The sequence below is a fragment of the Marmota flaviventris genome, chromosome 2, assembly GCF_047511675.1.
Source record: "Marmota flaviventris isolate mMarFla1 chromosome 2, mMarFla1.hap1, whole genome shotgun sequence".
Classification (NCBI taxonomy): Eukaryota; Metazoa; Chordata; class Mammalia; order Rodentia; family Sciuridae; genus Marmota; species Marmota flaviventris.
In genome coordinates this window covers 72,342,223-72,414,311 of record NC_092499.1, presented here as the reverse complement: position 1 = coordinate 72,414,311, position 72,089 = coordinate 72,342,223, and the positions used below count along the sequence as shown (strand labels likewise).

The window sequence follows — 72,089 nt, the reverse complement described above, 5'->3', positions numbered from 1 at the left end:
CCAAAGTCTGGATTACTTCATTCCTATGATGGGTGTGTACTTAAGGACAGATAAATCTGCCTAGGATGGGGGGAAAAGTAATCCTATTTCCCCTGAGATTGGGGGTGGGGTGGGGAGGAGATTAGGGAGGAGCAGGGAGAAAGGAAGAGAAAGAAACATGTCCATTTTAAAAATAAGTTGCAGTGGCAGAGCAGCAAGGGCTACATTCAAAGCATAAAGTGGACCACTGTTACACCCACACTCAAAACATTTTACAATAACTGCTGTAAACTCTCCACTTTAAAAGGAAATAACAAGAGGCACAAAGTAATATAAAAAATATAAAATGTAAAAAAAGCAATATAAAAAATAGCAATTCTGAAATCCAACTGAGCACATTGCTAATTATTGGATTATAGCTTAGAACATTTATCTAGGAATGATTTTTCCATAGCTCTTACTCTATCCCCTAAACTCTTGGCTCCCCATTCTGAATTATTCTTCCTTTTTCAACATTGTTTTATGTTTGTAGATTAACAGTTTCTTCAGAATGCTTCCTGGTCATAGAAATTTAGGAATACAGAGGCCCCTTTTCATTTGTTACTGTCTCTGTCCTTTTTAATACAAGCTGATGAAATTCCAGTGAAACTGTGCATCTCTATACCACTCTATTCCATTGAGATACTTCCCTACCTTCCCTACCTTGGGGTTCCTGTCAGGCTGCTATGAGAAACTCCTCTAAGATTCTCAGAAACTCTGTTCTTGAATAGAGAGGGTCTGTGAGCCTTTGGAGGGGCTTTTGATTATTTGAAAGGGTCTATGAGTCTTTGCCTCAAATATTTCTGAAGACTTAAACAAAAGGTTCAAGTCACACCTTTTATGGGAAAAGAGAAAGTTCTGATTTTAAACCCATCAAGTCTTGGATCTTTTCTATTTGATGGGTCTTTAGTTTATCTCCTTATACATTTAACTAAAGAAGGTAGAAGAAGCCCTGGGACTTATTTAACAGGCTCCCTGGAAGTTTTCTAAGCTAGGTCTGAGAAACTGATGTGACTCCATTTTTGAAAATAAATAAATAATAGCAGCTTCTACCTCAATGCCTGTCCTGAGGAAGGGGGTGTGACCCTTGTCCTTAGAAAAACCCACAGAGCACTCCTAAACACATACCCATCCTGCTGAGTTGTTTGTTTACAAATAACAGGAGAGATCTGCAGAGCCAGGTGTCCCTGATTCAGTTAGGCTAGGTGAGGACCCATAGCAACTCCCTACCAACCACCAATCAGCATGAGACAGGGAAAATACCTGGGATACCAAATGACCCCCCAGTATTTTATGGTAGTTGGGAAACCATGTAGTTCAGCATGTACACCCCTAGAGGCTTAAACCAATCAGTTCAAAGGAATCCTCCTCTTGTACTAGCCAATCACCCCTACCCAACTTGTTCCTGTCAGTGAATGTGCTAATCAATGTTAAGAATTGTTGTTTGACTTTCCCGCGGTATGGAATGATTTGCTGTGTGATGTTGTGACACATAGAGTATCCCCCCCAAACCTATAAAATCTCACTGAACAAAGGACCAAGACTCACTCCCTGAGACCACTGTGACAGGAATGGTTGTGAGCCCAGGCTCCAGCTTGCAATAAAGACTCTTGTGTGATTGCATCAGATTTGGCTCCTGGAGGTCTATTGGGGTCCCACGAATCTGGCATTACAGGTCACCCAGGTCTTTAAGCACGTTTCCTTTCTTCTACTTTGTTGCAGGCAACTTATTTGTAAATTTTTCGCCACTATGTGAAAATGATCTATTTTCCTCCAGCTTATAACATATCCCCCCTCTCCAGCTCTGGGCGTTGAACTCACATCACAGTCTTGCATTTGCTCAGCAAATACTCTAACACTGAGCTACATCCCCAGGCCTCCTTGCTTTCTTTTAAGCCCTTACCAATAGGTCTCTTGAGGACCAAAAGACTTCCATTGAAAGTCTCTTCCAGCCTCTTTTGACTTTCACTAACTCTCTTAGAGGTCTGTTTTCCTTCTGCATGCCCCTGGTCTCAAAGCCACTGCCTCATGTTTAAGGTTTTGTTGCAATCATTCCCCACTCACAGGTACAAAAATATGTTCCAATTATCTTTTGCTCTGTAACAACTTTCCTTAAAATATAATGGCAAAAAAACACAATTATTTATTATGTTAATGATTTTATGAGTCAAGAATTTGGCCAAGACACATTGGGATGATTTGTCTCTGTCCCATGTTGCCTAGGACATCAGCTGGAAGACTTACTTGTTAAAGATAACTTGATGGCAAGATGCTGGAATCAACTGAAGGCTTATTCGCCTACAGGTATGATGGTTGATGCTTGTCAGCTTGGACCTTACCTGGGGCTATACGACGACTTTAAAAAAAAATTTTATTATTTTAGTTATACATAACAGTAGAATGTGTTTTGACATACATACATGGCATCTAACTTCCCATTTTTATGGTTGTACACGATATGGAGTTACACTGGTAGGATGACTTCTGACACTCACTACTCAGAGCAGGGCCAAACTTCACAGGTTAGTCTTCCACTAGAATGTCCTCTCTTTGGATACGAGTTGCAAATTTGGGAATCCCCAGGCTATCCTCAATTCTTACCAGCTCATTATAAACTCAGGAATTCTCACTCAAGTTGGAAAATTCACCAGTATGGTTCTCAGAATTCAGGAAAGTATTATCCTTAAGATTACAGTTAAAGAATATAAATCAGAACCAGTTTATAAAGAATATAAATCATTTATAAAGAAAATAAATTGGAACCAGTCAAAAGGAAAGAAACCTGGGTAAGTTATGAGAGTGATCCAAATGTGAGGTTTTTAGTGTTTTCCTTCTGTGGAATTAGTATATGTCACCCTCCCAGCACAGTGATGCATGACAACATGCAGAATATTGCTAACAAGGAAGCTCACTTGAGCTCAGCATCCAGTTTTTATTAAGGTTTCATTATATAGACATGATTAATTGAATCATTAGCCATGTGACCCAATCTCCATTTTCTTCCCCTCCCCAGATGTTGGGTTAATATCACCCAATAAAAAACATCAATTCATTGATCATATGTTTGGTCTTTCTAGCATGGTCAGCCTCCATCTTTAATCATCTCACTTGTTTAAACTATCTAGGGGCCCACCATTAGTCACTCCATTAGCATAAACTACCAGAGTCTATATGAATAAGAAAGATACCCTGATCATATTACCGGTGACCACGAGTTCTGTTTCCACAGATGTGATGAACAGATGTGATTGAACACCCGAGCAATGCCAAGGCAAATATAGAAAGCAAGTTTTATTTAAAGGATAGAAACAGACTTCTTGGGGGCTGGGGTTGTGGCTCAGTGGTAGAACACTTGCCTAGCATGTGTGAGGCACTGGATTCCATCCTTAGCACCACATAAAAATAAATAAAATAAATGTCCATTGACAACTAAAAAATATTTTTTAAAAAGAAAAAGAAAAAAGAAACACACTTCTCCATAGAGAAGGGGTCAAGAGCTGGTATCTAAAGAAGTGGGAGTGTCCTGCGCCTTTCATACATTTTAGATTTTCTTTGTTATCCTGCCCTCTTCTCCCTTTATCTCACCCAATCCAGTGTATCTGACCCGTAGCCGAGGGATGCGCCAAAAGGTGAGAAGCAAACAGGCAGAGGAAGGGCTGCCCAGGAGGTGCTTCATTAACAACTCCTACAAATCCCTACAGGAGAACAATCCCTGAGGCAGGTTACCTTAGCAACAAGTTGAAGGAGCAGGAGAGGGAAGGGCACATGGAAGGAGGAGGGGGCTTTGGAGATGTCAGCATTTGATTTCTTTTCCTTTCCAACCAGCCCCCATCTTTCCAATCAGACTCAATTATTTATTATCTATATTGACTGCCTTTTTGTCCCTTAGCTTCAATCACTCAAAAAAAAATTGCAACATTTTAGAGACTCCCTCTCAAGAACTGGGAGCAAAAGTCAGCCAAGCTCTTTATTACACAGGCTGTCAACTGGAACCCTTATCCTCTCCATGTTACCTGGGTTTCCTCACAATATGGTAGTGTAGTTCCCAGAGCCACTGTTTCAAAAGAGTGAAAACATATTATGTTGCCTTTTATTATCTAGCCTTGGAAATAAGGTATTGTCATTTCAATCACTGTATTTGTTAAATAAGCTCCAAAGTCTTATCAAAGGTTAGATAAAGATTTAATTTCTAGATAGGAAAATGACAAGGTTTGGAAGAGAAGTAGAACCAAAAACAGGAGGGTTGTTTTCAAAAAATAAAATCTGACATACCCATCAAGTGTGAAGTCCTGGGGGCTTTCAAAATCATTCCCATCCCAAGGATTCTGAGGCTAGCCTTCCCTGCATGTAAAGTCCCTTCCTAATGCAAAACCACTCTGTCCTTCAAGGATTAGTGATGTTTATGAACTAGTAGACAGAAATCTCAATATGAATAGACCTAATAAAAGAGAGAATTTGTTGCTTTAAGTAACTGAACATTCCATAGCTTTGGGCATAAAGACAGATGCTCCAAACTCTCATCTTTCTCATTGCTAGCAGTGCCAGGGAAGCAAGGTGTCTTATCTCTGTGACTTTAAACAATTCTTGGAATTTACTCTAACTGTCCAGCACCCGATTCTGGATTCAAAGGAAGGAATTACACTGAGTAAAGAAAGGGTGATTCTCCCTAAAACAATATAGATTATTGTTACCAGCATATAGGGAAATAGGTATGCTAATGAGAGAGTTGGATTTTTTTTTTCCTTGTTAGAGTGGAATGTTGAAGCTGGAAGGAACCATAAAGATGAATCAATATAAAACCTTTATTTCACATATGTGGAAACTTGAAGTTCAAATCAATGAAATGAAGGACTGAGATGGTAGCTTAGTAGTAGTGTGTTTTCCTGGCATATGTGAGGTCCTTGTTTTAATCCCAGTACTGGAAAAGAAAGAAAGAGGGAGAGAGAAAGAAATTTTCTAAGTCATGTGCAATGACCTATCATCTAAAATTATAGCCAAAAAAAAAAAAAAAAAAAAAACCAAAATAAAATAAAATTATAGCCAAAAGTAAAACCCTGTTTTTTTAACTACCCTACCCAGGCCAGAGAATCTTTATGGACTGATGTCATTTAAAAAAAAAAAAAAAGCGCCAAATATATATATTTGTTTTGTTTTGTTTGGTTTGTTTTTTGGTACTGGGGATTGAACTCAGGGGCACCAACCACTGAGCCACCTCCCCAGCCCAATTTTGTATTTTATTTAGAGTCAGGGTCTCACTGAGTTGCTCAGCACCTTGTTTTTAAGGCTGGCTTTGAACTCACTACCTCCTGCCTCAGCCTCCCAAGCCACTCCAATTACAGGCATGTGTTGGGAAAAGTATAAACGGCAGCCATACCCCAGAGAAAAAACCCCAACATGGTGCCTAAGCACCTCTTCTTCCTACCTTCTTCTTTTCTGCAGTGGCGCGAAAAGTTCCCGCCTGTGTGAACTCTCCCGCCGGCGCCAATTTCAAATCTCGCTGGCGGGGAACCTTAGCCCCAATGAGAACTAATTTCTGGGCTCCGGAGCTGATATCTGAAAGAACTTGCCAATAAACGGGTTGCCTGCCATTTATCTAAACCCTACCATCTCCCCCTTAGTTCTATATAAGCACACTGCTTTTTGCAATAAAATTGGAATTCTCCCGGCGAAGTGTCTTTGCGTGGGGAATTCTTTCAGCATGCACCACAGTGCTCGGCTCCAGGACTATATTTTAAACCTTAGTTTTCTATCATTAAAAAAATAATAAAATAAAACAACAAATATTGGAGTCAAAAGAGCTCGAATTCTATCCTCTCACTTGCTCTACAAAGTTGGCCAAGTTGGCTTAAACTTTCTGAGCCTCCATTTCTCATCTGTAAACTATAGGCAATAACAAATACCTTGAAGGGATACCTTGAAACATTAAATAAGATATTGAAGAAATACAGGCCACAGGAAGTGGTCAATAAATAGTAGTTATTATTTACATCTCTTGCCATGGTTAATAGAGTTTGATATAGACTGTATTCTTGTGGCATATATGCTGTTTGACTAACCTAATTCTTTTCAGAGGTGAAGGATTATGATTTGTATCATCTAGAACATTTATTAATAAGAAGTTACTGAAAGTTTTTCCTTTACAGGCTTTAAATTCATATTAAATAGCCAATGAAGATCTGTCCAAATTAGATAAAATTGCAAGGAGCATTACGTGGGCTTTTAAACACACTTTGTACCATTGTCTTTGGCAAATTTAGTATAGGACAGCAGAAATTCTATGTTGTCAATTCTATGTGTTACTACATTTCATTTTTTGCTTTGAATTCAGGCTGACCTGACATGTGATGATGATTTTAGTGATGACAGTCTAAATAGTCTGACTGCCCTCTAGCCAATGTTTATGGGTACATAACCCAGATATGATACACATGACTCACCAGGCCATATAAATCACTGGTATTTTATATCAAGCCAAGATTTTTCTTTTGGCATCGCATGTTTCAAGTACTCACATTGTTCCCTTTAACCTTTCCATGATTTTGTTGTGATTGACAACACAAAAGAGTTCTGTGTGTCTTGCCTACTTGGACAAAGGTCAGGACTTTTGCTGTCCCCCCCAAGAAAGATGTACATATGGTTCTTTTAAAGTTCTAATTCATGTTTTTATTAAATATGTTTTTGAAGAACTTGGAATTATTATAAAATATAATTTGAACAATAAATTATTTCTTTTTTTTAATTATTATTTTTTTTAAGAGAGAGAGAATTTTTTAATATTTATTTTTTAGTTATTGGTGGACACAACATCTTTGTTTGTATGTGGTGCTGAGGATCGAACCCGGGCCGCACGCATGCCAGGCGAGCGCGCTACCGCTTGAGCCACATCCCCAGCCCAATAAATTATTTCTTTTTAAGAATTTATTTATTTACTTTTAATGGTGCTGAGGATCAAACCCAGGGCCTTGCACATGCTAGGCAAGCACTCTACTGCTAAGACACAAGCCCAGCCCCAACAACAAATTATTTTTAACAGATATTTGTAATAGCATTGACATACATCTAAAAGGCTGATAAGGGCCTGGGGATATACCTCAGTTGGTAGAGTGCTTGCCTTGCATGCACAAGGCCCTGGGTTCAATCTCTAGCACCAAACACAGCCCCCCCCCCCAAAAAAAAAAAAAAAAAAGCCTGATAAATTAGAAGTTTGCAATACATCCCCTTTTATGTTTAATGATGTTTGACCTGGTAGATTCTTACTCAATACTTGTTTTGTTTTTTTTTTTTTAATATTTTTAGTTGTAGATGAACATGATACTTTTATTTCATTTTTCACGTGGTGCTGAGAATTAAACCCAGTGCCTCACACATGCTAGGCAAGTGCTCTACCACTGAGCCACAACCCAAGCCCCAATACTTGGTTTAAAACAATGAATTATTCTTTTCAGTGGTGAATGCTTATGATTTACACCATCTAATGAATAGGCTGAATTTGACACTGAGGGTGAAAATTGTTGTTTTGACTCATCAGTGTAGAATCTACAGATTTTACAGTTGTATTATAATAGCCACAATAATTTTTATTGTGAAATATTTCTCAAGTGACTGAAATGTACTAATTATAAGATTAAGCATAAAATTAGTCATACTCCTTTTCCAAAGGCCTAAACGAGGTTTACTTTGAAGACTTGATATACAGACCATTAAATTAAATGAAGAAAACCCAATAGCAGTAAGAAAACAGAACATGTAAAGTGTATGTATTTCTTTTACAGGTTCATGAATAAGAGCAACTCTAAACACAATTATGAAAAAAGTAAAGTTCATCTTTGGTGTTATCAAGGTCTTTACTACATCACTTCTAAGTTTCTTTCACTACATATCACTAATACACATCAAGGCAACTTGCTTCCCTGGTATTAAAACTTGTCTTGCAAAGAATCTCACAACTTTCATATCCAGGGTAAATTTCGTAACTATATTTCACCCCTACTGGATAGCACAAGATGTACATTTTTTTTAAAATTTTTTTTTATTGTTGGTTGTTCAAAACATTACATAGTTCTTGATATATCATCTTTCACACTTTGCTTCAAGTGGGTTATGAACTCCCATTTTTAGCCCATATACAGATTGCAGAATCACATCAATTACACATCCATTGATTTACATATTGCCATACTAGTGACTGTCGTGTTCTGCTACCTTTCCTATCCTCTACTATCCCCCCTCCCCTCCCCTCCCCTCCCCTCTTCTCTCTCTACCCCCTCTACTGACCTTCATTTCTCCCCCTTATATTATTTTTCCCTTTCCCCTCATTTCCTCTTGTATGTTCTTTTGTATAACCCTGAGGGTCTCCTTCCATTTCCATGCAATTTCCCTTTTCTCTCCCTTTCCCTCCCACCTCTCATCTCTGTTTAATGTTAATCTTCTTCTCATGCTCTTCGTCCCTACTCTGTTCTTAGTTACTCTCCTTATATCAAAGAAGACATTTGGCATTTGTTTTTTAGGGATTGGCTAGCTTCACTTAGCATAATCTGCACTAGTGCCATCCATTTCCCTGCAAATTCTATGATTTTGTCATTTTTTAATGCAGAGTAATACTCCATTGTGTATAAATGCCACATTTTTTTAATCCATTCGTCTATTGAAGGGCATCTGGGTTGGTTCCACAGTCTTGCTATTGTGAATTGAGCTGCTATGAACATCGATGTAGCAGTGTCCCTGGAGCATGCTCTTTTTATGTCTTTAGGGAATAGACCAAGAAGGGGAATAGCTGGGTCAAATGGTGGCTCCATTCCCAGCTTTCCAAGAAATCTCCATACTGCTTTCCAAATTGGCTGCACCAATTTGCAGTCCCACCAGCAATGAACAAGTGTACCCTTTTCCCCACATCCTCGCCAGCACTTGTTGTTGTTTGACTTCATAATGGCTGCCAATCTTACTGGAGTGAGATGGTATCTTAGGGTGGTTTTGATTTGCATTTCTCTGACTGCTAGAGATGGTGAGCATTTTTTCATGTACTTGTTGATTGATTGTATGTCCTCCTCTGAGAAGTGTCTGTTCAGGTCCTTGGCCCATTTGTTGATTGGGTTGTTTGTTCTCTTATTGTCTAATTTTTGGAGTTCTTTGTATACTCTGGATATTAGGGCTCTATCTGAAGTGTGAGGAGTAAAGATTTGTTCCCAGGATGTAGGCTCTCTATTTACCTCTCTTATTATTTCTTTAGCTGAGAAAAAACTTTTTAGTTTGAGTAAGTCCCATTTGTTGATTCTAGTTATTAACTTTTGTGCTATGGGTGTTCTATTGAGGAATTTGGAGCCCGACCCCACAGTATGTAGATCGTAGCCAACTTTTTCTTCTATCAGACGGCGTATCTCTGATTTGATATCAAGCTCCTTGATCCATTTTGAATTAACTTTTGTACATGGCGAGAGAAAGGGATTCAGTTTCATTTTGTTGCATATGGATTTCCAGTTTTCCCAGCACCATTTGTTGAAGATGCTATCCTTCCTCCATTGCATGCTTTTAGCCCCTTTATCAAATATAAGATAGTTGTAGTTTTGTGGATTGGTTTCTGTGTCCTCTATTCTGTACCATTGGTCCACCCGCCTGTTTTGGTACCAGTACCATGCTGTTTTTGTTACTATTGCTCTGTAGTATAGTTTGAAGTCTGGTATCGCTATACCGCCTGATTCACACTTCCTGCTTAGCATTGTTTTTGCTATTCTGGGTCTTTTATTTTTCCATATGAATTTCATGATTGCTTTCTCTATTTCTACAAGAAATGCCGTTGGGATTTTGATTGGCATTGCATTAAACCTATAGAGAACTTTTGGTAATATCGCCATTTTGATGATGTTAGTTCTGCCTATCCATGAACAGGGTATATTTTTCCATCTTCTAAGGTCTTCTTCTATTTCTCTCTTTAGGGTTCTGTAGTTTTCATTGTATAAGTCTTTCACCTCTTTTGTTAGGTTGATTCCCAAGTATTTTATTTTTTTTGAAGATATTGTGAATGGAGTGGTTGTCCTCATTTCCATTTCAGAGGATTTGTCCCTGATATACAGGAATGCCTTTGATTTATGCGTGTTGATTTTATATCCTGCCACTTTGCTGAATTCATTTATTAGCTCTAATAGTTTCTTTGTAGAGCCTTTGGGTCTGCTAGGTATAGAATCATATCATCTGCAAATAGTGATAATTTAAGTTCTTCTTTTCCTATTTTTATGCCTTTAATTTCTTTCGTCTGTCTAATTGCTCTGGCCAGCGTTTCGAGAACTATGTTGAACAGAAGTGGTGAAAGAGGGCATCTCTGTCTTGTTCCAGATTTTAGAGGGAATGCCTTCAATTTTTCTCCATTCAGAATGATGCTAGCCTGAGGCTTAGCATAGATTGCTTTTACAATATTGAGGTATGTTCCTGTTATCCCTAGTTTTTCTAGAGTTTTGAACATAAAGGGATGCTGTACTTTGTCGAATGCTTTTTCCGCATCTATCGAGATGATCATATGGTTCTTATTTTTAAGTCTATTGATGTGGTGAATAACATTTATTGATTTCCGTATATTGAACCAGCCTTGCATCCCAGGGATGAATCCTACTTGATCATGGTGCACAATTTTTTTGATATGTTTTTGTATCCGATTCGCCAGAATTTTATTGAGGATTTTTGCATCTAGGTTCATTAGAGATATTGGTCTGAAGTTTTCTTTCTTTGAAGTGTCTTTGTCTGGTTTAGGTATCAGGGTGATGTTGGCCTCGTAGAATGAATTTGGAAGTTCTCCCTCTTTTTCTATTTCCTGAAGTAGCTTGAAAAGTATTGGTATTAGTTCCTCTTTAAAGGTTTTGTAAAATTCTGCTGTATACCCATCCGGTCCTGGGCTTTTCTTAGTTGGTAGTCTTTTGATGGTTTCTTCTATTTCCTCGATTGATATTGGTCTGTTTAGGTTGTCTATATCCTCCTGACTCAATCTGGGCAGATCAAATGACTTAAGAAATTTATCTATGCCTTCACTATCTTCTAATTTATTGGAGTATAAGGATTCAAAATAATTTTTGATTATCTTCTGTATTTCTGAAGTGTCTGTTGTGATATTGTCTTTTTCATCCCGTATGCTAGTAATTTGAGTTCTCTCTCTTCTTCTCTTCGCTAGCATGGCTAAGGGTCTGTCGATTTTGTTTATTTTTTCAAAGAACCAACTTTTAGTTTTGTCAATTTTTTCAATTGTTTCTTTTGTTTCGATTTCATTAATTTCAGCTCTGATTTTAATTATTTCTTGCCTTCTACTTCTTTTGCTGTTGTTTTGCTCTTCTTTTTCTAGGATTTTGAGATGAAGTATGAGATCATTTATTTGTTGGTTTTTTCTTTTTTTAAGGAATGAACTCCAAGCAATGAATTTTCCTCTTAGAACTGCTTTCAATGTGTCCCATAGATTCCGATATGTTGTGTCTGTGTTTTCATTAATCTCTAAGAATTTTTTAATTTCCTCCTTGATGTCTTCTATAACCCATTGATCATTCAGTAACCTATTGTTCATTCTCCAAGTGATGTATGCTTTTTCCTTCCTTCTTTTATCGTTGATTTTCAGTTTCATTCCATTATGATCAGAAAGGATGCATGATATTATCTCTACTCCTTTATATTGTCTAAGAGTTGCCCTGTGACATAATATAGGATCTATTTTTGAGAAGGATCCATGTGCTGCTGAGAAAAAAGTGTAACTGCTTGATGTTGGGTGGTATATTCTATATATGTCAATTAAGTCTAGGTTATTAATTGTGTTATTGTTATCTATAGTTTCCTTATTCAACTTTTTTTTGGAAGATCTGTCCAGTGGCGAGAGAGGTGTGTTGAAGTCTCCCATGATTATTGTATGATGGTCTATTAGACTCTTGAACTTGAGAAGAGTTTGTTTGATGAACATAGCTGCACCATTGTTTGGGGCATATATATTTATGATTGTTATGTCTTGTTGGTGTATGGTTCCCTTAAGCAGTATGTAGTGTCCCTCTTTATCCCTTTTGATTAACTTTGGCTTGAAATCTATTTTATTTGATATGAGTATGGACACTCCTGCTTGTTTCCGAAATCCATATGAGTGATATGATTTTTCCCAACCTTTCACCTTCAGCCTATGTATGTGTTTTCCTATCAAATGCGTCTCCTGTAGGCAGCATATTGTTGGGTCTTGTTTTGTGATCCATTCTACTAGCCTGTGTCTCTTAATTGGTGAGTTTAAGCCATTAACATTTAGGGTTATTATTGAGATATGGGTTGTTGTTCCAGCCATATTTGTTTATTTCTGTTACTAAACATGGTTTGTTTTCCTCTTTGATTATTCCCCCCTCCTTTACTGTCCTACCTCCCACTGTTGGTTTTCATTGTTATTTTCCATTTCCTCTTCCTGTAGTGTTTTGCCGAGGATGTTTTGAAGAGATGGTTTTCTAGCTGCATATTCTTTTAACTTTTGTTTGTCGTGGAAGGTTTTAATTTCATCTTCCATCCTGAAGCTTAATTTTGCTGGATACACAATTCTTGGTTGGAACCCATTTTCTTTCAGTGTTTGAAATATGTTATTCCAGGATCTTCTAGCTTTCAGAGTCTGTGTTGAAAGATCAGCTGTTATCCTGATTGGCTTACCCCTAAATGTAATCTGCTTCCTTTCTCTTGTAGCTTTTAAAATTCTCTCCTTATTCTGTATGTTGGGCATCTTCATTATAATGTGTCTAGGTGTGGATCTCTTATAATTTTGCACATTTGGCATCCTGTAGGCTTCTAGAATTTGGGATTCTGTCTCATTCTTCAAGTCTGGGAAGTTTTCTCGTATTATTTCATTGAATAAATTGCTCATTCCTTTGGTATGGAGTTCTATACCTTCCTGTATCCCAATGACTCTTAAGTTTGGTCTCTTAATGTTATCCCATATTTCTTGGATGTTCTGCTCATGGTTTCTTAACAGTCTTGCTGAGCTGTCTATGTTCTTTTCAAGTTGAAATACTTTGTCTTCATTGTCTGATGTTCTATCTTCTAAGTGTTCTACTCTGCTGGTAGTATTCTCAATTGAGTTTTTAAGTTGGTTTATTGCTTCCTGCATTTCTAGGATTTCTGTTTGTTTGTTTTTTATAACCTCTATCTCCCTGTATAGTTGATCCTTTGCTTCCTGGATTTGTTTGTGTAATTCCTTGTCGAAGTGATCTTTCATTGTCTGATTTTGCTGTCTAATGTCTTCCTTGATACTCCAGATCATCTGAAGCATATATATCCTGAATTCTTTATCTGTCATTCCATCTGTTGCAGCTGTTACCTCTTCTAAAGTTGAGTTGACCTGCATTGCTTGTAGTCCTTTCTTTCCTTGTCTTTTCATACTGCTTGCGTTTCTTTCTTCTTGGTGAAACTGTTGTGTTTTTGAAATTTCCCCCCCCCCCTTATATATTTATATTGCTCTTGTATAGTTGAAAAGTCTCCCTTGCAGGTGCGGGCAGGGGCTCTGCTCTTCCCCTCCTCCAATTGGTGTGAGGTGTCTACCACGCCCGCGGACCCCTGGGCCTGATCCGCCGTTTTGTCGCAGGTCTGCCTACCTTGCAGGTGGGGGCGAAGGCTCTGCCCTGCCCCTCCTACCACGCCCGGGGACCGCTAGGCCTGATCTGCATGTTGGTCGCTGGTCTGCCCACCTTGCGGGCATGGGTGGCAGTTCCGCTCCGCCCCCACTCCAATTGGGGTCACTTGACCACCACACAGGCGGGCTGCTGGGCCTGATCTGGGCGCGGGCGAAGGCTCTGCTCTGTCCCTACTCCAGTTGGGGTGAAGTGTGTACCACGCTGGCAGGCCGCTGGGCCTGATCCGCCGGTCTGTCGCAGGTCTGCTTACCTTGCTGCGTGGGCAGCAGCTCTGCCCTGCCCCTCCTACCACGCCCACAGACCGCTGGGCCTGATCTGCAGGTTGGTCGCAGGTCTGCCTACCTTGCGGGCGCGGGCGGCGGCCCCGTTCCTCCCCTCTGGCTCGACGACAAAGCGAGAGAGACTCGGGTATCTGTGACTCACCCTCCCTACCAGGAGACCAACTGTTTCCGTCGCCGCTGGCACCGATGAAGTTCTCTCCTCGGCCGCTCTCCGATGACATCAGATCTCTGCCATGCTGGCATCCCCTGTTCTATGGCTGAATCCCATTTTCTTCTCTTCCAATAGGCGGAGCTGTGCCCTCTGAGCCGAGCTTCTGCCCTCTATGTGCTGACAGAAATCCCTGTAAGGTGGCTCCTGGGAGTCTCTCAATCCTGTCCAGAGCCTTTTCACTTATCCGGCCCCTCCCCCTGTTCCTCCTCCCAGCCAGCCAGCCAGGTCCTGTTCACCGGAGGCGGTTCCCCAAGGATCTGCTTACACTTGCAGCCCCACCGCGTGTCCTATATCCCGAACAATGAACACCCTCTCTGTCATTCATCTAAGCCCCAGTGCTGTGGTGGGGTGATCTGGGAACCAACAGTTTAATTTTTCCGGACCCCTTTGGTGGGCACGCCCTCAGAAACTGGCGGCTAAGATCTTGGGTGTCGCCGCTGGTGTTAAGGGGAGGTGGGGATCTGGAATCCCCTCTGCTTCCCTACAGACACGCCCCCAGAGAGATTCCCGAGGTTTCCTGGCTGCTTGTATCTGGGGGGGGTGGGAGTCACACACCTGCTAACGTGGATTCCGCTGGGAAGGAATTCTGTCAGCGGAACTCTGGTGATGTCACCTCTCTGCTATAGCGGGCCCCAGGGTCCTTGCCGGAGTGTCCGAAGGGAGGGGTGGGACTGGTCTGTCTCTGGTTGGTTTCAGCTCCCGGTTCGCTATTTCATGAAGGCTTGGCGAGAGACCTCTTCCTAGAGTCACTGCACCGCTCCTGCTGTGCTGCGCCTCGGAGGCTATCCGCCTGACGCGGGGGCTGCCTGCAGGCGGCCGACAGTTGCCGAGTCGCGCGGGCAGAGGCTGGCGGGTCTGGACCTCTGCGCTGCGTGGCGGAGATTCACTCGTCTAGCGCAAACTGTCACCTCCAAAATCCTACCAATTCCCAGCCGGTCTCTCTTTAGTGGAATTTTGCTAGGAGTTTCTCAGCAGGTCGATTCTAAGCGTATCCATGCGTCTCTCTGACCCTGTTGTTGCGGAGGTACTGAAAGCGCTGCCTCCCCACTCGCCGCCATGTTGGATCCCCACAAGATGTACATTAACTGCAGAACATTACTCTTCGGTTTTCAAACATGTTTGGAGAGTACTGAGGAGAAAAAGAAGGTAATGAAGCCGAATGTGGTGTCGCATGTCTGTAATCCCAGTGGCTCAGGAGGCTGAGACAGGAGGATTGCAAGTTCAGAGCTAGCCTCAGCAATAGGGAGGTACTAAGTAACTCAGTGAGACCCTGTCTCTAAATGAAATACAAAATAGGGTTGGGGATGGCTCAGTGGTCAAGTGCCCCCAAGTTCACTCTGGTACCAAAAAGAAGGTAATGAAATTCTTTTTTTTTTTTTAAGAGAGAAGGAGAGAGAGAGAGAGTTTTTTTTTAATATTTATTGTTTAGTTTTCGGCGGACACAACATCTTTGTTTGTATGTGGTGCTGAGAATCGAACCTGGGCCGCACGCATACCAGGCGAGTGCACTACCACTTGAGCCACAACCCCAGCCCGGTAATGAAATTCTTAGAGAATATTTTTTTAGGACAATAAGCAATTACCTGAAATTGAACCACTTAAGTGGGGTTGTGTCTTACCTACACCTAACCAGGTGTTTTCTTTTTTTTTTTATGATTTATTTTTTTTCCCCTTCATTCCCTTTTGTCTAATCCAATAAACTTCTACTCACCCCCCCCCCCCCCTTATTGTGTGTTAGCATCTGCATATCAGAAAGAACATTTGGCCTTTTAGGGATTGACTTATTTCATTTAGCATAACTATTTCCAGTTCCATCTATTTACTGGCAAATACCATAATTTTATTCTTCTTTATGGCTGAGTAATATTCCATTATGTATAGATACCACATTTTCTTTATCCATTCATCTGTTGAAGGGCACCTAGGTTGGTTCTATAGCTTAGCTATTGTTAATTGAGCTGCTATCAACATTGATGTGGTTGTGTCACTGTAGTATGCTGATTTTAAGTCCTTTGGGATAACTTAAACCGGGCCTTTTCCATGAGGTATTTATTCCTCACTAAATTTACCAAGAAATGTTACTTGATGAGTCATGGGCCAAAGTATTCAAATATAGTTCCTGGAAAACATAAGCCCCAGTAAAAAGAGATTTCAGAAGGCTATATTCTTACCACCAAAATGTAATCACTTCAAGCTGGAAGCTAATTTCACTTTCTCTTTAATAATGCATGAAACTGACATGAAAGGATTTTTCTACTTCTACTTTTGTTTTCCTAAAAACAAATCTCTTCTCTATACTGTAACAAGAGCAAAACACAAATCAGATCATGTTATCCTCTGCAAAAACAAAACAAAAACAAAAACAAACCTCTAGTGGTTTTCCATCACACTTAGGATTTAAAAAAAAAAAAAAAGTCCCTCCTGAGGCCTGTCTACACCATATCCCCAGCTCTTGCAGCATTTTCCAGACATCCCAGAGTTTCATCTGTTCTTAAGCACTTCTATCTCAGGGCCTTTGCACTGACCTGGGACACTCCCCCAGAACTTCACTTGATGACTCCTTTCTGTCATTCATTCAGGCCTGCCCCACTGCCACCTCTTTTAACAGAATTACTCTGATCAAGACCTGTTAAGTAATGTGTCCTTCTCTCCCTCTCTCACCTTGCCTGTCCATGCCTACTTTACTGTTCTTCCTTTACAGTACTTACCCTTCTCTGCAATGAAGTTATTTGCTTTCTGTTGACCCCCCCAAATTGAAAACCACCCCCTCTTCACCACAATATCCCCAGCATCTACAGCTGTGTTCTGGAATATTCCAGAGGCTCACCATCTATTGAATGAGTAAAAGGCATGGTGACTCAAGTTCTCTGATATAGGATTATAAATGCTATGCCATTTAAACTTAGAAATGAGACTTGAGGTCCTTCTTTTGAAAAAGTATAAGAAGAACAATCTAGAGTTTAGAGTCAAAACTAAATCGTTACATTTCATGCAGATGGCATGCCGAAGAAAACACATGTAAAGGGATCAGCAGGGATGGGAAATGCAGAAATCTCCAGCCAAGGATACTTTTCTTTCCTGTACACATAATAGGCCATATAGACCATCCCACAGGCAGGGATTTAGGAATCAGATGGTCCCATTTGCAAAGAACTCTTCTCATCTCCCCTTTAGTCTCTCCATTCACAAAATAGGGGGGGAAATAGTATCTTCTTGACAAAGTTATTTTAAGAATTAAATAAGGCAACACCCATTAGCACAGTCTAGGCTAAATTCTTTTCCCTTTCTTTATATTTAACTAAAATTCTTTTCTCTATAATTCCCATCAAGTGATTCTAGATTTATTCTGAAGAACATTAAGCAATTCTGTGACCATTTTCACTGAGTGATACGGTTGTCTACATTTTTCAAGAAAAAGTACACATTAATATCACTGTATCTAATAGCTCTCAATGACTTTGTCTTTTAATTATTGCTTTTGCCATTCAATGAAAACCACTTTTAGGAGAGAATCAAGATAAAGATTAAAGGTAGACCAGGGATGGTGGCACACACCTGTAATCCAGTGGCTTGGGAGGCTGAGACTGGAGGATCCTGAGTTCAAAGCCAGCCTCAGCAATAGTGAGATGCTAAGCAACTCAGTGAGTCCCTGTCTCTAAATAAAATACAAAATAGGACTGGGGATATGGCTCAGTGGTCCAGTGCCCCTGAGTTTAATCCCCGGTACCAAAAAAAAAAAAAAAGAATAAAGGTAGGCTAGGTCTGTAGCTTAGTGGCAGAGTGCCTGCCTTGCATGTGTGAGGCACTGAGTTCAATCCTCAGCACCACATAAATATAAACAAATATCTATCTACCTACAACTACAAAAGTTAAAAAAAAAGAAGAAGAAAGGTGAAGATAATTACTGAATAAATTCCTCAAATATTTAAGGAATAAGATGGGTACACATCAGACTATGGCAGCTTTTCCAAAAGCAAAGAACCTAATTACTGAGCATTCACTAGGTGTCAAAAATGTGCCATCTCTTCTATTGGACTTGCGTGCAGGGGCAAATGACCAAATAAAAATAAAAATGGTTTTATCGATAAGAAACATTTAACAATCCCTTGTAAATACGAGTTCTCAAGGTAGGCAATTACAGAGATGGCTCAATGGCTCAACAGTGTAAAAGTTGCAGTCTATTGCTATTGTTCCTCTTCTTCACATTACCTTGTTTTTTTTTTTACAAGATGGTCTGAAAATTCCAGTTTCACATATAGACACAAACTGAAGAAAGCATTTTTTCCCCTCATATGGCTCTTTTTATTAGGAAGAAAAATCTTTTCCAGATCTAACCCCTCAAGACTTCTCCTCAGACCCCCACTGAGCAGAATTGGGCCACATATCCATGCCTTTCAGTCATTATTTCCTGATACAAATAGAAAAAATCTGTTTTTATGACATAGATACTTAGATGAGGTTGCTTATAGTTCAATGGGACCATCCCAGGACTTGAGCAGCTCGGTCTCATTCTAATGTTCCAAGGCCTTAAGGATTAATAGCTTGTCATATCTATGACCCATTTGAGATATGTCAGTTTATGCCGGCCATAGATTGGCATACAGTCAGGTACCACATCATGATGATTCAATCGGAGACAACCACATTTCTGATGGGTAGGCCACAAAATTATAATGGAGCTAGAAAACCTCATCATCTAACGATGGCATAGCTGTGATAGCATCCTAGGGCCATGTACCACTCCTGTTTGTGGTGAGGCTAGCATATACAAACCTACTGCACAGCCAGTTATCTAAAGTATAGCCCATACAATTAGGAACAGTACATAATACTTGTTAATAAACAACTATGTTACTGGTTTACATGCTTTTTATCATTATTTTAAAGTGTATTCCTACTTAAAAATAAAGAGTTAACAACTGGACACATTGGCACATGCCTGTCATCCCAGCTACTCATAAGGCTCAGGCAGGAGGATCACAAGGAGGCCGGCCTTGGTAACTTAGCAAGATCTTATCTCAAAAAATAAAATAAAATAAAAAGGGCTGGAGATGTAGTTTAGTAGTAGAGTGCCACTGGGTTAAACCTCCAGTACCATGAAAAAAATAAGCCTATTATAAAACAGTGTGCAGTGTTACTCTGGCAATGGTCTCACTTGTGTTTGCTACTTCTCTGAATTACAGAGATCAAGAAATCAAAACACTACAATGAGTGATTGACCTACACCATCCAGGTTTATATAAGTTCACTCTATGATGTTCACACAATGATAACACAGTTCTCAGAACATTTCCCACCCTTAATCAATGCATGACAGTACTTTGATCTAAGCTATAATGGAGAGTTCTAGAGAGCATGTATCCATATACAAACTCAGGTGAAAAACCTGCCAATGAAGAGGAAGAAATAAGTAGTGGTAGGACAACCACCACTGTTAGTCATATTTTCCAGGGCACCTGATCTATTCTAATTTTCACAATACATCTGGGAGGAAGCATTTTGTGGAAGATGAAGCCAAGGCTATAATAACTTAAGTGACTTGCTTAAGGTTGGCAAACCAGTAAGGGGCGTATACAGACCCAGTTGTACGCTGGAAAACATTTAACCAGTATAGTTCTAACATGCTCATTGGTTAACATTTTCATTGAAAACTAAAGTAAAATAACAAAGATATATGTCAGAATTTGTCAATAATGTGTGTTACTTTGTTGCTGTATTGTTTTTATGCTGTTCACCATTTAACAGTTATAGACACAACAGGCTCTTTAATTTTAATCTGCATAAAACATTTTCTCTGTCACTTTCTTAAATCTAACCCTGATCTGTGGTTTTTGCTAATTTCCAAAGTATAAATACTTCCTCCATGGTCAATTTCAACCTATCAAAGTGAAACTGCTGAAGGCAACACTGGGAAGAGATGTACAGTAGCACATTACATATAATTTCTACCATGCAGACACAATATGTATAATGGATAACAGTAAAATGTATTAAAATAATTTGAAAGTGATAAGTGATGACTTTTTATCATACAGTACCATTATTTAAGTTTTACTTAATTAGAAGTTTATATAATTTTAAATAATGGCTGTATTTAACAAACAGCTGGCAATATTCCTGAAACTTTAACAATCTTTTCTCATGAACCAGTACAAACTGTCTGTCCACATCTTTTCCTTGCACTAAATCTAGTGCTCTCCCCCACTATTCCCTCTCCCTGTTGCCTTCATTACTAGCATGTAAAAGCTAGTGATGATTAGTGAGTGCCCAGGAAAAACCTAGGGTACCAGTCATTACTTTCTGTGACCCTAGATAGTAACAACGTCTCTTTTTTTTCTTTTTCTTTTCTTTTTTTTTTTTTTAGTTACGACCTCTCTTGACACTGTTTTCTCCTCTGTAAAGAATCAGAATAACAGTTCTTGGCCTGCCTACCCACAGGGGTTGTTGAGAGGATTAAAGTGGTTGGTCTATCTGGTAGTTGCTTAGAAACTGTAGAGCCAGGTACTGATAAAAGGCTCTATTATGATGGCCATTTCATCACTGGTTTTGAACCAGGCCACCATTGTTAAGGATGTAAAACATGTTACCACCTTCAAAGGTATGGTTTAGTTTAGCGCAATACAAAAGTTGAGTTGCTTAGCACCTCGCTTTTGCTGAGGCTGGCTTTGAACTTTTGATCCTCCTGTCTCAGCCTCTGGTGCCACGGGGATTACAGGCATGCATCACCGTGCCTGGCCAAGAATTCTTCTTAAAGAGTCTACCCAATTTTTTTTTTTCAGTTGTAGATGAATACAATGTTATTTAACAAAGTTACCTATGTTAGGAGCAATATTATGTTTTCAAAGCTTATTGGTTACTATTTTCTAACTGCTGTTGGATAATCTGATGGGACAGCTCCCTGGGGCTGGAATGCTTCTCAATTTCAATAGTTGAATGAAGATCCTGTTTTATTAATTTATTTTCCAAAGCCATTGTGCTTTTTGGGATCTACTCACCAAATTATTATGTGTGTGTTTCCTGTCCCTGCCCCCATGGTTTCTTAATTGTTAGAGTAAAATCCTAAAGATCTAAGTTGAAACATTATTAAATTTGAATGACAATGAAATATTTACCTTGAGTTTGCTGAAGTTCTCTTTGGGCTGTATACCAGTTTTTCCTGACAAGCTCTTCTCCACAACAGGCTGTTTGACCCTGCTGATCCCTCTACTTGGAAAGATTCTTTTTTTTTTCATGTGGTGCTGGGGATTGAACCCAGGGTCTTGTGCATGCAAGGGAGGCTCTCTACCAACCGAGCTATATCCCAGCCCCCAAACCCCATGATTCTTTTATTATTCTTATTTTTTTTTAGTTGTAAATGGACATAATACATTTTATTTATTTTTATATGGTGCTGAGGATCAAACCCAGGGTCTTGCATGTGCTAGGTGAGCATTCTACCACTGAGCCATGACCCCAGCCTTCTTTAAAAAAAATTTTTTTTAAATTGTAAATGGACACAATACCATTATTTTATTTATTTATTTTATGTGGTACTGAGGATTGAACACAGTACTTCACATGTGCTAGTCCAGCACTCTACAACTGAGCTACAGTGCAAGCCCATCTCCCCAAGGTTTTTTTTTTTCTTTTTCTTTTTGGTACCAGAAATTGAACCCAGGGACACTTAACCACTGAGCCACATCACTAGTCCTATTTTGCATTTTATCTAAAGACAAGGTCTTAGTGCCTCACTTTTGCTGAAGCTGGCTTTGAACTCAGGATCCTCTTGCCTCAGCCTCCCAAACTGCTGGGATTACAGGCATGAGCCACTGAACTCCCATGATTCTTTACAAAACAACTCCTTTTCATCTTTCAGCTCAAATGCTACTTTCTTAGAGAGGTCTGCCCCAAAACACCTGTTTCATCTCCCTTGTCTATTTCCCTGCTTGTTGCCTCATAGCACTGTTCACAAGCTGTGGTGTCCTTTTTCTTTACTTCTTTATTATGACCCTCATTGTAAGGTCAGTTCCTCGGGGGCAGGAGATCTTGTTCATTGATGTTATTCTCTACCCTCAGTATCCAACATATGCCTGGCACACAGTAACTATCTGTTGAACAGATAAACTTATCTGACAAGATTCAGTATTGTAGGGCTGTGGCTATAGACACTTAACTTGAGGTGAAAACCTATCCCAAAGATTACCCAGGACTTGCCCTGTGACATTCACAGTTGCCCATATTTCTCTCAGAGGTCAGGAGAAGACATAGAGGCAACACTAGACTGCTGACTCCCTTCTGCCCCACCCTAGCAGAGCTGCCCCTGTGATGTCACACATGACAGGATTCTCTAATCCTTTTCATTCTGTAACAGTCTTGTAAACAGCTAAGTTTTTCATAACATGATATATTAAGGGGGGAGGGAGAGAGGAGAATGGGATGGAGGATATACCTACCCTGAACAAAATTAGTTTAGGAAGAGTATATGCTCATAAATTCATCTTCAGGAGAAAATGGGTAGCAGAAGTTCATTTGGGACTAAACTAACAAAAACAGGGATGAAAAAAATAAGAAAAAGAAAGGCAAAGGAGATAAAAAGAAGAAAGAAGAAAGGGGGAAAAGATAAAAGAAGCAAAAAAAAGAGAAGACAAAGACACATGAAGTGGCTATGGGAGAAGAAAAAACCTACATCAGGTAGTGAAGGAGGAGGTGGAAGGAAGAGTTGGACCAACTCTTACTTGGCTTTATAACTTTTGCATAGTGACTGGCTGCTGGGTGGAAGGATGGATGGCTCAGGGCAGGGGATTCTCAGGTTTCCCCTAGGGAAGTCACTTAAATTCCTGAGATGTATTTTGAGAGGTCCAAACAAGGCCAGGCCAAGGGTAAGTCTCCTGGATGAATTCATAATGGTAATCAGGCAACAAGAAATGTAAGCCTTTTCTTTAAATCAGGATTGTAGAGGAAAGGGAAAGTACTATGAAGCAGACTAAGCTTTAGATTCCTCTTTGTAGTCTCTGTCCTCACCTCAAGTCTCTCAATTACTAGGCTATTAATATACAGTAAATTCAGGACTTTTTAAAAAATATTTTTTTTAGCTGTAGATGGACACAATACCTTTATTTTATTTTATTTTTATGTGGTTGCAGGGGATTGAACCCAGTGCCTCACACATGCTAGGCAAGCTCTCTACCACTGAGCCACAACCCTGTCCCAAATTCAGGACTTTAAAGCTAATCTTTCACATAACCTCCTTCCTCTTAGCTAAACTGAAATATACAAACAGATTTTCAAAGCAGAATAGGATAATTTTATAGGATACCTATATAAATCACTAAAATATAGTCAATGCCAAAATAGTCCCAACAGATTTTTCACAAAAACTTACTATGAACATTTGTTGGAGGCTTTAACAAAGTCTTATAGTTGAAAGAAGAAGAAAGAAGAAGGAGAAGGAGAAGGAGGAGGAGGAGGAGGAGGAGGAGGAGGAGGAGGAGGAGGAGGAGGAGAAGGAGAAGGAGAAGGAGAAGGAGAAGGAGAAGAAGAAGAAGAAGAAGAAGAAGAAGAAGAAGAAGAAGAATTATTTTAACCTTCATTTTTTTTTCAATGCTCTTTTTTGCTTCTTCTACATATTTTGTCCTTTTCCATTTAGCTTAGGATTTAATAATATTAAAGGGAATATCATAATATCAAGCATACTTAATCAGATAATATTTTTGTTCCAGATTTTAAAATGTTAATCTTATATCCACGAGTTTCCTAATATTGCAAAACTATATCCACAAGTAAGATATATCCACAAGGAAGGTACAGCTTGATTGTGCTACACAGTACAGTCTCTTTAAAAATCTCTTCATGTTTTTTTTTTTTTTTTTCTATTTTTTAAAATCTCTTCTGCTACAATTGACCCATTCTCCTACAAGTGTAGAAAAGAGAAATGAAGGGTATGAAAGCCTAAAGGAAGAAAGCTGAAAGACAGGCAAGAACTTCAGGTTCTCTAAAGTCTACTACTGCCATTGGTGAGCCAGATTCAGTCTTCTAAATAAGAAAATTTGATTTGAAGAACTCTCCAAGTGGTGGTTGCCACATGGGCTTTTCTATTTCAGAATGTTAATGAGTCCACTAGCATGCTAATCATGCTATTACTTGTCTGAAGTATTAAGGATTTCAATAAGGCAGAGTTTCAAAGATCTTTGATCTAATTTCTTTTCATTTTTGGCAGGTGTATAGAGAATTAAGAAATGTGTCCTCAAATGATACTGGGACCAAATGCATACTGAATTTTATTTTTCCTTAGTATACCTGGAAAAGATCCATCTTCATCTTCCTTTAAGAAATTCTAATCCCCATCACACACCAGTGGCTGATGATGATATTTGATTCTGGTTTAGGTCTCTTGTCTAAAAGTGAAGGGAACAGAACTTTTTCCAAAAAATCATGTTGGAAAAATTAGAAGAGTCTTCTACAACTTTAAATGCAGCTAAATAATGTCTGCAGAATGAGAGAAAAAATCGGGTAGTTTTAGATCTAAGAATTAGGGTAACTGATTTTAACAGATACACAAAGTAACAGGGTGCAAATTGCTATAGTAAGCTCCTCACCCTTTTACTGGCCAGAATTCAATTTGGCTAATGTTCTTGTATGTTCTTTTTAAAGTTGCCTCCTACAATTAATATTTAGGTTTTCTTTGTAAGTGCCAGAAAATCTTTTAAAAGTACGGAGTTTTCTTTTAAACTTCTGTTCCTGCAAATGTGGTGTAAGGGTTAAGCCTCTGACGAGAGAAAGAAAGGCACCCGAGCCAATAAGAACCTGTGCTGGTGATGTACTGCTTTCTAGTTCTGATTCATTGGCTGCCCAGGGTTTGTCATTCTATCCCCGGCGTCAGCAAGCAGCGTGGGTCGGGTTTTCTGTGGTCTAGCTAGCTAAACTGGATTTTGGTTGCCTGCACGTGCAGTTTCAATTAACTGTAGCTCATTTCTAGCTCTTCACAGAAGCAGCTGTAACTATTCTGATTATCCTCCAGCTTTTGAAAAACCCTTGGTTTCTTTAACCTTACTGGAGGTCGTTGGAGGTTCTCAGTGACAGAATCACGTGACTAACATGTGCAAATATACAATGTGGAATCCCAGCAACTACAGAGGGAAAACCTGCCAGAAATTCAGCATGTGCCCCTTGCGAGAATCAGTTGCACTCGCATGTGAGTGGATGATAGGGCACGTGTATTTTTGTTCTTCGGGACTCAAGGTGTGTGTCGTGGCACCTGCATGAGCCTCCTAGGTTCACTGGGGAAGGATGGCACCGGAGTTATGGGGCCTTGAGGGCTGGGAGCTGGCTGCTACCTGGACCGATTTCGCTTTCGAAGGGACCGCGACTGCTCCCGAGCGAAAACAGAAAGCTCCGGACTGGTCCTCGACGCTGCTAGGCAGCGTCTAACTGTGGGGTTTATATTTTCAGGCAGACGGAAGAGCCTAGGTCCGAGGCGTAGCTTCCAAGTCTCGGCTCCACCAACAGCCAGATTGAGAGGTTCTCAATCCACGGGGCTCGGACAGTAGCGCACACTCTGTCCAGACCCTGGCGCCGGAGCGTGAAAGTCCCGGTCCTGGCTCTGATCCCGGATTCTGACGCTCCCTTCGTCCCCAACCTGGGCGCCGGCAGCGGAGCAGAGGCGGCAAACGAAGCTGGGTAGGGCAGTGACGTCATCTGCGGTCGCCCCTCCCCCTCCTGCCGGCCCTCGCCGCAGTTCCTGCCCTACGACATCCGGGTCTCTCCAGCTGCTTTGCCGAGCCGCAGCTGTAGCGGCGGAGGAGCCGGCGGGGCGGAGCGGACGAGGGAGTGGGGGAGGGGCGGCGCCGTCGTGAGCGCGCCTGCGCGGGGCCGCGCTAGAGGCGGCGGCGGCGCTAGGGACGGGAGCGCGCGCAGGAGCTAGAGAGCAGTGGTCTCCGCGCCGGCCCGGTCCGCAGCTTCGGGTGCTCAGGCGGCTGCAGCTCCGGAACGGGTGGTTGGGGAGGGGGGTGGGGGGACGCCAGGCAGGTGGGGTGCGAAAGCGATGAATCCTCGGCTTTTCCTCCTCCTTCTCCGGGACCCGCTCTCTGCCTCCCGCTCCAACGCCCGGATGATCTGAACCGCGAGGGCGCCGAGAGCCGGGGGCCCGGACGCAGCCCGGCTCCTCCCCTCCTCCGCCCCCTCCCCGGCCCGCCGCCGCCGCCGCCGCCGTGACCCCCTCCTCGCCCCTTCCCCGGCCGCAGTTGCTGGCGTCGCCGCTGCCTCGGCCGACCAGAGACCTGCCCGCCCGCGGCTGCTCCGGGTAAGCGCGGCGCTCGGGCCGCGGGCGGGCGGGCGGGCGGGCGGCGCGGGCCTGCGCGGCCGCGGCGGCGGACAGGCCTGGGGCCTGTAAACAAGCCGGGCGTCTGCCCGGGCGCTCCCGGGAGGAGACGCGACAACTCCACCCCCTGGCCCGGCCTCTTCCCCGGCGGCGGGCGGCGAGGGGTTAAGGCTCCGCGAGGGCGGCGGCGGGAGGCGGGGGCGGAGTGTTTGTGGCGGCGGCGCGGGGAGGGGGCGCGACCCTCCGGCCGTCGGCGACCGGGCGGGGTGCTTGTGGCGGCGACGCGGGCGAGATCCGCGGGCTGGCCTGACCCGGGAGCTGCCGCGGGACTTTTCCCGAGCTGGGAGGGAGTGGCGGGCGCCCCACCGGCTCCCGGTGTTCGGGGCTCCAACCCTCGGGGTGGGGGTGGGGGTGGCGCTAAGCTTCCTTTGAACCGGACTTGAGCCTCAAAACACCAGATTTGGACAATTTGCTTCTGGTTTTACAGGGGGCAGGGCTGAGAGTGAGGTTTCTTCCGAACTCAAGTCAGTGATGCCTTCCAGTTCATTCATTATTCAGGCATTGAGCAAGTGAAATTCTACTGATTTCTTATCCTTTTAGCCGTGTATATTGGATAAAAGTTCTTGATGTTAGAGTTGATTGAAGTAGGGTTCTGTTCTGCTTGTACATTTTAAAGAAACTTGTAGCTTTTTCTTGAAAGACAACTGGTTGTAGAGTCCTCTACCAACCACAGTTTTAGATAGGTTTTGAAAATTTCATCACCCAAGACATTTTTCTCCTCTCCTTTAGAGATCCACAAAGGTCACATATTTGAGTTGTCCAAGCAAAGGAATCTGTGTGCCACCCTCACCCCAAATTTCCTGCTAATTGGAATAATGGGACGAATGAGTTTTAAAACGTTATTATAAAAATATGAAAGACAGTTATTGTTTCACAGAATAAATGATTTTCACATTATTAAAAAAGTTAAGAAATTTTAAAATAATTGTTCTGAAAGAAAAGCCATACTCTTTAAACTTCCAGTGCTCCCAAGAATCAAGCAGGGCTGGTCCTCCCAATTCCCTTTATCTCTACACTTCAGCTTCATTCTTTTTTCTTTCTACATATTGGTCTTTTTCCAAAGACTCTATTTCTGTAATTCCTTATTTTACAGAATACAAAACTGAAACGAGGGAGTTAATAACCCACTCCACTCCCTTTTTTCTAATCTCAGATGTTACCTTTACTGACTTAATGTTTCCTTTGCCAGTAAATAATTTGAAGCACAAAGTAACATTTCTTTCCCGATGTTATAGTTATGTTCTTACAGTTTTCTCCCCGCCCCCTTCTATCTGGTTAAACAGTCCTGTAGGGATGATTACTTTAAACCTTGAAGTTTACAACAAAGCCATATTATTGAAACTATAATGAAATGCAGGTGGAAATTGCTTAAAACTTTTTTATTTGATATTTTTTAAGCATTTGTACATTAATGAAGTAATTATGGAAGTGATATATATGTATACACACACACACATCTGTATATGTTTGAGAAATATGGTTGACTACTAACCGGAGTCATCAAATTTTTACATGGCTTGAATCTTTTATATATTTTTACATGGATTGTATCATTTTATATTTTAGTATGAAGGGCTGAACTGAAGATGGTAATTATAGTATAACCTGTTGATGGGCTCACTGCACTAGGAGACAAAAATTGTTTAGTCATGGCTGTGCTCCAAAATACATGTCCATGGATAGGTCCTTTAACTTTTTGAATCTCAATTTCCAAGTCAGTAAGGTAAAAGGGGTAGATTATATTGTCACATGTACTATCCAATTTTTTTTTACATTGTGTGTCTCTTAATATACCTTTAAAAAGAAATATCTGGCATATGCCAGACACTTAGATGTTTCAGCATTATAAAGCTGATTTAAGGTTCTGTTTTATTTAAAAGAAAAAATTGGGAGAGGGGGCGCTGGGGTTGTGGCTCAGTGGTAGAGCACTTGCCTAGCAAGTGTGAGGCACTGGGTTCTATCCTCAGCACTACATAAAAATAAATAAAATAAAGATGTTGTGTCCATCTACAACTAAAAAAATAAATTAATTAAAAAATGAAAAAGTTGGTGATTGTTCTTTAGGAAAACTATTCCTGTAGGTAGCCTTCATTGATTTTTCTGTTGGGATTGAGAAATCTGGATAAACTTACAGTAGGAAGGAAGGTGGAGATTCCAGTAGAGACAAAGTATGATTGAGACATCTGGTTTGAACAAGGTCAGGACCCTTGGTAGATAGAAGGGAAGGGTATTATAAGAACACTTTGTGCTGGGCGCAATGGAGCAGACCTGTAGTTGGAGGCTAAGACCAGAAGATAGCCAGCCTCAGCACCGGTGAGGTGCTAAGCAACTCAGTGAGACCCTGTCTCTAAATAAAATACAAAATAGGACTGGGGATGTAGCTTAGTGGTGGAGTGCCACTGAGTTTAGTCCCCCCAAAAAACAAGAGCACATTGTGAAGGTTTTTCTGTCAGTTCAAGCTGGGTCTTGATTTTGTTTTGTTAAATTCTGTTTGAAAAATTGTTCTCTAATATCTCATTTTAACCCCCCCCAAAGAAATCTATAGATAGCATCTCATTTCTATCATACTGTAAATATTTCTGAGCAGATATTAAATACCTATATTCTTTGAATTTGTTCAGACTATGCCAAGGCTGTTATTCTGGTTTAACTATGAATATTTAAACTAAAGACCAACAGGCCTACAGGGAGCTTGTTACCTGAAATGCTCACCTATGAGAGACAGATTAATTGTTTAAGGTGTTAGTGTGTGCTGATGTAAAAATAATTAATTTTAAGGTGATATTTTGATGTTCTCTTCAAATGATTATCTACTTCCTGGGCAGAGGACTCTCATCTTCTTCTTTTTTTTTTTTTTTTTTTTTTTTTTGGGTACAGGGATTGAGCACTGGGCCACTGAGCCACATCCCCAGGCCATTATGTATTTTATTTAGAGACTGAGTCTCCCTGAGTTGCTTAATGCTTCACCATTGCTGAGCCTGACTTTGAACCCTCCATCCTCCTGTCTCAGCCTCCCAAAATGCTGGGATTACAGGCATTCGCACCGCACCCAGTGACTCTTGTCATTTTTAATCACATCAGGAGATAGTCTTTTAAGAAAAGCAGCCCAAGTAGACTTTTGGAGGAGTTACACAAAAAGATAAAATAAGGTGTGGCCCTGTGAAATATGTGGATCTTTGGAGAGGGGAGGGCATGTGAGGCAACTAGATAAAAGCTGTTTTCTTATTTCTGGAGTAGTAATTTCATGTCACAATAACAAAGATATTTTAAAATGTAGTTACTTTTATTTTTTAATTTTTTAAAATTTATTTTTTTTAAATTTTTCTTAGTTATACATGGACACAATACCTTAGTTTATTTATTTTTATGTGGTGCTGAGGATCAAACCCGGTGCCTCACAGGTGCAAGGCAAGCGCTCTGCTACTGAGCCACAATCCCAGCCCCAGTTACTTCCTTTATTATTTTGCTGTTGTTAGCCAGGATATGTAAATTTTTCTGACCTGTGATTAGTAGCCACCTTTACATGAAAGTACTTTTGGTTAACCTTTATCTAAATCAAAAGGTTGATTCTTATTTTTTCTTCCTTTAGTATCAAATGCACTTCATATTATATAAGGATTTGTACTTCATTATTAGTCTCCAGAATATATTCTGTGATGATTTTACTCTTTACCATCCTAGCTATCTTTGTACCACCTAGATATTCTCTTTACCTAGCTTTTCTTCTACTAAGGCATGTAGGAAGAGTAACAATTGAGGGGAGTGAGTTCTGTGTACCTCTATCTAAAATGTAATAAACTTCATAATTTTTGTAGGAAACTGAAAAGTACAGATTAATTTGTATTGATAAATAGACTGTTGATACTGTATTTATTTTATTTTTTTGGTACCAGGGATTGAACCCATGGGTGCTTAACCACAGCCACATCCCCACCCTTTTTTGTTTTTTATTTTGAGACAGGACCTTGCTAAGTTGCTTAGAGCCTCACTAAATTGCTGAGGCTAGTTTTTGAATTTGCAATCCTCCTATCTAGGCCTCCTGAACTGCTGGGATTACAAGTGTGCACCACCATGCCTGGTGATACTGTGTTTATAATAATAAAGGTATTATAAGTATTCCTTGAGTGTATAATAAAAGAGGGAGATTGAGTTTTTATAATTCTAAATGTGTTGATTTCTAATTCATTGACCAAAGTGTATATAGTATTCATATTTAGGATATGAATTGAAAGTTATTATTTTTATGGATAATTCAGTATGAATTAAAATCTTATGAAACTGAACTTCTATAAGGTATAGAAGAAAATAAATGAAAGTACTTTATTGACTATTTGTGTTAGGCTTTAATTTTTCACCGTTAATTTCTATTTTAAATCCAGTCAGCCCTTCATCTTTTGGGGGTTTGCATCCATGGATTCAACCAGCCCTTCATCTCTTTGGGTTTTGCATCCATGGAGAGTTCATTGAATATTTTTAAAAAGCCAGGCGTGTTGGTGCACGCTTGTAATCTCTGTAGCTAGAGAGAGAGGGTAAGGCAGGAGGATCAGTTCAAAGTTGAGTTCAAAGCCAGCCTCAGCAACTTAGTGAGGCCCTAAGCAACTCAAGTAATCTCCTGTCTTTTAATGAAATACAGAAAAGGACTGGGGATGTGGTTCAGTGGTTGAGTGCCCCTGAGTTCAATTCCTGGTACTGAAAAACAAAAACAAAACAATCCCCCCCAAAAAAACGATGACGACAACCTTGCATCTCTGCTCAGCGTGTACAATATGAGGATCTGCAAATTTTGGTATTTGTGGGGAGTCTTGGAACCAATTCCACCATGGATACCAAGAAAGGACTGAATAGACAGAAAGAACCTAAATAACATGCCAGCATTAGATCTGTGTAATTAAAAAAAAAAATTCCTGAGTGGATTTTTTTTCCAATTATATGAGCCTTCTTGCTTCTGGGAACCAGAATTTAAAAAGCTGAATGTTAACATCTGATTCATAGAATCCTAGAATTAAAATGAGTATAACTGTATATACTTATAAGTATATATAGTTGTCTTCTAATGCAAGAATCCCTTCTAAGACATTCAGAAAAAAATGTAAGACATCAAATTCTTTTATCATTTCTAGAGTTTCAGAAGTTAACAGAAGCAAAAAGTTTGGTTTCTTCAGCAGCCACTGTTCAGATTGGGGAATCAATAATAATTCTCAAATGGTTGATATCTTTAATGAATGATATGGGGCAGTATTTCTGAATAGATGTAATTAATAGAGCCACATTGAAGGCCCCATAAAGCAGGCAGGTAGAGCTAGCCTTTGAAAGAGAGAGAACTGAGTTGAGTTCCTGCTTTGCCACTTCCTAGTAGGGTGTTCTTGGGTAAGCCCCTTCTCTCCAAGCTATAGTTTCCTTACCTGTCAAATGGGAATTGGCTTCTCATAAGGTTATCTGGAAGATTCAGTGAAAAGATTATATAAGGTGCTTGACACATTTTATACCGTGAAAACGTGCCACTGCTATTGAGTACATGAAATCCTGAGATACTTGGGGGGAGTAGAGGCAGACTGGATGTAAAAAGTTGTCTTGTAGTTTTAGCAGTAAGCCTTGAACCAACTGAGAAGAGATTGTGTAGAGAATTTAGAACGAGTATTGGGTATATAGAGATGTCATGTGAATAGACTGAAAGTTAAGAGGTAATTGCAGAGAGTTGAGTATGAGTATTTTTATAAGTTGGAAATAATTCATGGGTTTGGAGTTAATGGTTAGGTGTGAATAGATGGTTAAATTGTGGGTAAAGAGTAACAATATAAAGCAAAGGTGAATGTTCAGACTAGAATGATCAGTAAGTAGGGAAGAATAGGTTGGTATTTTGAAGAGGAGTTACCTTTCATGGTTAGAAAGGAGCAAGAATCATTGCTACAGAAAAAGATGTTGGAAACTAAATCATTCTGATTAACTCAGTCTGACTTTTTTAATTATTATTTTTAGTGAAGTCTTCATAGAAGGCATTAAGGCTTTTTTTGTGGGTCCTGGGTTATTTAAAGTTGAAAAATTCTCTTTCCTGCTAGCATCCTATACTGTACCCCTCTCTGTTTCCATTCTATAAACATCACAAAATTCTTTGAAAAATAGTGTTTTTTGCATTTCTCTTTTCAGTATATACTTCAGTGTTTTGCTTTTAGAATAAAGATCAGACTTCTTGTTTTTGCCTTTGTTACTTTCTATGATTGTATCTCAGGCATGATCTATTTCAGCCAAACTGGTATACTTGTCATCTCTGAAACACATCCTTTTCTTTTTTCTTCAAGGATCTTTGCTCTTGCTGATTTGCAGTTTGAAGTTCTCTTCTTCTCCAGCTATTGTTTGTTTTGTTTTGTTTTTGTTGTTGTTTGCAGCACTGAGGTTTGAACCCAGGCCTGGAAGAGCATACTAGACAAGTGCTCTACCACTGAGCTACATTCCAGCCCACTTCCTTTTTTCTTTCTTTCTTTCTTTTTTTTAAATCAAAGCTTGTTCTGATATTTCCTCCTCTACAGTCTTCCCGGTTCACCAATGTTTCTGCTCTCCTTTCTCTGTATTTCTATAACAATGTCTACATTATTTATATGGCTTTAATCATCATATATTTTACTTCTAAGTATCTTAATTTCATGTCTTAATTTTATAATTGTGTTCAGTTAATTCTGTAGGGAAAATATAGTAACTTATTATTATATCTACAGCCTAGCACAATGTTTTGTGGATGGTATACATTAAAATATTTGGTAAGAATTAAATAAAATCTACCTGGGAGTGGAAATTACCACTGTAGGAGGAGGTTGTAGGAGTAGTTACGAGCTTTCTGATTGCAGAATTTCTTTCTGACTCTATTCCTATATAGTATTTTGGATGCACTTGAATATTTAAGTGTGAAGATTACATAAATATGAAGTATGCCAGGAGCAGTGGCACATGCCTGTAATCCCAGTGGCTGGGGAGGCCGAGACGGGTGAGTTCAAAGCCAGCCTCAGCAATGGCGAGGCCCTAAGCAATTCAGTGAGACCCTGTCTCTAAATAAAATAGAAAATAGGGCTGGGGACCCTGGTACAAAAAAAGAAAAAGAGAAAGAAAATGAAATATGGCAGAGTTCTCATGTTGGTATAGGAGATTAGGTTGACTGCTTCTGGACCTATAGATTTAACTTTGAACTTCCTACATTTTGACTTTGAGGGTTAATTGGGCATTTATAATCACGTATCTCTTCAGAGTATTTTACATTTGTAGATATTATTATAAAGTAAATATTATCTTTTAAACCAGAGAGAGGAATTGTGGGATCACAAGAATCAGATAATATATTAGTTACAGAAGAGGCTAACTACCAACTGATTAAACAGATGGCTAACATAAATAGTCTGTATTCATATAAATCTCTAAACTTTAAACCTCATCAAAATGTTGAACTATTTCTAGTATTTAGAAAATATATAGTAAAATTACCCTTATTGTTTTTTTTAATTATTTTTTAGTTGTAGGTGGACACAATACCTTTATTTTATTTTTATGTGGTGCTGAGGATCAAACCCAGTGCCTCATGCATGCTAGTTGAACGCTCTACCTCTGAGCCCCAGCCCTAGCCCAACCATCCCTTATTGTTTTTTTTATTTTAAGTATTTATTTTTTTAGTTTTTTAGGTGGACACAATGTCTTTAATTCATTTTTATGTGGTGCTGAGAATTGAACCCAGTGCCTCACACATGCTAGGCTAGCGTGCTACCACTTGAAGCCACATCCCCAGCCCCAAATGTTTTTTAGTTTTCGATGGACCTTTATTGTATTTGTTTGTGGTGCTGAGAATCGAACCCAGTGCATCATACATGCTAAGCAAGTGCGCTACCACTGAGCCACAACCTCAGCTCCTGTTTGTTTGGGTTTTTTTTAACAATATTAATTGAATACTATTTTTAACCTTATTTATTTATTTATTTGTGGTGCTGAGGATTGAATCCAGGCCCTTGCATATGTGAGGCGAGTGCTCTACCACTGAACCATAACCCTAGCCCCCTTATTGGGTTTTTAAATGAATATTTCCTTATAGTTAGTGACTGCTTAGATCCATCTATTAAGAGTATGATGCTCATGAGACCAGAATAATGAATTTGATTGTGTTTCTCTTATGTTTTTTTAACCTTGACATTAGTTAGTAACAATGAGCATTTATTTGCAGGGACTATTTTAAGACATTTTTAATTGTCACTTCTAATCTTCGTAATACCCCTATACAATAGTTTTATTACTTCTAACAGATGAGGGAATTGAGGCAGAGCAGCTATTTGCCCAAAATTTTACAGCTGGTTATAGAAGCCAAATATATGTCCTGGGCTTTCCAAAGTAATTAATAAGCCATTGTAGTTTTATGTTACTGCTGAAAGTCTGTTGGCCATTGTGATGGGTCAGATACTTTTTAATGTATGAAGGATATAACTATAGTTCCTTTGTACTGAGAGAGTGAATCTTTTTCTTTTCTTTTTAATATTTTTTAGTTGTAAGTGGATCTTTTATTTTATTTGTTTACTTATATGTGGTGCTGAGGATAGAACCCAGGGCCTCACACATGCCAGGAAGTGCTCTACCACTGAGCCACAACTCTAGCCCCACAGAGGGAGAGAGAGTGAGAGAGTGAATCTTGTGATGACATTGTACCCTAAATTTGAAAAGTTCATTATCATCTCAGTCAGCTTCCTTTAGAACAAGTCACCAAGAAGAGATATACCAAAAAAAAAAAAAATCTAATATATAGGTATAATACAATTAGTTCTGCAAACCATTTTTAGTTTTGTCTTAGGGCTTTTATTTATGATCACTGGTATAAATTATTCCATTGTTTTGTTTTGTACCAGGGATTGAACCCAGGGGTGCTTAACCACTGAGCAACATCCCCAACCCTTGTTTACATTTTATTTAAAGACAGTGGTAGATAAATAAAAGACAGGGTCTCACTGAGTTGTTAAGTGCCTTACTAGGGCTGCCTTTGAATTGGGATCCTCCTGCCTCGGCCTCTGGAATCACCAGGATTACAGTCATTGTTTGCCACTTCACCTAGCTCCATTGGTTCTTTGTTCCAGTGCAATTCTTAGTTTAAGAAGATTTTATGTGTATGAACATGTGTACTTACTGGGGATTGAATCCAGGGTTGCTTTACCATTTAGCTATATCCCCAACCTTTTTTGTTTGCTGTTGAGTCTTGCTAGGTTGCCCATGCTGCCCTCAAATTTGGCATCCTCCTGCCTCACCCTCCCTTGTAGCTAGATTACAGGTAGGTGCCATGGCTCCTGGCCTCTACTCATTTCTATGAGGAATTTATAGTAGAGAAAATTGAATATAAGCCAGAAATATAGTAGACTGTGAGAAAGCATAGGTCATGTATAATCTGGTTTTTAAAATTTAGACTAGTGCTTTTTTTCACCTATGGTATGCCTATCTCAGGGATGTAGATGAAATTCATCATGATATGTGTAGCTTAATTATTTTACTTGAAGTATATGCTATTCATCTGGGCACCGTACATGCCTGTAATCCCAGTACTCAGGAGACTGGAACTTAATTCAAAGCCAGGCTGGACAACATAGCATGACCTTGTCTCAAATTAAAAATTCTAAAAAGGATTAGTGATTTAGATCACTGTTAAAGCACTTGCCTAGCATGCAGAAGGCCCTGGATTTAAAAAAAAAAAAGTTACTCAAAGTTCTGTTGTACTGTCTCAAAGAATTAAGAACATAATTTGTGACCAACTTTGTCTTAGATTTTCAGAATTCTTAGATTCTCTTTTGTTTAGCATGAGTACCAGAAAATTTCATCAAATTTGGTATAATAGGAGATGTTGCTTGTTTGCCTTTGTTGTTAGAATTCAGAAATGAAAGTATTAATGATAAAAGATAACAAGATATGGATGTGTATTTTCTTTGTTGTTGTTGTTTTTATTTTCTAAATAGAATCTCAAAACTTACCAGGCTTTAGAAAACCATCTTTGTAGCATGCCATCATGCTTCAGAATGTTAAATAGAGAATAAATAAAATTTTCACTGTTTTGTAAAGCAGTAGAAACTATTCTTGTCTGTAAGTCTGTTTGGGATGTCAAGAGGCCTATCTTAGAAATGACAGCTTTTGTTCTGTGGTCATCCCCCAGTTTATACATTGTGTTATTGATAAACAGTCATTTGAATCAAATGTTTTATTAGCAAGCTGCAGATTTGCTTTTGGGTCCAAATATTGTCTTTAATTTTTTATTAGTTATTGATGGACATTTATTTATTCATTTGTTTATATGTGGTGCTGAGAATTGAACCCAAGTGCCTTGCACATGGTAGGCAAGCGCTCTACCACTGAGCCATAACCCCAGCCCGGGTCCAAATATTTTCTTATTAGCAACTGTCATGAATATTTTTGTAGGGAAAAAACAAAACTGGAACAATTTATTATATAGAATAAACAAGATGGAAATACTAGGATACAGCTTGTTGGTGGGTCAACTTCTATGAAGAATACCTTTTTCTCTGTAGAAAAAGCACTGCTGACAAGCTTTTTTTGACAACTGATATTTGTCATTCATTTTCCCACACATTTATCAAGTGTCATTATGTGCTAAATAGTATGAATAAAAAAGGTATGATTTCTTCCTTCATGGGTTTTAAATCTAAAGTGAGAATTCACACAGAAGTGCTATGATAAGGCAAATATATGATTCTGTAAGCTAAGGGTTGATCGATTTCTTGAGATGAGGAAAATGATAGGGACTCTCAAGAAGTTCATTTTGAGCTGCCAGGTTCACTTAGACTATTCAAGTTTAGGAGGTAGCTGGATATAATTTTTTAAGGTACTAAATAAAAATTTAACTTTATTTTTACTTTTGCTTACTTCCCCAGAACCCATCTCCCTACACACAAAGCATCTTGTTTGCCAACAATTTGTAGATTCAGTGAATGATTCTTGAAGAATGTTAGATTTATATCAACAGAAGTCTGTCCGAGGCAAATGCTGTTGGTCATTTTTTCCAACAGGGACATTCCATATGTGTAAAATATTTAGAAGCTCCATGTGTGTGAATGAATCATTTTTCATCTTAAATGTATAATAACATTTTTTTTCTTTCTTTCAAGTTAAAATACAAGTTTATCAGCAAATATTTATAAAATGTTTGTCTGAAAGGTTTTGTTTTAAGCAAAAGTAAAAAAGGATGAATTGGCCCAGAAAGTCAGCTATTATTTTCTGGGTCAGTCTGAGTCTGCATCTTCAAGGGTGCAAGGATTAAAAAGCAAACTAGGAATTTAATCCACTTCTGAATTTGTAGACAAATTATCCATAATTGATAAACTTGAATTAGTTAGGAGATGAGGCTAATTGAGATTATAAATATTGGAATGTTCTTAGAAAATTTTAAGATAAAATAGCTCTGTGCCATCTAAATCTTTTCAATAGTTTGCTTTTACCATACTTGTTAATGAAAATAGGTCAGTATCTAATTTTTATAGTCACTAGAGCCCTCCAAGTAAATTTAGCATTGATATTTTTCAGGCAATTATATAGTGTACTTATAAAATTTACTTTTTTTTTTTTAAAGATATTTGTTTTTTAGTTGTAGGTGGACACAATACCTTTATTTATTTTCATGTGGTGCTGAGGATTGAACGCAGTGCCTCACATATGGTAGGCCAGCACACTACCTCTGAGCCACAACCCCAGCCCCTATAAAATTTACTTTTAAAAATTATGTAGAACATACCTTTGTATAAATTTAAGACCTCTACCTTATGCAGTATGTAATTCAGATCTCTCAGCACATGCCTAGAAGCTGAGACATTTAAAAGAATGAAACAGAAAGAAATATGACAGTGGCAAGCCTTTGTTACATGCACTTTGTGAAACAAAAACTGTTGCCAAGATTGGTACAAACTGACTATGATTTGATCACTTGCAAGATTTTACTTGTTTTAGCAAAGACTGATTACTTTTTAATAATTTGGGGGTAGGGAAAAAATGATCTTTAATAAAAAGTAGAATTTGTCTTATTTTGGTTGGTTTGATTCATTTTAGTTTTATTTTTGAAATTTTATTTTTAAGCTTTGGGGCACATCTAACTCAAAGTTCATTTGTATTAGAATCATTTGAGTGAAGTTTAGTTAGTCAGAGGAGGGTGAGTAAATATTTAATTGAATAAAGTAAATACTTAGTTGAAGCTATAAGATGAAATATTTGGCAGCCAAGACATTTTCAGGTAACTTCTTTAACTGTTGGAAAAATTAATATAGTATAGATATTTTAAATATTAATTGATATACTTTATTGTTATTTTTAACCTTTTTATGTAAAATAAAAGAAAATCATAAAATCACAGTAATATTATTGGGCTGGGAAAGTAGCTCAGTGGTAGAATGCTGTTTTCAAATTTAAACCAAGGCTCAATCTCATCACTACTAGTATTTGTAACTTAAAAGAATATTTGCCATTAATCCTCTCCTCTCGGAGGTGCTTTCACTGTGGGTTGCTCTGTAGTCTCAGCTTTGCCTAAAATGCCACTGTAGATGTTATTTCTTTTCTACCTCAAATTCAGACTTGCCTAGATTCACTGAAATAGGTTTCCTTTTGCAGCTGGGTTGCCTGGATTCTACCATTTTACTCTCTTACCAAATGGAAGAAAGAAAAAAAATTAAAAACAAGAAGGGAACAGAAGTGATTATTCAGGCTGGGGGAGGGGCAAATTGGTAAGAACAAGATTAGAAAAGAATATTCTCATTTCAAGGATACTAAATTTGTGGAAAATACAATACAATGGAGACCAGAAGAAAACTTGGAGACCATTTAAGAAGGAATGAGACCTAAATGGGGGGGAAGAGGGGAGGGAGGGAGGGAGGCAGAGATGTAATATGGTAGGATAAGAAGATAGGTGAAATTTTAAAAATTTTCAGTTCTTAATTTTGAATTGTAGTGATATGCCAATGATGCACAAAGGGTAACTCCCTTCTTTGAAGAGATTTAGCATCCTTCAGTTATTCTCTTTCTAAAACTTTGTGGAGGAATTTTGAAGTTGAACTATAAGTCATGCATTCTCTTTGCGTTGTTCCAATATCATCAGGTTGGAGCCAGTGCAGAGTAGGAAACCAGTATAACCTTGAGATTATTATTCAGAGAAATCTCCGAGAACTGAATGATACTATTCTGGGATTTTCAAGTTAGAGTAGGAGAAGTCTTTCTGAGTGTTGCCCATGTTCATTACTTTAGAGAGGTCTATCATTGTCCAGGAAAATGGAGCTAATTGAGAAATTGCTTGGTTTGATAGACCAGAGGCTTTCTGGTTGGATCACAATTACTAGGAGCCATCAGTAGAAGTGCCCCCAGCAGAGTCAGAAACTCATACAGCTATGAAGTCCTATAGTAAACAAACTAAATTTGTGGGGAAGAGAATGTGAACTCTTGGAAACTGTTAGTACCGCCGGTATTTGACCACTTAGATGTTATAATTTTAAACCTATATTCAGTTCCTTGTATCAGAAATGTTGCTCAGATTTTTCCCCCCAATATTGGGGATCAAACCCAGGAGTGCTACCAATGAGCTATATCCTCAGCCCAGCTTTTTGTTTTGTTTTTGAGACAGGATCTTGCTAAATTGCTGAGGCTAGCCTTGAACTTGGTTGGAATCCTGCTTCAACCTCCCAAATTGCTGGGATTACAGAGTGTGCACCACTTACCCAGCTTGCCTAGATATTATGTATACATTTCTTCTTTTTTTTTTTTTACAGAGAAAGCAGGTAGTGAAGATAGGTTGTTATTTTTTTATAGTAATTGAGATTCATTGCTTAACAGGGTAAAATGTTTTGTTTGACTTAAATGAATATTTATTAGTAATGAAAACTAAGTTCATAAAATATGCATGTATTCTTTGTTTTGATAACAAAGATTCCTTTATAAAAGATTTCTTATATAAATCTTCATAATTGTTTTACAGGTGACCTATATTATAGAAGAAGAAACTTAAAAGTATTTGTTGATTTAACTAGCTAACGTACAGGATTGAGTTTCATTAAAAGAATATTGAAACAGAGGAAATGGGAAAATATTTTTATTCCTAAGGTAAATTGGGAAGGACATTTCTGGAGATACTGGCTCTAATAACTGGAAACTTAGAGACCCTGTAACAAAACTTGTACCTCTAACCAAAATAAGATGTGGGAATTGAAGGATTGCTGCTATAATGTAAGAATGTTTTAGAAAACAAACTATGGACTAGGGATATAGTGCAAGGTCCTAGGTTCAATCCCCAGCACCACAAAAACAAAAACACCATAAACTATCAGAAGATTAAGCTCTGCTGTGTGGGACTAAGGCACCATTATTTTGCTGATGTTTTCTGATTCTCAGTGTAATGAATGTTGATATTAGAGAACCTCTCCCTAATGCCTTAGTCAGGGTTAATAGGCACTGGGCTTAAGAGGCACTGCAATGTCCAGGTCTTAATTTTCTTAAGAACCTACATCTAACCGTTTTATGTTACTCACTGTTTTAGTATATCCTTCAGAAAGATAGATTGCCCTTCTAAGTGAAGTATATATATTTTTACTCCTTTGCCAATGATCAGCATTAAAACTTATCTTGGAGAGGGTAATATGTAAAAAATAAATGTGTGTTTAATAGTTAGTGAGGTTAATCACTGCTTCATATATTTATTAGCTATTTGCATTAAAAAATTATTCATTGAATCACTGTTCTTGTTCTTCGCCCATTTCTTTTCCTTTAAAGTGTTCATTTTTGTTGTCACATAAGAACCTTTTATCTATTTGGAATATCAACTCTTTCTATATATTGTAAATAGTCCAAGGTGTGTTTTCTTTTCAAGTTTATGAGCTTGGTTTCACAGTGTAAAAGTTTTATTAATACGGAGTCCCTTTTTATTCCTCTGGAGTCAAGTCTTTTCATCCTTAAAAAAGTCCCTTCTCTGGGGCTGGGATTGTGGCTCAGTGACAAAGCGCTTATGTGAGCGCTTGCCTCACATCTCTGAGGGACTGGATTCGATCATCAGCAACACATAAAAAGAAAGGTATTGTGTCCATCTACAACAACAACAACAAAAAATATTTTTTAAAAATCCTTCTCTGCTGTAAGAATATAGAAATATTTGTCTAGATGTGCTGGTGTGGTTTGATTAGTACAAACTTATATTTAATCTCCTGATGTTTAAGTTGTGAGGTAAAGAGTCATTCACCCACCACAGGAAGGCAGGAGTGGAATAGGTTAGTTGTACTAATAATAGTTGTTTGAGTCTCTGTTCGTATAGCTCTTTCTGGAATCTCAGTTTTGTTCCACCGATAAATTTATCTGCACCAGCAATACCTCTTAAATACCATAATTTGAAATAAAATTTTTGTATTTTAAATGTTATGAATTCTCATGTTGGTAGAAATGTGTTGGCATTCATTAACATTTTATTTTGGAATTATGTCTTGAAGTTCTGGGACCCAAAAGTCCCACTTGTGATTATATTGAATTTATGGAATGATAAAGTGAAGATAGTCATGTTTATAAAATTGAATCTTATCTTTGAAAGGGGAGTGTTTTTTTTTTTTAATTCCGAAGCCCTCTTCTGAAAGGTTCTGAGTTATTTGTTATTTATTTACTTTATTACTATTTTTTCATAAGCTTCTACGTGCAAATTGTTAATAGTTTTCTTCTATGGTTTTCTATAATCTGATAACCTTTTTCCCTTAAGTATTAGGTTTCAAGTTTGCTATCACATAGTAATTACCTATAAATAGCAGTTTTATCTTATAATTTTGTATCTTTTTGCTTATCATGACTTATAACATTGACTAGTCTTTTTAGACATTGCTGAGTTACAGAAATAAGAGCAGGTATCCTTGTTTTTTTTTTTCCCCTTTCCTGCAAATTGTTCCAATCACAGTGTTTCCTCTGTGGCTTGAAAATATGTATTATTATTTTAAGGAATAAATTATAGCGAAACCCTTTTAGCATATGATATAACCACGTGATGTTTTTTCCTTTGAACATTTAAAAAGATATTCATAGCTACTTTCCTAAAATGAACATTACTTGGTGACTTATGACATATATTTTACTTAGGGTTTTCTGCATCATGTTAATGAACATGTTTGGATGGCAGTTCTGTATTTTTAGGATTGGCTTCATCAAATTTTATATCAGGATTATGGTGGATCTGTAAAAGTAAACAGGAAGTTCTTTTTGTGTGTGTTTGTGATCTCTAGGTATTTTGGGGAGTTGTACAGTATACTTCTGTTTTTGTCAGCTTTTTCATCGCTGTGACCAAAAGACCCGACAAGAACAGTGTAGAAGAGGAAAAGTTTATTCAGGGCTCACAGTTTCAGAGGTCTCAGTCTGTAGATGGCTGGATCCATTGTTCTGGGCCGGAGCCGAGGCCGAACATCATGGTGGAAGGACGTGGAGGAGGAAAACAGCTTTGCTCACTAGGGACAAAATGTAAACCCCCAACACACACACCCAGTGACCTACTTCCTCCAGCCACACCCTACCTGCCTATAATTATTGCCCAGTTAATCCATATCAGTGGATTAATGCACTGATTAGGTTAAAACTCATAACCTGGGGCTGGGGTTGTGGCTCAGCTTGTGTGAGGCACTGGGTTCGATCAGCACCACATAAAAATAAATAAATAAATAAATAAAAGATATTGTGTCTGACTACAGCTAAAATATGCAAAATATGTTTATATATATACACATATGTTTATGTGTGTGTGTGTGTGTGTGTGTGTGTGTATAAATCATGTCTAAATCATAAACAGCTCCTTTAGGGATTAAAAGATCTTGGTTTTGAAATTGTCTTGCCTAATTCACTTTTATTTTTAATAACTTCAGTTTGAAAATAATCCAAAAGTTGCAAAAAAAAAAAAAGTACAATGAACTATTTTCCTAAATGACAAGTTATTAACATTTTGTCATGTTTGTTTTGCAAACCTTTTTCCCTGTGTGCCTGAATATGGATATTCTCTTGGCAGTACATGCATATTTTGTTAATTTTTGGTTTTCTAAACCCAGTTAAGTCTCAGTGTGGACAGCATGCCTCTTTACTCTTAATATTTAAATGTATATCCCCTAAGGATAAGAATTTAGGACATTCTCTTATATAACAATAGTTCAGTGATCAAATTTATGAATTGTAACATGTATACAATGATGTTATCTATATACATTTGATAGATTTAATCAAATTGTCCCAGTAATGTTCTTTGCAGCAGTCCTCCCCATCCTGCCATTACATATTACATTTTGTTGTCATATGTCTTTTAACCTGAAACGTTCTTAACCTTTTTTTAAGTTTTTCATATTTCATGAAGTGTGAAGTGTTTTGAGGGGATAGTTCTTTGCCAAAGTTGCTAGTCTTTATTCAGTACTTCTTGGGGGGCAAATATAATCTGTTTCCAAGAACTGTTTCAACACCTCCATATTCTCTATTTTATTAATAGAATTGTACAGTGTAGGCTTTTTTTTTTTAAATTTTCAAATAATTTTCTGTTAGGTGTGTATAACCTATTTGGTCTCTAATTTTAAATAATTATTTTTCTCTGTTAAATTAAATAGTGGGTTACCTGTTTTATTCATTTTTCCTCTTATATAACTTAAGGTTTACCTTAATATTTCATAATATATTCTTTTAGCTTTTCTTATTTTGTGTATGTTTATGGTGGTTGAGTTGAATGTTTAGTATACTATTTTCATTGTTTTGTGTTATGAATTGAATGTTTAATATACTGCTATTCTACCACCCCCAGATAGTTTGAGTTTTCCTGAATAAGGTTTGGTTATACCTCATAGAATATGATAGGACTTTTTTTTCTCACATTGTTTCTAAATATCCTATAATTGTAGAAATAAACTCAATGGAAAGTAGCTTAGCATGCTTTTAAAGCAATTTCCAGAGTTTGAGATTTTCTTCTTTCATTATTGTTACCAGTGTCTGTTATTATATTAACATCAGATAATCCGTATCATTTCACTTTCTTTTTTTTTCCTGGAGTTTTTTGTTTGCTTTACCCTCAGTTGCTTAAATCTATCTTTACATGGTTCTTGTAGTTGTTGGGTTGTTTTTAAAGAAATCCCCCATGAATAATAACAGTGCTGTAATATTTTATGATGTCTTTCTGTTGCCTTCACATTATAAATTATTTTGCTGGGAGTGGAATTGTTGTATTATACCATCATTTAAAGGCATTACCTCATTTTGCCTGTCTGTTATGAAGATGTCTAGGGTCAGCCTGATTTGTTTCTATTTTTATTATTTTTTGGCATATTTAGTTTGTTTGAATTATTTTCTTATGAAAATTATTTTTTTTTTTTTGGTGGGAGGAGTATCTGGGATTGAACTCAGGGGCACTCAACCACTGAGCTACATCCCTAGCCCTATTTTGTGTTTTATTTAGAAACAGGGTCTCACTGAATTACTTAGTGCTTCGCTGTTGCTGAGGCTGGCTTTGATTCTCCTGACTCAGACCTCGGAGCTGCCTGGATTACAAGAATGCGCCTCCACGCCCTATCTTTTTTTTTAATAACCAATTTATGGTTTGATGTTGGTCTTTTTTTTTTTTTAAGTTGTTGATGAATCTTTATTTATTTACAATATATGTGGTGATGAGAATCAAACCCAGTACCCTCACACATGCCAGGCAAGTGCTCTATAACTGAGCCACAACCCCAGCCCTCATTTTGTTTCTTGATGACTCCTTTAAGTCATCAAATTTATATCTTTCAAATTAATTTCTTAGGAATTTAATTCCTTTTGAATTGTTTCATTTTCTTTTTATGATATACTAATTAGGCTGTTGGAGCTTCATTTTTTTCTCTCCTCCAATCTACCCACTTTTGTTTCTTTTTGCTTATTTGCATACTGGATGATTTCTCATTTCTGTTTTTTCCCTTTTCAGATTGTTTGCTTTCAGATCTTCATTCCTCACTATTTCTTCTCATGCCATTTGAAATATTACAATGATTTTTTAAAAATCTCTTAAATTTCTTTTCTTAACTCTATTAATACTTTTTACAGTCTTATTTTTCATCTCCAGATTTTCTTTTATTTTCTTATCTGTTAATTGTTATTTAGTTTTCTTGTAGGCTGGATCTTTCAGATGGAAGTGTTCTGAGTACTCTTTTAAAAGTTAATAGTTTTATTCAGAACCTGTCTGTTTGGGTTCCATAAATTTTGTTTCTGTTTTTGGTTTAAATGATGGTAGTTTTTTCTCCCTTACCCAAAAATAGCATGACTAGATACTTCTTGACTCCTCAGAATACCTGGAATCCATTCATATGTTCCTCCTTTGAATTTAAACTGATAGGCTGATTTATATAGAAGTATCATTTTAGTTACAATTCTCAGGTTTTTTTGAGAGAAGTAATAGCGAACTAATCCTATTAGCTTGTCATAGGAAGAAACTGTCAATTTTTCTCTTGCTACTTAATTGAATTTACTACAGACTTCATCTTCACTTGTGAGATTTTCTTTCCCAGAAGGAGGACTTGACTATTGGGTATTGTTAGTTGCCATGTTTGCTATACTACAAATTACCACAGATTTTGTGGCTTAAACCGATACCATTTGCAGTATTCTCTTACAGTTTTGGAGACCACAAGTCCAAAAATCGGTTTCATTGGGCCAGAGTCAGAATGTCAACAGGAATGTGCTTATTCTAGAAGCTTTAGGGGAGAATCTATTCCTTGCTTTTTCCACTTTTTGGGTGTCAGCATTCCTTGTCTTTTTTGGGGGGTGGGGGAGGTGTACCAGAGATTGAACTCAGGGACATTCAACCACTGAGCCACATCCCCAGGCCTATTTTTGTATTTTATTTAGAGAACAGAGTCTCAGTGAGTTGCTTTAGAGCCTCACCATTGCTGAGGCTGGCTTTGAACCTCAGGATCCTCCTGTCTCAGCCTCCCGAGTCACTGGGATTATATTATAGGCATGCACCACCAGATCTGGCTAGCATTCCTTGTGTTATAATTACATACTCCAGCCTTCAAGGCCAGCATCTTCAAAATTCTGTCTTCAGATCACTTGCATGTGTGTCAAATCTTTGCCTCTCTTCTAAGGACATAAGATTGCATTCATAGGTCTCTGGATAATCCAGGATTATCTCCCCACCTCAAGATTCTTAATCACATCTGGAAAGACTTTTTTTCCAAATTAGGAAACATGTACCAGATTAAGACCTGATATCTTTGGGAGCCATTATTCAGCCTGCTACAGGTATCATTTCATTTTGCCACTTTGGATAAGGCAGCAATATTAGTCAAAAATAGGATGAAAATTCTCATAGGATGAAAAGTCTCAGAATGTAAGCCCCAGAGGCACTTAACCACTAAGCTACTTCTCCAGCCCTTTTAATCATGCAGACTCGGATCCCATGGTGGAAAAGTGGATGAAATGGGATAGATGTAGTGAAGGAGTGGTGGGGACTCCGGAGAATGTATGTTGTTCTATGTTGTTCTGGGGGGAGAGGGGCTAACAACATATGTGAAAAATTCAGGCTACTAACTTGCAGTCCTAGTTCATAGCTTCTTTTTTCTCTCTTTATTTCTTACAAATCAGTCTTTCTGCTGTAGTAAAGTAAATCTTGTTTCTCATAATCATCTTATTGGTACCTAGAGTAAAATTTTAATGGGAATTCATCAGCATCCTTTTAGACTAAAAAATTAGTGCACTGGGTTGGGGTTGTAGCCCAGTGGTAGAACACTTGCCTAGCATGTGTGAGATTCTGGGTTCAATCCTCATCACCATCTAAAGAAAAGTAAATAAAATAAAGGTATTGTGTCCATCTATAACGAAAGAAAAGAAAGAAATTTAGTAATGAAGTTTACCTAGGTATTCCTAGAACTTTACACTTTCATTTCTTATACATTTCTTAGAAGAAAGTAATTGGTAAGTAAACAAGGTTGCTTAATTTATCAATGAAGGATATTAAGCTAAAGGAGTTGTTCAGTGTCACACATTGTTTTTTTGTTGTTGTTGTTGTTATATTTGCAGTGCTGGGGATCAAACCCAGGGCTTTGCCCATGCTAGGCAAGTGCTCTACCACTGAGCTACATCTCAGGCCCCCGATGTCACAATTGGATAGAACTATCTTTGAACTTTAATCTTATTATATCAAGGTATTTCTGGTTTTCTGCTGTTTCATATGTGCTTTCCTGGTGATTTCTTGCTCCCCCCACCCCCTTTTCTGGTGTTAGGGATTGACCCCAGAGGCACTAAACCACTAAGCTACATCTCCAGCCATTTATTTTTATTTATTTATATATATATATATATATATATATATATATATATATATATATAATTTTTTTTTTTTTTTTTTTTTTTAATTTAGGGACAGGGTCTTCCTGAGTTGCTTAGAGATTCTCTAAGTTGCTGAGGCTGTCTTTGAACTCATGATCCTCTCGTCTTAGCCTCCCAAGCTTCTGGGATTATACCCAGCTTGATTTTTTGCATTTTAAAGATACAAATGGAGTGGATCCCTAGTATTAAATTAGATAATTGGGTGATTCTTTAATTCTTTATGGTTTAATTTTTCTAAGTGTATTATTTTATTATTATTAAGAATTCAGGTTACTTCTAATTTTTCTGCTAATATCAACAAATTCATATAGTGATTAAAAACTTGGTTTTAAAACAGTAGATGCTTGCTTGGCTGGATTATTGTTGTTGTTTTTTTAATAAAAAGGATACGAATGTATGCTTTGTATCCCTTAAAATGCACCCCCATATACACTTAAGTAATAGTCTGAGTGATTGTGTACCTTCATGAACTTATTATTATTACTCTTAGTATTCTATTCTCTATTGCCTTAGCATTCCATTTTGCAGTTGAGATGGCTAATACCAATGTGAGACACTTTCCTTTGATGATTTTCTTATGTTTGTCTCAGGAATTTTACATTATGATATTTTGTTTGTTTCCTTGAATTTCTGTCGTTGTGATCAACTAGAAATGGACTTTTAGCAATTAAGCCAGTTAGCTTTTTAAGTTGGAAAATACTTTTTTTTTTTGTACCTGGGATTGAACCCAAGGGCATTTAACTATTGAGCCATTTCCCTAGCTCTTTTTCTGTATTGTTTTTAAGAGACAGGGTTTCACCAAATAGCTAAATGCCTCATTAAGTTGCTGAGACTGGCTTTGAACTTGGCGATCCTCCTGCCTCAGTCTCCTGAGAGAGCGGCTGGGATAACAGGAGTGTGCTACAATCCCCAGCTGAAAATCCTTTTTTAAATTTCTTTGAGTATAGTCTGTATTTTCTCCTTCAGAAAGTCTTTTGGCGGGGTATGTGTATTTTTCTCTTCTTGTTACAGAATTTTTATTATTTACTTCTGAGGTGGTTTTTGAGTTTTATTTATTAAAACAAATATTTACTGATGGTCTATAGTCTACAGTATGCTCTGTCCTAGGAGAATTGACCTAGGGAATTGAAAGGAGGCTTTCCTGACGAACTTGTGCTTGTGTCACAAAGAATGAGTCGAAATTAACTAGGCTAAAAGTTGATGAGATAGGTTTTTTGGTGAAAAAAAAATAATGCTCTTTTAAGTATTTTCAGGAAAGAAGCATGATGAGTACTAGGTACTGTAAGAAAGTCATGATCAGAGTTGAAAATGTGAGGGAGGTCAGTTTGAACTAAGATGAGGCTAAAGAAGGAAGGTAAGGGGCCTGATCATTCAGGGCCTTCACGTTAGTTAAAATGAGCAGTTCTTTCTCTCCCCAAGAAGTGGGAAAACCATTTAAAAGCTTTTAGTACAGAAGTTATATGGCAAAACTTGTATTTTGAAAGGTTTACTTAGGCTTATACATAGTTTGGAGAATGAATTGGAATGACACCCGCATGTATGTGGAAGAGACAAAACATGAAAGCTGAGAATGATGATAGCTTGGAGACTAAAGTGTGACCAGAAAAAGTGGACATACTTGAGAATATTTAGGAAATTTAACCCAAGGACTGATGGGAAATGAAGTAGAGAGAGCTGTCAAAGATGTCCTTGGTTTCTGTTCCCCTTACTGACTGATGGTGCCATTTACTGGTAAAAGCCAGAGATGTGAAAGAATGCTTAAGGAGGAAGCAGCGTAGAAAAAAGGGCCTAGTGTAAGACTTGAGGAATGTCAGTATACAATGGCTTGGATAACCGAGGATGAATTTGCAAAGGACACAAGGATGGAAAGAAAAGTTAGGGGTAGGAGAAAAGTCTGGAGTATGTACCATCTTGAAAAGCCAGTAGGAAGAGTGTTTGAAGAGGGATTTTTGTGTTGAATGCTGCTATGAACAGAGATGGAGTCTAAGCATTGACTTGGAGAGGGACTTGATCCGATCAAATGGGCAGATGACATTTTGGGTATTCAACACTTTTTTCCAAGAAGTTTAACTGTAAAAGGAAGAAAGAATTAGGTAACTAGAGGGGAGTGAGTCATATGAAGACTAATTTTTAATGGGATGAGACTTGAATTTAAAAGCCAGTTGTTAGAAATGAGAAAACGAAGATAATAATTGTAGGATTTCTGAAGAATACGTAAGAACTCTGAGATTTCCTTTGAAGCATTGACTCCAAAGCTGTAGCAGTGGTATTTATCATTGATGGGAACAGAGTCCTATATAAGAATAGAAATATAAGAGGATAGGATGAGTTCTAAAAGAATTCCCTTGAAAAGATTTACTCATTTATTTTTTTGTTCTTTCTGTGATATCCAATCCGCTATTCATTGTCTATTGGAATTTTTAGTTCAGTAATTGTTTTTCATTTCCATGAACCTATTTTCAGAGTGCCTTTTTAAAAAAAAATCGACAGCCTGCAGTTGTTTTATTCATTAAATGTCATGTATTGATATGGGTTTCTAGTTTGGAGCTAATAAATACTAGGTCTGCCTCTTTTAAACTTCTGAGTTAAAAAATATGTATTTATATCCTTTTATTTTTCTCTGCTTGTTTTCTATTTTGTTCAGTCTAAATACCTGAATTGGCCTTAACAGTAATTATAATTCACTGCTTTTTTTTTAAGTCTCAGACAAAAAAAAAGTTTAGATTTCTTCTTTTCCTTCCCTCCTTCCTTTTTTTTAAATGTCTTTTAGAAGGTTAGAGATTTAGAGAAGAAATTATATAGACTTAGAAGCAGGGAAAGATGATACTGAAAGAAGTTTCAGCTTTGTTATGTGACAATCTTCCCTACCTTTTATGTTTATTAAAAAAAAAAAATTTAAAGATTTCAATTACTTCATTTGGACATATACTGCATTGCTTGAGGAGGAGAATGTAGTGCAAGTCCAGGATTCTACATCCTATTGTAATCCTTACTGCTAAACCTGCTTGGTAACCTTGGGCAGATCATTCTATACCTCCTTTTTGTAAAATAGGGCCAGATATATCATTTCTTTTTTTTTTTCCTCAAATGTGTTGTAATTTTATGATGTGCTTAAATAACTGTAAGATGGCTGCCTTGGATTGCAAAGTAAATGTATTAATTTTTATGCCATAAGACTTGGGAAGTTCAACACTACTGTGCATAACCTAAATTATCCTCTACAGAGATGGGGCTGCAAGCAGTAGTGTTTCTTCACTGAGCCCCAATTGTGCCTTATTCCTTAGTATTTTATTATTTAATAAATGTGCATTCTAAGTCGAGTGCAGTAATGCATACCTATAATTCCAACTTCTTGGGAGACTGAGGCAGGAAGAGCCTAAGTTTGAGGCCAGCCTCAGCAACTTAGTGAGACCCTGCCTCAAAATGTTGAGAAAGTGGGTGGGCAGGGGCTGGGTATGTGTAGCTCAGTGGTAGAGCACCCCTAGGTTCAATCCCCAGAACCAGAATATAAGTAAGTAAATAAGAACATTTTGTAGGCCAGCTGACCATTTGTCTTCATCCTTGAGAACAAGGATTGATAATTCCCTCTTGATTGATTGATAATTCCCTCTTGATTTCCTTTCAGTCTTTAGGTTTTTTAGCTCAGGAAGGTCTACTGTAGATATTCCTCCCAAATCTGTCTTATTTCTCATCAGAGTCTTCGAGTTAGCAGCGTCCACCTTTGCTGAAATGCTTGTTTAGCAATGATATTTTGTTATTTAGTTTATTTAGCAGTGATCTTTTACTATTTTAGTATTTAGCATGTTTGAGCCTTACTTTAAGTATGTCTTGAAGTATCAGTTACTAAAAGAATTTAATTTTCTCCACATGTGTTTTGTCCTCTATTGTGCGGACTAGGGGGATTTTTTTTTTTTTTAAATTAGACTGTAGTATTCCCATAGGTAAACTGAAAAATACTTTGTAGAGGGATTTTTATTTTTTGTTTTGTTTTACAGTACTGGGGATTGAACCCAGGAGTGCTCTACCAATGAGTTACATACAGCCCCAGCCTTTAAACAAAACAAAGCAGAGTCTTGCTAAATTGCCCAGTTTGACCTCAAATTTGGGATCTTTCTGCCTTGGCCTCCTGAATAGTTGGGATTACAAGCCTTTCTAGAGTTTATTCAGTTTCTTCAAAAACAGTCCTCAAATTGAATAACACTGTTATTGGGGAACTAATATGTTGTTTAGGGAGCTAAGTAGTAAAATTGAGCTTTTAAAAATTATTATTCAGTATAATTCTGAGTGAATTAAACCAAGTAACCAGATTCAGGACTTTCTATGATTATTAGATCAGCTTTGCTTAATAAAAGGCAATGGCTGAACTTTTAATAAATGACTTCCTGGCCAGCCTTAGCTTTTTCAGTTTAGGGATTAATTTGGTTTTTAAAGACATTGTTCACCAAATTTTCTGATAATATCTAAGATGAACTTATGATTATCAAATACTTTGTTTTGAAAGTTCAGATCAACTAAAAATACTTGTGATGAGACCCAGCATGTACTCAAAAGTAGACTTACCAGGGTTGTGGCTCAGTGGTAGAGCACTTGCCTTCTATGCATGAGGCACTAGGTTCAATCCCTGGCACCACATAAAAATAAACAAATAAAATAAAAGTATTGTGTCCATTTACAATGAAAAAAAAAAAAAAAATATATATATATATATATATATATATATATATATATATATATATATATATATATATGTTTAAAAAGATTTTTAGGGGAGAATTAAAATTTCTCTCACACTAATTTAAACTTTCATGAGCAAATTGAATCTCGTAAGACCTTACTATTTGTACATATATACCAATTTAATAACTTGACTAAATAAGATAATCTTTAGTTCACTTACACAAGAGGACTATGTAAACATAGTATTTATAATAAGTAAATACTTCTGGTGTTATATTTACATAACTAGGTGCTGTATTTATGTATCTTATAGTGGGCTGCTTTGCAGAACTTTACAAATTACTTAGAATCCAAGGGTAAGATTTCTGAATTGCCTATTTTATCTAAAGAGAATTATTTATCTTGGTATATTTTTAGGAATGCCTGGAAAATACCTACTGGACTTGTTTATAAAATGGAGAGTAGGGTCTCTATCAGAATCCAGATGTAGCTGTGTAATAATTACATGGTTTCTATTTGCTGAGTGCCTCATTTCTGCCAGGCCCTCTGGCTAATTTGCAGCCATTGCCTGACTTAAACCTTGCAGCAACACCCAGAGTTAAGTATTAATAACCCATTGTATAGTTGAGAAAGTTTGAGAGATGCTAGGTTAGTAGGCATCAAGTGTCTTAATACCACCCTCCCACCCTAAGCCCAGCTAAGGGAATTGGGACAAATGAAACTGAAAGCACATGAAAGAGAATACAAAAAGAAAAAGAATATGGAGACAGACCTCATGATCATGATGCTTTATTCAGCACCCGAGGGGCACATCTGGTGTGGCAGGGATAATGGTGGTAGGCCACCTGAGGGGGCTGGGTTTTATAGGGTTTTAGCAGAGCCAGGTCATGGGAGGAGTTAGTTCCTATGGGTGGGCAGGGCCAGGTCATGGGAGGAGTTTTGGTGGCAGGATTAATTTAGGGTGAGGCAGGAGGGCTGGCAGGAAAACAGTAACGGAAGTTCCCTACCTGGGGCCTAATGTCCATATCCCTCAGAAACAACTTACCGTGACCTTCAGTTGATGACTTAACAGACCTGTAGCTTAGTTTCTTTCAGATTGTATGAAGAGTAAAGTTAGTATATACATAAAACTTAAACTTTAGTGTTTAAATAGTAGTATTTCCCCCATGTTAGATGTTATTACTAAGCTAGTACCATTATCTAGAGTTCAGTGGTGAGGATGCAGGATATAGTAAGAATGAGGGAGTAATCCAGGCTCCCAATCTTGCCTCACCTAGAGGTGAATAAGTTTAAGGGAATCCTGGGTGCTTTTTACTACTATTACTTTTTTTTTTCCCTATTGTTCCTTGATTGCTCCTTGAATACTTTTGACTTCTTAGTAAAATTAACTTTTGGAGGAATTCAATTTACCTTAGATGAAGCAAAGACTAAAATGTGAAGCAGAGATTGTGTTACTAAAGGATGTCATTAAAAACCCAGGAAACACCAGTTACATACACAGTTGAACCCCCCTTTGGGACCTTTTCCTGAAGCCATTCTCTTTTTTTTCCCTAGAGAAAAGCTAGTGATTCAAAAAAATGAGCTTCTGTTGTTTTTTAGGCTCCATTCTAAGTGCTGGGGGCACACAATAAACCACACAGACCCTGCTGTCATGAAGCTTGCAACCACTTTTCACACTTTAACCAAATATGTATATTTGCTTAAATGTATTTATTTAAAATTGTTTTGCTGAATAATTCAGTGTATTTCCTTTTGTTATTTTTGAGAAATATCTCAAATTTAGAAAATTTAGCAAAACTCGATTTGTTTTGCTAATAATATTCCCTTATTTGTTTGTTCTACCTTCTAATGAACATTTGCTATTATAGTTCTCTAAAAAGATCATTGTATACATCACCTTAGGCAGATGGGAGGATTTCGTTAAAACAGTGTATTTTAAACTTTTTGACTGTACCCACAATAAGAAGTATATAGACCTCAGCTTGGTAAACAAAATGTACTTCTGGAACCAAAACTTTAAGAATAGTATTTACTTACCTTTGTCATCCAGGATACACTCTATTCCATCTTTTTAAAATGTAGGTCACGCACAACCACTAAATTGGTGTTGATATATATAATTAGAAGTGGAATTGTTGTTGCTTATGTGCATCTTCAACTTCACTATTTTCTACCATTAGTATAGGGAAGTTCCTGTTTCCAAACATTCTTACCAACTTTTTTTTTTTAAATATGTACTTTTTTAGTTGTAGATGAACACAAAACCTTTGTTTTATTTATTTTTATGTGGTGCTGAGGATCAAACCCAGTGCCTCACAGGTGTGAGGTAGTGTTCTACCACTGAGCCACAACTCAGCCTCTCTTACCAACATTTGATGTTGCCAAATGGATCATAAATGGCATCTTGTATTAAATTTGCTTTCCTCTATTTGCTAATGAAGTATTTAAAGTCTATTTTAAAGTATATCGGATATCATTCAGGGGCTAGAGATATAGTTCAGTGGTAGAGCTCTTGCCTAGCATACATAATGCCCTCCTTGGGCTTGATCTCCAGCACTGCAAAATAAATAAATAAACAAACAAATAAATAAATAAATAAAAAGACAAAAGGTTTATCATTCAGAAGTTTTTGATTTAAAGGTAGTCCAAGTTAGTGTCCAGGAATAAAGGTTATTATGACTTGATTCCTCCCCTGGCAGGGGGGAAAAACAGTATAATAATTAAATAACAATAGCATCTATATTAGTGTTTATAATATGCTAGACACTGTAGGAAGTATATATAATATTTCATTTTTAATCCTCATAATAACCCTGTAAGATTAGTACCTTCTTATTACACAAATGGAGAAAGAGTTTCAGAAAAGTTAAATTGTCATATAATTATTATGGTTATACTGTTATGAAGTAGTAGAGCCAAGCCAGATGCAGTGGCACATGCCTGTAACTACATGCCCCAAGTACTCCTGAGGCTAAAGCAGAAAGATGACAAGTTCGAGGCTAGCCTGGGCAATTTAGGGAGAACCTGTCTCAAAAACTTTTAAAAGGGGCTTGGGAATGTAGCTCAGTGGTAGAGCACTTGAGAAGGTCCTGGGTTCAATTCCCAGTAATGATAGATAGATAGATAGATAGATAGATAGATAGATAGATAGATAAAATACATACACGTATTTCTTCATAACATATATTATAGTGGAGCCAAAACTTAAACCCATTTTTCATAACTTGTGTTCTTTTGTACTTTATGCTGTTTTGGAATTTGGAGAAGAATATTTGTTGTTTCTGCTCTTTCTCATTGATTTGTCTGTTAAACATGTTTAAATCAATGCATTTCACGCGTATCTTTTTTTTTTTTTTCCCTTCTTCTTAAGATGATAGAGTCTTCTGTCAAATTTCTTATTGTCATTTCTAACCTGTAATAGTGTCTTGTAATGTAGGGTGACTGATTTTCTCTTTGGCCTTTGTCTCTTTTCCCTTATCTTCTGTACCTTAGGCCTTACATCTGATTTTTTTTCCCCCAGTGATCTGCAATCTTGCTGTGCCTCAGAGTCACATGTGAAGTTTTGCAAATATACAGATACCTAGGTTACAAGTTTGGCATTCTGACTTGGAAATCTCTTATTTCTCAAAATGTCCACAGATAACACTGTTGCACAACCATGAGTTGAGACCTATTGACTTAGTAATGTTACCTTATAGTTAGACAGATTTGAATGAGAGTTCTTATTCCATTATACTTATTTTTTAGTTGAATGATATCATCTATAAGTTGGAGTTAACATAAGTACTTGCCTTAGAAAATTGTTGAGAATTAAATAAGGTAATGTTTATAAACACCATAGTGATTTAGAATTCTTATTAAACATTGTCTGCTAATAAGGTGGCATTATTAAATTATCCTTTCTACAATTAAAATATTCACCCTTGCATTAATGTATATTACCTTGGTCAGAAAAGTAATCTCATAAATACCACTCATAAAGGGTACATGATAGCTAGTTTTCATTATTTACCTTCCATTAGTGGAGTCTTAATAGGAGGCAAAGGAGTAGATAAACTGGAGGAAAAAGGAAGGGGAAAGGTAGCTGGAAAACTAAATGTTTTTATTTCCTTCCTTGAAGGATTTTCTTCTTTCTCTCTGAGTTTAGCATTACTATCACCATCCATCCCCTAGTCACAGAGCCACATACTGATTGACTTTTAGGTACTTTTCCCCTGTTTCTTCTTTATCTTCATTCTCTCTTCATTATTCTATCCTCCTTTCAGATTGCCTTTAGTTTAATTGTGGCTCATTTGATCACTTGTATCCCAAATTTCTACATTTCTAAGCTATTACTGAAGTAAGGTCAACCTAAATTTCTGACCAACTGTCTCTCTTGTGTAGGCCTATTCCATACCAGGGGGTTAATTCATGAATATTGGGAAAGGTTTAGCCAAGTTTTTAAGCTTCTCAGCAAGGTTGTCACTGGACCTTTTGATCTCCTTTGTAACTTATACCTAATGGTCATAGAGCATAATAACGATACATATTACCATGAGAATAATAGAATGAAATTAATCTAATTTTGCTATATATAATAAGCTTTGTCGTTTGTATGCATGATTGCTTGCAACTTGAAAATTGAGGCTGGACCATTTATGGTAGTAATTCATTGGCTTTCTGAAAGATTGAAAAATATCACAAAAGAGGTAGAATTTGAACTAAATTCTAAAGAATGGGTATGGGTTTTTTTTCTGTAAGTAGAGAGGTAAGAGATTCTAGTTAAAGGGTATGGCATGTGCAAAGGCTTAATGCAAGGAACATGAAAATTTTGAAGCACTGTGAGTAGATCATTTTTTGCTTTTTCAGAGGGCTTATAAATAATGGGAATAAAACTAGATAGTTTGGAATTAATCTTTGGAAATTCCTGAATGTTCAATTAAGATGTTTGAGTTAGTAGGCCTTTGTATGCACTATAAATTCATTTAGTTTTCCTTAATTGACCTACATACAACTTAGTTTTAAGATTCCAAATGTTCAATGTGTCCTTATAAATGCTGGACCTGATTCATATAAATTGATGGCTACTGCCAGGTCTCCTTTCTACCTCAAGTGGTTGTCCCTTAGAGTCAGCTTTCCACTACACCAGGCGTTTACAACAAGAGTTGTAAATTCTTAAAGCTTTCTTTCTCTTTTACCTTTTTTTTCCCTCCCTGCTTCACCCTTAAAAAAAAAAAAGATTGTTGGACATGTATTTTACTTATAAGGCAGTTACTGACTTTCCTGTTTCTCTTCCTTTGCAGACCTAGAGGATCAAGACATAATGGGAGCATTTTTAGACAAGCCAAAGATGGAAAAGCATAATGCCCAGGGGCAGGGTAATGGGTTGCGATATGGGCTAAGCAGCATGCAAGGTTGGCGAGTTGAAATGGAGGATGCACATACGGCTGTGATCGGTTTGCCAAGTGGACTTGAAACATGGTCATTCTTTGCTGTGTATGATGGGCATGCTGGTTCTCAGGTTGCCAAATACTGCTGTGAGCATTTGTTAGATCACATCACCAATAACCAGGATTTTAAAGGGTCTGCAGGAGCACCTTCTGTGGAAAATGTAAAGAATGGAATCAGAACAGGTTTTCTGGAAATTGATGAACACATGAGAGTTATGTCAGAGAAGAAACATGGTGCAGATAGAAGTGGGTCAACAGCTGTGGGTGTCTTAATTTCTCCCCAACATACTTATTTCATTAACTGTGGAGACTCAAGAGGTTTACTTTGTAGGAACAGGAAAGTTCACTTCTTCACACAAGATCATAAACCAAGTAATCCGCTGGAAAAAGAACGAATTCAGAATGCAGGTGGCTCTGTAATGATTCAGCGTGTGAATGGTTCTCTGGCTGTATCAAGGGCCCTTGGGGATTTTGATTACAAATGTGTCCATGGAAAAGGTCCTACAGAGCAGCTTGTCTCACCAGAGCCTGAAGTTCATGATATTGAAAGATCTGAAGAAGATGATCAGTTCATTATTCTTGCATGTGATGGTATCTGGGATGTTATGGGAAATGAAGAGCTCTGTGATTTTGTAAGATCCAGACTTGAAGTCACTGATGATCTTGAGAAAGTTTGCAATGAAGTAGTCGACACCTGTTTGTATAAGGTAGCTTGACTTTATTTTTTAAAACATGAAATGATTTTATGTCATATTAATTACTACTCTCATTTAATCATCTTAGAGCCTGTAGTTCTTAAAAATAAGTTTGTGGCACAATTGCAAGGTAATCTACCAATTATGAAAATATAGGAGTGACAACATAGGTAATTGGTTAATCTATTTCTAAATAAAAAGAAATAATCTATTTTTATTTAGAAATAGATTAACCAATTACCATATATGCAAGAGTTATAATCTAAATATTTAGTCTTTAACCATGATTACTTAAGCTTTTTAAAAATGTAGATGATTATCAAAAGTAGAAAGATTATTTTGAATTATGTGTTTTAAAAGAGCAAGAGTGGGAAGGTTAGGCCTCAGTATCTATAAATGAAAAGCTTTTTAGAATATTTAGTATTTTTACCATGTGATACCTCAGTACATTTATGGAAGTACTTTGCATCTATTGTTTAATGAATCTGAATCATCAACAAGGACTTTAGGGTTATTTGGTGTGGTAATAGATATGGCCTTGCACATAAAGTCAGAAAAACTTATAGGATCATGTATGTCTTCAGGTAAGCTATTTAAACTCTCTGGAAAATCAGTTTTGTTTTGTTTTTTTAATTGTAAAGACAGCTATTACCCTGTTTCGTGGGTTGTTGGGAGGATTGAATGTGATATGCGTAGACAAGCTAGCTTAGTCCCTTTATTTTAAAGTTGAGGAAGCTTAACCAGAGAAAGTTCTGCAGACTGAAAGTCAAAGAGAACTAGAATCAGGGCTTACCTGCATTATTTTTGTACTCTTCAGTCTTAAACAAATTGTTCAATCTCTCTCAGCTATAAAATGTAGATAATAGTATCTAATTCATAGGACCGTTGGGAACTTTAATAAACACACATGCACACATAATTACCTAATCTAGCATATAATATATACCCAGTTAATGTTGATTCCTTTCCTAGAGAAGTTATAACCGACCTCTACAGGATTATATAATTTAGTAACAGTATTAAAACTAGAAATCTAGGTCCTTGACTTAGGTTAAGTGTTCTTTGTACCACACTTTTTTTCTATTTTGTTGGTAATGATCATTAATTCATTCTTTGATATATTTTTTGAAACAAATATTGATTTTTATAAAACTCTCCGAGGGTATATGTTTGATTTTCTTTTAACATGCAGAAATAAAAAGTCAACAAAAAATTCTTTGTAGCTTTATATGCACACAGTCATGACACTCAACTTAAAATCCTAAAATCTGATTGCACTTAGAAATCAGGTTTATATAATATCCAACACAGAAGGCAATAGAGTATAAACTTCATAGTGCATGCTGTCACTTTCTCAATTGTGGGACTCAACAATGATTTAAGGTGCATGTGTTGTCACTTAGTGTTCATGAAAGTAGCATTCTCTTTGAAAATTAAGTGCTTATTAGCTAAATTTAAAACTTTTTGAGAATTGTTAGATAATTAGTAAATTATGACTCAGATTCTACTTTATTTCTTTTGTATTCTTCTCTACTTTAAAAAATTATTTGAGCCACAGCATGGTGGCGCATGCCTGTAATCCCAACAGGTCAGGAGGGTGAGGCAGGAGGATTCCAAGTTCAAAGCCAGCCTCAGCAATTTAGTGAGGCACTAAGCAACTTAGTCTGACCCTGTCTCTAAATAAAATGCAAAATAGGGCTGGGGATGTAGCTCAGTGGTTGAGTGCCCCTGAATTCAATCCCTGGTTGAATTATTTGTAGTTTTCCTCTAAGATTGTCTTTCTAATATTAGTTTGTTTGTATTGTTTGTGGGTTAATGCTTTAAGGTCCACTTTTCCATCTAGCTGAATTAAATACTTTTAATTCCAAGAACTAATAGGAAGGAGGATGTAGGGAAGGCAACATCAAGTGTTTTAATTACAGCAGTTTGAATACTTAGATACCTTTAAAAATAAATGTACTTCCTAAATTGTCAGTTTTTTTAAAAATATATTTTAGTTTTCAATGGATCTTTATTTATTTATATATGATGCTGAGAATCGAACCCTGTGTCTCACACATACTAGGCAAGAGCTCTACCACTGAGCCACAACCCCAGCCCCTGTCAGTTTTTTAAGTAGGGTTGAAAACTGCTGTATAAACTTTATATATATAGTTTTACTTCTAATTCCATATTTCTACTTAGGAAGCAAATGTGTTAGCCCCAAAACTTGTAATTATTTTACATGTAAATTTGTCAAATATACATATTAAGTATAGGCCAAATCCTAATTGTAAAGAATACCACTAGCATTTTCTGCCATGATGTATGGAGTAAACGTGGATGTTTCTGAATGTATGTGTAGGTATCACTTCAAGTTAACTAAGTCACTAGTAAATATTTAGAAGTAATTTTGCTTTATAGAATTTTCTGTTTTTTGTTTATGTTTCTTTTCTGGTTTTTGGCGGGTTGATTATACTGTACATTTAATGTGCTATATGAGGGCAACTGCCTTCCCCAATATACATATTTTTTTTCTTAAAAATAACATTTTCACTAGAATAAGTTTAACTGTAATTGGCATAGCTGTAAAGATTCTCAAGGCTTTGAAAGGAAAAAGGAAATCAAAATATTTCTCAAATTTTTCTTCCTAGGGAAGTCGAGACAACATGAGTGTGATTTTGATCTGTTTTCCAAATGCACCCAAAGTATCACCAGAAGCAGTGAAGAAGGAGGCAGAGTTGGACAAGTACCTGGAATGCAGAGTAGAAGGTGGATCATTTAACAAAAAATAAGTAGCTTTATTAAAGAAAAACCTTCAACACAAACTTTAACATTTTAGCTTTTAGAACTTTATATGCCTTTAACATTTAGTTTTTAGTGTGCAAAAATGAGAAAGGGCATTCTGTAGTAGATTTTAGAAGTATGTATGCAGTTGTCCTTCACATTTTAGAAATAGCAGCTAGTCTATACATTCTGTTCAGGATTCTTTTGTTTCAAAAGGCTAAAATGTTGTGGGCTCTAAAATTCTTGAAAAATTTCACTGGCATAGTAATTTAATGCCAGGAAATTCTGATTTGTGGTTTGTTATATACATCTTTCTGTGAATAGTTGTGTATGCTAATTTAAAATCCCTAGAAATTTTTGTTTTTGTTTTGTTTTATAACTTGAAGGTCACAACCTGGTAATTAACAGTGTTCATATGCCAGAGCTTTTAAATTTTTGTTTTCATCTGTTTCATGGCTTCTTGTCTAAGCCATAAACTGTCTCACCTAAATAAGGTAGACTAGAATAGAAGACATATTTCTCTACCTAGCAGAAATGTAACCACTGAATAAAATACAGAATAAGTTAGGAATTCCAGGAATATATTTTTTATAATTCTGCAAATTATCTTGAAACAAATAGAAAAGTATTTGTACCTCTCAAGTACAATGCCTTTAAATATTTGAAAAATTTAATCTTGCGGGGACTGAGGTTGTAGCTTAGTGGCAGAGTGTTTGCTTAGCATGTGTGAGGCACTGGGTTCGATCCTTAGCAACACATAAAAATAAAATAAAGGCATTCTGTCCATCTACAACTACCAAAAAAATTTTTTTTTAAAAATTTAATCTTGGATGCAGCTACTACTTAGTGTAAACATTGTCTCCTCAGAGAATTTAATTTACTGCATACATATAATAAGCATATAGATAATGCAGTTTCTATAAGCAGAAAAGCTTGATATGATTTATTGTAAAAAGTGCATTTTGGGCTCCTGATGTCACTAATTTGCATGTTAAAGACTTCTAATGGCATGCAAACATTGACCTACCACACTGTTATATCCCACAGTGCCTATATTATTAAAATAAGTATGCTCCTTAATTTGTTTACTTTTTTCTGTTTGATATCAGTCATAATCAGGCTGATATTAGAGTCGTGATATATGATATTCTTAATTTTGATTTTTAGTACTGTCTAGAACTACTATTTTGTTTTTATTGCCTTCCTCTACTTGATAGTGATAATGTCTGTGTTTATACTATTTAGTGTTTCATTCATTGGACAAACTATTCAGTGCAGTTTTTCCTCACTATTACCAAGAGTTTTGGAATTTTTATGTTTTAAATTAATAATTTCAATATAAGTTATTTATAGATAACACAGTAAAATAAGTATTTAGAATGCTATGAAGTCATCGGCTTAAACTGCTGATTAGTGGGAAAATATGAAACTATAGTATGTATAGGGATAAGTTGGTTTTTAATGTTTTAGCACTTTAAAGTAACTTGGGAATACAGGCTTTTTATTAATTTAAAGAAATAAGTACTTTACTATTTTTACCATGAAAGAGATCAAATCTTAGAAATGCTGCTTTTCAGTATGTACTCTCTAAAGTAAATTTTTGATTAATTATGAAGTATTCACTTGATATAATTTTGTTAGAATATTAAGTTTTTTATTAACTATTATCGAGCAAGAGTTGCCAACTGGACAGTTTACATTAATACTCAATATTTTGACATGTTGAAGTGTTAAAACTTGTACTATTTAATTGGAGATTATGTGTCATAAATATGATATTCTTAGGTAGATTTGATGAGACTGCAGCTAGAGAATAAATATTACATTAATTTAAAAACTGCTGCTATTTAAAGACAGAATGTAACTGTTTGCATTGTGAAAGATGTTGTGTGTCTTAAGTGAAGAAATACTACATTCAGTTTTCAAAATAGGCACAACATACCTTTTTTTCCCCCCTCTCTTTCCTTAAATATATGCCTTGACTAAATCATTGTGCCCTACTAAATCTGATTTTATTTGCTTTCAACATTTTTGGCATTAATGTCCACAACATAGTAAAGGACAAAGCTTTTTAGATTCTTCTTTCTTCTATTATTTATGTCCTTCTAAATACTTGAATGGGGTGTGAAAGGATTCAGCACATTATTTAATCAAACTACTATTAAATTTGTGGTCTTTCTAAGCCAATTTAAAATTATACTTAATGTGTCTATATTTTTAAAAACTTTGCTACTGACTATCTGAGATTTAAAATTGCTAATTTGAATATAACTAATGGAATCCTTCAAACTTGATGGAAGGGGGTGGAAAGAAGAATGTGTTTGTACATATGTATATGAAACATGGATAATTCTATACATATATATTCTCTATAAAAAGCACTCAGTTTTTTTTTACAGTTCTAATTAAAATGTATAGTCCAAGAACAATTAAAGGAATATTTCTTAAAATTCATTTCTTTTTCTTTTTTAAAAACAGAAAGAAACAAGGCTAGTGTAGTATTAATGTTCAGGTAGTTTCAATGGATTATCCCATGCAGGAATAGGAGATATTAACTGTTTTTAAAGCCTTTCATTATTAAAAAAAAAAAAAAAAAGAATTTGTTTTCCTGTAATTTTTCTTCATAGTTAAAACTTCCTAACTTACATTTTAACAAAAATATAAGATACATCAAATATAGACGATTCAAAGTAATGTTTTTTAAGACCTGAAACCATCAATGGTTGAATTTATCATCAGTGTTCATTTCTTTGTATCTAGTTATCTATCTACATAATTGTATTGGCTTAGTAGAGACTGTATGTTAAGTGTATTATAGTTTTAGATTGTGAAATTGTGTAGCTTAGGTAAACTTCAAATCCCTTTATTTTTGTATAGCAGATTTCCAGCAATAGAATCATGTAGAATAAATAATATTAGATGTTAAAGATTACACAATAAAGGAACTTGGCAAACCAAATCTGAGATCCTTGCTTTTTGTTCAGACTTAAGACTGGTTTAAAAAAAAAGGCAAAAATAATAGATGGTAAATTTTGATCTTTATTCTAAAAGGAAAATTTGAGCCATTTAAAGAAATTTTATGGGTAGCAATGTCTGTCTTTTAATATGTGCCTTTATGATGAATTAATATTTTGAGGCCTGATCAAAGGATGAAAGATCTTTATATGCATTGTTATTTTCTAAGGTATTTACAAATGAAGAATTAAAATGATAATTTCTTGCCTAGTAAAGACAAAGAAAATATTGTTTTGCTATAAACATTGAAAAAACAAAAACTGAACAAAACTTTAACATATAACCTACAAAAAGCTTTGGCTTGACTTTGCATGTAGACTAAATAAGTGTACTAAAACTCCAAGTGAATACTTCTATACTTAGTTTTAGAGTTCTTTATAAGGTTCTTCTTTGTTCATAGTTTTTGATATTCTGTGGTTAAAAAAACAATGCATCTGCATAACACTGCTATACCCATTGAATGATGTTTTGAAATTATTTTACATGCAGTAGTGCCATTTATTATATTTCTTTTTAAAAAAAATTTGTCATGAAATTTAGACCTTTTCCATTCAAGTAATCAATGAAGGAAATGGTATTATGTATCTATACATTGGTCAAAGATATTTTAAAGAAAAATTGAGCCGAGAGTGATGTTCAAGTATATAACCTAATGTGCATGCTACTTCAGTATCATTTTGCAAATATAAATATATGATGTACAAATGATTTGGATTAGTATGTGATCAATAAATTTCCCATACTTAAAGATTAAATTTTTCAAATCTTGAATTCTTGAATTTTTGTTTATTTATTTATTTTTAAATTCATGTAATGTATTTTACAGGACAAAGTTCAGGAAAATATGTATCCAGTCTAAAGAGAGGAGTTGATCCTCCTCAGAAGTATCTAGTTGGCATCCTAAGAAAGGATATCTTCATTTGTACACACATGTCCCTGATTATGTAACACATTAATTTAACATGAAATATTTTTTTATTTTTACGTTTTTATCTGATTGTTTACATTCTTTGAAGTTAAGTCACTTTTATCTTGTTGTGCATCCCTTTGTCATAATTTTCAAAGTCAGTTTGATTTTTTTTTTTTTTTTTTAATGATATACCAGTTTAGAATATCTCAGATATGGTAAATGCCATCTTTAGAACCTTAAGTTATTTTTGTTTCAGTCTTTTTTATTAATTAAATTTGGATAACACTTACAAAAAAAGTACTTCTGATTCCCAGAAATCATAAAGAAGCAGGGAGAAGGCGTCCCCGACTTAGTCCATGTGATGCGCACATTAGCAAGTGAGAACATCCCCAGCCTCCCACCAGGGGGTGAATTGGCAAGCAAGTAAGTTACATTCTTCACAGTGTTAGGCTTTCTGTCAGTATATGAAAATGTTATGTGTTCTTTGATCCAGTGTATATTTGCTAATTTTTAAAGTAATGTATTTACCTATGTTTTCAAAATATTTAACCTGTGGAGTCCATATTTTAGTGTAAAGGATATTTGATGCTTGTTTAGAAATAGATACCAGAATACTATTATTTGTAATTTATTATGCTGAATATTGTCTTTAGTGGAAGATATGTGACATTGATTTTTCTCATAGAGAATAGATAATATAGGTGAAAAATATTTGTGACTCAATTACATGGCACTACTAAAATCTGTTATTATTAGTAGTAATGTAATTTTATTTTGTCAATCCCTAGACAAACTTAACACCCCAAAGATTTCTCTTCCACCATCTGAATCATGTATCTTTCATTTTCGCAGTTGTTTTTAGTTATTTATTGCTTGTTTGTTGGTTTGAATATCAGGGAACATGAGAGGTTGCATTTTTTGCCTTTTTCCACTTTAATTCATAGAATGGACTGATCTGTGGTAAATATTAAGCTTATTTCTGTACTTAAATTGGAGAATTCAAGCAGTTTTATAAAGAAATGCTTAAAGCATTTTTACCTCAATTGTCCAAATAATTGACCCACAAAGATATACTATTGACTGATTTCCTTCATTTGTCACTGTATTTTGCAAATGTAGCCAATCATTTCACTAAATAATCATTGTAAAAGTTCCTGTTTGTAGCTTTTATTTTTTGGAAACATATTTCATATGACTTTGTACAATTGTCTATAAAATTATTTCAAACCAGTTTTGGAAATAAGGAGACTGTAATTTATAAGGGATATTATAGATTTTTTAATGAAAATATTATTCAAAAGCAAATTCCTAGATTTGTCATGGAAATGTCAAATTTGACATTTTGGGTTTTAATAGAATTTGTTTTTAAAGGGACATTAAGAAAAGCATAATTTAAACATAAAGTTTATGTGAATTATTTTTATCATAACATTGAAGTTACTTCTACTTTATAACTTATTTTATGCCTTAAGATTGGCATTGCCATTGGTGACTCAGCCTCTAATTCAAATGGAAGTTGACCATATAGCCTGTTGTTAATTTGGGGAGGATTTTTATTGCCTTAAGCCATGATTCTCAGTCTTCTATTAAGTGGGTTGGTGGGATGCTGCATTTTTTTTTTTTTTTAAGTAAATTCACCTCAAATTTAACATTGGTACACAAATATCCTAAAGTGAGGCTGGCTTATTGACAATAGAAATGAAACTAAGTGATTTATACATGTACAATTACCATTGAAATTTTAATGAACACCTGACTATGAGTTTTTAAGCATTTGTTGTACTTTCTGAAGAATTAATTTTCTGCATTTTTTTCAAATTTAGGCGGAATGTAATTGAAGCTGTTTACAATAGACTGAATCCTTACAAAAATGATGACGCTGTAAGTAGCATTTTAGCTCCCTCTGCTTTTCCTTCCCCTCCACTCTAAATGCATATCCTTCCTACCTGTTTTTGCAGAGCTGTTCACTGCACCCATTCTCTTACACACACCCCTGATTGATTGCTCTGAACTCTGCTTGCTCTGATCTCTGCCTGCACCACAGTACTAGTGATTGAGGACATAATCTTGGTGAGTGGCCACCTCTCAAAAAAGAAGTTCCTTTGATTTTTTTTTTTTTTTTTCTGGTTTCTTTTCAAAACCTCTACAGTCAACTTCAGAAGGTTTGCCTCCACCAAATTTTAATTTATAATTGGGATAATATTTCTACTCAGAATCTTGAACTCATCTGAGTTATAGCTATGACAGAACTTCAGAATGTTCTACTAAATAGTTTTTATGTATGGAAATACTTTTGTCTGAAATTCTGAAGTATGTTCTTCATTTAAATATTAGAGAATTCTGTTTCTATAAACAAACATTAGAATGCCATATTCTCCAATTAAGTTTTTATTTGCAATTCTGTTATAATATGATGTTTATAGGAATATGATAACTTGAAATCATTTGGACACAGCTCTGAAATAGTTTATGTATTACATTATGAAGCTTGCTAAAACCTCATATTATTTGAAGTCTTAATCTCTTATAATGTAATAAAAGTTTATAAAAGCAGTGTTAAAAAAAGATTGGATCTTATCAAAGAAAAGAGTCCTTTTTTATATAGTTGTATTGATTTAGTACACATTTGGTCAACCTCACAGTAAAATCATTCCAAATATTTTTCTGAAATAAAATGAAAGATTAATTCTTGGAACAAAATAAATATTCATATTTCATATACACACTTACATACTTTTAAAATGATGTTCTAAAAGACAGCTTTACAAAACCTTATCTTTCTTGCACTTCCAGATGTAGTAAAAACTTTGGCATCTTTAAGCTTTTATTTAGTACCTTGTTTTGTTTCCTTTTATAAAGGACTCAGCATCAACTGATGACATGTGGTAAAACTGCTCATCTAGCCGTGGAGTTTACCTTCACTTCCAAAGGAGAGTACAACTCAACTTTGTTGAACCTTTTAGCATCCAGCCTCAACTTAAGGAAGGGGATATGACATGGGTGAGAGTGATTACACCAGAGAACTTCAGCAGTACAACAGCTAGCCCAGAACTGATTTTCTTTTCTTTTTTTTTTTGTAAATTTGAGACTTATGTAAACGTGATTTCAAACCATAATTCATGTTGTAAATCAGACTCCAGCAATTTTTGTTGTATGATTTTTTTTTGTAAAGTGTAATTGTCCTTGTACAAAATGCTCATATTTAATTATGAACTGCTTTAAAATCACTATCGAAGATACAAGAAATGTTTGGCTTGTTGTGTGATGCAACAGATATATAGCCCTTTCAAGTCATGTTATATTGGATTTGGGGTTGGGACAGGGAGAGCAGCAGCCATGTCAGCTAGGTGCTCAAACATGCACATGATTATGGAGAAGAATTTCAAAATCTTAAAAAGCTGAATATCCCAGGAGTGATGGAAAACTATCTTAATCTTCTTGGCAAGGGATTGGCATTGTTGATAAAGCCACTCTCTTTATTTAACTGTGTTTCAGGATGTTCTCTCCCCCGCTATGAGTATTGCAAGTAATACAGTATATTCATAAGAATATCAATCTTGGGGCTAAAATGCCTTGATTCTTTGCACCTCTTTTACAAGTCCTTACATTTAATTACTAATTGATAAGCAGCAGCTTCCTACATATAGTAGGAGACTGCCACATTTTTGCTATCATGATTGGCTGGGCCTGCTGCTGTTCCTAGTAAGATATTCTGAATTCCATTTTATCAATAAAGCTTGATTTAACAAACAAGAAATTTAATCATGTATGTGTAATTCCTCTTTTACCCCGGCCTTTTAAAACACCATACCATTGTAAATGAGATGTTCTCAAAGGGAAAGATGTTAGTCTCTTTTAATTTGACAATACTGTTTCAGTCACCGATGAAATTGTTTTCCTTCCATTAGAAAAACTTAAAAGATTTAAGTCTCTCTTGTTCCTTAATTTGTTTTTCAAAATAAGTTTCTTTCAGGCTGCTTACTTTTCATTAAGATGTACATCAGCTTGATTTTGCCTACTGTTTAATTAAATAATTGTCAAAGTTTGACAATCTAACACTCTATGGTAGGTATGTGTGTGTTTGTGTGTGTTTGCCTGTGACTTTTAATTGGCCCATGTCTTTAGAATCCAAGTGGTTAAGATGTATTTGTGATTTGAAATATAGCATGTTGATAATATTTAGCTGTTGGCCTTTAAAAATAAATTTCAAAGCTTAAGGAATTGTAGATATAAACATACCTAATTTAATTTAGGCTTAAATTTTTCTGATTAAGCATGTGAAAGTAAGTTTTACAATCTGTCACATTAAAAAGACTACTGTTCTGTGCCCTTTTGTATTTTTGTCTTTCTAGGTTGAATATTGTATTTATTATCATGTAAATGAATCAGTTAGTAAAGCAGATTCCCCACTAGAAAACTACTAAAATGTAAGATTAAAATACAGCATTAAATACAAAATCAGAATTTTGTGTATAAAGCTAGTATAATACATTTTGTTTTGTTTGTTTTCCCTAACTTGGAAATATACATATTTGTATATATAGCCTTAAAACTAATGTAAAGTTAGGGAACCCTGTAGGAAAAGTAATGTAAAATGTCTCAGATTTAAGTAGTTACATACCAGCAAACTCTTTTCAATATCCCTCTTATTTGTGAGGTGATTAAATGTAATTTAATTGTATTTAATTTATCTCTTAATCCAGCATGAATGAAGAAAAACTGAAGTACTATTTATATTTAGAAATTCAGAAAAGTGGAATTACAGAACCAATTCCTTACTTAACTTACAATAAATGCTTAATGTCTAAATCTGTGGTAAAGTGCGAAGTATGATAATGTTCTAAGTTATAACTTTGCAAGCATTTAAATTTGCACTTAATGAATACCAGTGCTTCTAGTGTAGATTTGATTACCAAACATGCCAGTACTGAAAGCTAAATCCCTATTACAACAAACCAGTTCCTTAACTTTTTAATAAATAACCAAAAGTTTTTAGTTTCATAATTTGCAAAATATTTAACTGGATTGTGGTATCTTTTGAGATGCAAAACTTGAACCATAAGTAAAACACGTGATGGGAAGCTATATTTCAAACCATAATAGCATAGTATAGCATAGCATAGCATAGCATAGCATAGCATATTATAACCTTTTTTTTTTTGAGAGTCTTTTAAACAAAAGAGAAAATTAAGATACTCCTCTGTTAAAGTTTTTAGTATTGAAATTGGCTGGAAATGTGAGAAGACTGTGTTTAAATGTGATTTAAGAAGACTAAATCTTTTCCACATGAGTCAACACTGCCATACAAAATATAACTTCATTTTAAAAATACAGAAAGGAACTATACATTGTAATAGCAGACTGCTTGACTCCTAGGGGTAATGGTCATGGTGAGAAACAACCACATTTAAAAGGCATTTTTGCACCTCTTCTGTGCACTTCATTTTTGTACCTCTTGAATTCTCAGCCCCCACTGTTTTTTAATACTAATTAGCATCTCAGGGCATTGCCTCAGAATTTTTGGTGTATTCTATGTTTTTTTTTTGGGGGGGGGTTCTTATCTGAGGATATATAGATTTATTAAGATTAAACTTTCATTTAGATATCATATTATGATAAACCCAGTTTACTGCTGTTAACCAGAAATTCAGTTTTGTATAGCCAGATTCTTACTATCTAACATTAAAATATTTCACTTATCTAATTCTTATTATTTTAACAAGATCTCCCTAATTTTCACCTTCTTTAGGAATATACTTTTACAGATAACAGAAGCAGTTCTCAGTATTATCTTTTAAAAATTAAATCAAAGTGGTATTTTTCTTATTCAGTTTTAGAACTATCCTCAAACATTTTTAATTGTAACAATTTATTTCTAGAGAACTATGCAATTGTTCCAGCTTAATTTTTATGCAAACGTCTTAACATTAAGAAATTTGGATTAGAGAATAAATCAGTTATATAATTCAAATAATCCAAATTATAATGGTCATACATTTGACCATATATTAATCCTGCTAATAACTCAGTTTTTCCACAAACTGTTATCTACAAAACACTGATCTAGGTTAAATTCCTTAGGACTGTAAATAGATTGAATGGGTCATTATCTTCGAGGAGTTTGCATTTGGGCAAAATTAATAACCTAAAATATGTTAGTATTATAACTGGATCACTCATCAAAAAAAAAAAAAAAATATATATATATATATATATATATATATATATATTTTTTTTTTTTTTTTTTTTTTTTTTTTTTGCCCACATTCTGTTTGTCAGGTACTTTACTGAGCAAAAGGTATGCTTCTGCCCTAAAGGGCTCATTTTGTTGCTTTTATTCACCTGAAAACTATTGTTTCTTTTCTCCTCCCCAAAGTTAAAAATCTTTTTTTTTTTAATATTTATTTATTTTTAAGTTTTAGGTGGACACAATATCTTTATTTTACATTTATGTGGTGCTGAGGATCGAACCCAGTGCCTCATGCATGCTAGGCGAGCACTCTACCGCTGAGCCACAACCCCAGCCCCAGTTAAAAATCTTAAAAGAAAATTTAGCTCCGCATAAGAGTAAAATTGGACTGATGAAGCAAGGCTTAAGTCTATTTAAGCATTCTTGATTGTCTATAACAAATGACCTTCAGTTATCCTGTTGGCAGCAGCAAGTCAGAAATAAGTCATAGATTTCTTAGAATTTTCCAATCCTGAGAATACAGGTGGGATTTGAGTGAGGGCATTTAAAAAAATAAGTATCTCTAGCTAAATTGATCTTTTTAAGTAAAACTT

General features: G+C 36.4%; 1 protein-coding gene across 3 annotated transcripts; it reads left to right on the top strand.

Annotated features, from left to right (window-relative positions):
* Positions 1 to 26,089: 26,089 nt before the first annotated feature.
* Ppm1a (protein phosphatase, Mg2+/Mn2+ dependent 1A) lies at positions 26,090 to 69,063 on the top strand. 3 transcript variants are annotated; one of them, XM_027929510.3, is made up of 6 exons: positions 26,090 to 26,403; positions 57,774 to 58,627; positions 61,249 to 61,366; positions 65,621 to 65,729; positions 67,130 to 67,187; positions 67,265 to 67,379. In XM_027929510.3, exons 2-6 carry the CDS (start codon positions 57,794 to 57,796, stop codon positions 67,301 to 67,303), a joined length of 1,158 nt encoding a protein of 385 aa, XP_027785311.1. In that variant the 5' UTR covers positions 26,090 to 26,403; positions 57,774 to 57,793; the 3' UTR covers positions 67,304 to 67,379. The 3 variants fall into 3 exon arrangements, with proteins under 3 accessions (XP_027785311.1, XP_027785312.1, XP_071464097.1); XM_027929511.2 differs by lacking the exon at positions 67,265 to 67,379 and adding an exon at positions 68,166 to 69,063 and having other exon boundaries at positions 26,091 to 26,403; XM_071607996.1 differs by lacking the exon at positions 26,090 to 26,403 and having other exon boundaries at positions 67,265 to 67,382.
* Positions 69,064 to 72,089: the final 3,026 nt, after the last annotated feature.

What these genes read in the sequence shown, in the direction of transcription:
- Ppm1a (XM_071607996.1), top strand. Translation starts at nt 57,794, where the DNA reads ATGGGAGCATTTTTAGACAAGCCAAAGATGGAAAAGCATAATGCCCAG. An exon ending in CCTGGAATGCAGAGTAGAAG is followed by an intron (nt 61,367 to 65,620) that starts GTGGATCATTTA and finishes TCTGATTCCCAG; the next exon opens with AAATCATAAAGAAGCAGGGA. An exon ending in GGGGGTGAATTGGCAAGCAA is followed by an intron (nt 65,730 to 67,129) that starts GTAAGTTACATT and finishes TTTCAAATTTAG; the next exon opens with GCGGAATGTAATTGAAGCTG.